Source organism: Saccoglossus kowalevskii, chromosome 12, assembly GCF_978046115.1.
Source record: "Saccoglossus kowalevskii chromosome 12, keSacKowa6.1, whole genome shotgun sequence".
Classification (NCBI taxonomy): domain Eukaryota; kingdom Metazoa; phylum Hemichordata; class Enteropneusta; family Harrimaniidae; genus Saccoglossus; species Saccoglossus kowalevskii.
In genome coordinates this window covers 23,979,598-24,051,686 of record NC_140652.1, presented here as the reverse complement: position 1 = coordinate 24,051,686, position 72,089 = coordinate 23,979,598, and the positions used below count along the sequence as shown (strand labels likewise).

Genomic DNA, 72,089 nt, shown 5'->3' with positions numbered 1-72,089 from the left:
ATGACGATCAAAATGTTGTGTGTGTGCAATCACACAAGCTGAACGCAGCACCCAATGACACATCTACAAATAATGACCTCACATTCTACCCAAAAGGCTTTGCACTATTCTATGCCGGGCTGTACTTACACATTGTTTATGCAAATTGGGCCCAAACAAACAAAAAACAATGGAACAGTGTAAACATATGCTGATTTCAGGAATGTACATATTTCTATCATGCGAACATGTAACAAACAAACAAACTATTTCAAGATGAACACGTCATCACTAGGCGGGCAAATGACATACTAATGACATACTAATTATATGCATACACACTGGATGATGGACGTTGTCTGATATATCCGGGTATTTTTCCTGCACTCGGTTTTTCAAACACCCCCAGGTTGTTATATCTCCTGGTATTTTCACTGTAAATATAGTTTTTAAACACATTCCTTTCCTTACGTCGAAAGTAGAAGCAGCCACCACAAGCAGATCCAGACTGGTATGTAGGTTACTTATTTCAACACTCATACGTTTTTTTCTCAGATTCATATTCCTTTAAGGGCAGTGGTCGTCGCGCCGCGTTCTGTTCAACATGGGACTCATAGCAACGTACACAACGCGTGTAAAAGTGTAAAATACATTGTTTATTTACATTAAATTCGACTACCACCCTTCAACTACTCAAAAAATCTCATCAATGTGTAACAAAACAATTCCATATACATTTTAGACTAATATATCACTGATTGAAAACTCTAATTTGATAAATGTTTCAGAATGTAAATGTATATGATCACTTTAATGTGTCCAATATGTTTGACTTGTGGTGGCATTAAGTGATATTTACCGTAATCCAATACATACTCATTACATCGAGGTCTATATGTAGCATATGTAGATATTACAGAATCGTTAAAAACAATTGTGTTTATGTACTATGATATTCAGATAGTGTCCACAAATTTCCGTTAATATATTGATAATTGTCTCGTTTTTTAATTATGTGAATCACTGGAAACAAAGTCTTAGCACAATTTATATATATCGGTTGTATTTGTATAGGTTTTCTGTACACTGTTATTAAAACCACAGTTCATCACTGGAAACTCATTCGTTTGCTTGTAGAAATACGTACTGCATTATTCTCACTATATTTGTACTGGAATACAATATATGTACATTTATACATGGTATTAATAACATCGTTCGCTTCTCTATGTATATAATATACGCCCCTCCCATAAGCAGCTTTCCTATGCACAGAACCTGACCCGACATCTTGTTACTTTCCCATATAGTGACAGGACGTTTGATCACGCTTCGCACAGACCATCCGTGGCTTTACAATTTCACCAAATCGTGCAAACAAAACACGCATAAATTACCGGATAACAGACCCATTGTTTTCTATTACCCCAATGGTGTGAGCACGTTTGCTTATGACGAACTCAATAACCACGTCATATCGAAATGTTGACACCCACATGTTTTGATATATTTCAGGGTATTTACAATACAAATGGCGATTTTACAGTGGTGACTAACAAAATCGAGTTTATCGGGTGCGATTAAAGTAATCACTATTTTTGGAGCCATGAGTGTATTCACGATTATAACGACACATTGGCAACATTTTAGGCTAGTTGTATCCGCATCTCACTCTAAATCAGCATTCAGTAAATGCAATTCAGGGCAAAACAAAGTTTAAGTTTTGCCACTGTAAGGCTTGGTGAAAAAGAAAAATTGAACTCCACGACAGTTTTAATTGGAATTTTAATTAATTGGAATTGAACATTTTACTAAGGTCAAATATGATTGGAGTCCAAAATGAAACTAAAATGTTATATGCTATTATGCTATACATGTGAAAAACATATTTTCCATCCTTACAGTCTGGAAGTTTTGGAATTTTGGTGGAAAAGTGGTTGAAAAATTTGCCAGTTATTTTTTTTTCTATTTAATATCCATAGTTCTATATCTGTCTTTAGCTGTCCTCACATGCTAACTAGTTTTAGTTGGTATGCTCTATCCGCTCTCTGCTGATCATGTAATTCCCCACCACCTTCCCAGACGTATTTTTCACCTTCCTGAAATGTACTATATAAATATGTATTATGCACATCAATACTAAATTTCGAATACGTACAAATACGATCAAACGCACATTAAACAAATGAAATGATAGCTATTCTGGCTGACAGCGCAATGTATAGTATACACCATTATAATCACCGCACCCCTCCCTTAATGTATAGTATACACCATTATAATCACCGCACCCCTCCCTTAATTTTTTCTACAATAAACCGTCGTGATTCACTTCCTGGGGTGTACCCTGGCAGCGACGTAGTTAGCATGGTAATGCTTTTATGGTATAGACTGTATCTTGCATGAAATGGTAGTCTCACAATGCTTTCGAAAAGTGTAGTACAACACAACGTAGAAGCGCAAATTAAAAAAAAAATTTCACATGTGACATCACAATCAACTTCATACAATAACAATCCCGGTTCTCTGTTATGGGTACCAGGGGTTGTCCCAATCTACCAATCTATTTGGCATAGTTGAAGTACAGTCCACCATACTCTCTTATATAGATATTGATCTGGTCTCGCTTGTAAAATTGTAGTCATATATAAATCATACGCTATTGACAGAGAATGTAATGTTGTCCAGCATCCTATATATGAAAAACAGTTGAAACGCAGTTCACTATATATAAATTTGCAAATAGAGTTCACTATCAACTGTGCACATAATGGATATTAAGTTAAAATATGGTAATACACATATGCTTGGCCAAAACTCAAACTTTACTTTATTTTATCGATGTTATGGGCATAATACACTAAGCCACATATCATCATACAATATTATGTTTGAAATATAGAAATAATAAATATGCTGGATTAAAAGATCCAAGAACGAACACATAAAATATAATAAAGCATGTTACTTAACGAGTGTAAACAATGCAGGTTTCGTCTATCAGGGTTGTTATAGGTGGATGGCTCGTCAGGTTGAATATACGGGAAGTAGTTGTAACGGGGAATGGGTAACTCGCAAGACAGTGAGTGGTACTCCAGGATCGCTCGACACATATACGCACCATTCAGTCATAAGGACATCAGTAGTATAGTACAGCCAGATTGTCGCATACGACTTGTTTACCACTTCCGTGTGACTGAGAATGTTCTAGAACCGTACTGTGTCTGGGTGGAATTTTTAGAAACTGGTTGAATAGGTAATGGAACATTCTAGAAATTTGTAGTAAGTTCCAGACTCATTATGTATGCTGATGTAATGGTCTATTTATAGACAGTGTGAGTATATATAGGGGAGTTGTTCAGCATTGAGATCAGATCGGAGATCTCGTTGAATTGTGTTGGAGTTTAAGTATCTAGTTATTGGAGGTTTGGAGTTTTACCGAGTTATTGTACTTGATGTTTGCAGAGTATAATAATACCAGTACCAGTTGAAACCTCATCTGTTGGCTCCGTGTTCGTATGTTATCATCGCCGCCAGGGAAGTCTTTATGTTACTGTTGCCATTTTGGTATTTGAACCATCACACCTGTACTATACCAATTACGGTAATATTACGTTGCGTGTGACATCTGGGGGCTCGTCCGGGAACAGTGAAGACATATAGAAGACAACATGGCCAGCGGGATAAAAGATATGTCGAAACAAGAGTTGATGGAGTGGGCGGATGAACTGGGAATGCCTGGAGAAGAAAGAAAGGAAAAGTTACGGCTGGAAGCGGAAGCAGAACAGCGAGAAAAGGAAAGGGAAGCAGAGATAAGAAAAATGGAGATTGAGGAAAGAAAGGAAAAGTTACGGCTGGAAGTGGAAGCAGGCGAAAGAGAGAAATTGCGAATGGAAGCAGAACTGCGAGAAAAGGAAAGAGAATTTGAGTTGAGGAAATTAGAGCTGCAAGCAGCAATGCCGGGCTTCCAACCGGCTGATTTTGGTGGTCAACGAAATGTGGTCAGTGATGCACAGTCACCAAAGTTGCCTGCATTTGTTGATGGCAAGGACGAACTTGATAGTTATTTATTGCGGTTTGAGAGGTTTGCAACGAATGCGAGTTGGCATAGAGATGGATGGGCCACAAAATTGAGTGCGCTGTTGACTGGTAGAGCACTGGAAGTATATTCCAGGATGTCCGACACTGATGCAGTTGACTATGATCGTGTGAAGGTGGCGCTGTTGACAAGATACGATTTCACAGAGGATGGGTACAGGAAGCGATTCCGTGAAATTAGAACTGAAAGTTCCGAGAGTCCTAACCAGTTAATTGTGCGGCTTAAGAATTATTTTAATAAATGGGTTGAGTTGTCAGGCACTGCAGCAACATATGATGGTGTTACCGACTTGATGGTGAAGGAGCAGTTTATTGGTGCCTGTACAAAAGATCTTGCAGTTCATCTTAAAGAAAGAGCCCCCAAAGAATTAGATGAGTTGGTGGTAATAGCAAAGCAGTACCTAGTGGCACATGATCGACAGTTATCCACGAAGAACCAGGTGAGGCGTAATGATAATGACACTGCCATTGGTGATACTGATGTGGGACAGGGCAGTAGTATCCGGTGTTTTGTATGTCAGGGTGTTGGTCATCGAGCAGCACAATGTCCATCCCACGTTACTGATGTCGACCATGGATAAAACCAAGTTTGCAAATGGCCGAGTGATGAGATGGGCGATGACTCTGCAGGGATATAATCATCGTGTTGAGGATATTCCTGGACTGAGGAACTTTTGAACAGTATAGTAGAATGTTATTCGTTTATGACTGTATTTTATATTTTATTATATTCTACTGTATGTGATTTTCGATTTTTTGTACTCAGAGCGTTATTCAGTTCGATTTGATATATTGTATTGTTGTTTTGTTTGAAATTGTTATCGTATTCGTATCATTGACGTCGTTGCTAGTCATGTAATATTATATGTTATAATATTCTTGAGAGGGGAGGCATGTCGCATACGACTTGTTTACAACTTCCGTGTGACTGAGAATGTTCTAGAACCGTACTGTGTCTGGGTGGAATTTTTAGAAACTGGTTGAATAGGTAATGGAACATTCTAGAAATTTGTAGTAAGTTCCAGACTCATTATGTATGCTGATGTAATGGTCTATTTATAGACAGTGTGAGTATATATAGGGGAGTTGTTCAGCACTGAGATAAGATCGGAGATCTCGTTGAATTGTGTTGGAGTTTAAGTATCTAGTTATTGGAGGTTTGGAGTTTTACCGAGTTATTGTACTTGATGTTTGCAGAGTATAATAATACCAGTACCAGTTGAAACCTCGTCTGTTGGCTCCGTGTTCGTATGTTATCATCGCCGCCAGGGAAGTTTTTATGTTACTGTTGCCATTTTGGAATTTGAACCATCACACCTGTACTATACAAATTACGGTATTATTACGTTGCGTGTGACACAGATATTTATGACAACTTCAATCGTCGCCATAAGCCCGATTGACACTGAATGTTAATCGCTCAACCATTAGTCTTAATACTTTGCATGCGTTGTCATGACGGCATGTGGACTTCACCACTGAGGGCGTCGCCCCATAGTATCGTCATGACAACAGCAATTTGATTACAACTACAATTTATTGAACATCTCTCATTTTTATGACAGAAGGATGACAAGCTATAAAACAATAATGGTAATATGTGTTGTGTTACTTATGGTCGCAGATATAAAGGTATAATTTGTATATATGTTATAGTACACACAGTTATGTAACATATAAACTACACATTGCATATGAATGACACCATAAATCATACTCAATTTTATGAATACCAACACTAGCTGACTTACACGTGCTGCTTTAATTGCATGTTCTTGTCAATAATGACTCCATGTTTTGTTTTGCAAAGATGATGAATGATGACGCCATTTTAATAACTACATTCTGATATATCAATTGATATGCATATATTGCATGACGAACTCATCAGTATCAATATCATCAGTGCAGCTCAGAAACTATCATCCAATTTATCCAATCATGACTGTCACTCTCTTCATCTTTATATGCCAGTATTTGGGTGTTAATTAATCATCTTGTCAACTCTTCAAACCTCTGTTATCATAACATCATTTGTGGGTCATAATATCTAAAATATGATGTCAGTCCCAAGAAGAAACATTCTGCCTAAAACTGCTTCCTCTGATGTATCATATTAATGTGTTAATGATACTGATACATCATGTTGCATCACTGCACTTCCAGTGGCGATGACTCTTAATTTAATTAATTTATTCAATATTGGATGTTCTAATAATGTCTTCAAAATTCATTGAAACATTGTATCGATTATCACATTATACGTCGTTTGTCTATCCCATCATCTTTGTATAGTCGCTTGCTTATAATTCCTCCACAATGGTAAATGACATACAAGACAGTTTGTGGAATGATTGTGTGTTGTTGTTCTTCTCTGGGTTAACGAACTGTGGTGATGTACCCTACAAGCCAAGGAGCTCTTCAGCTATATTGTTTGTTAATAATCTTTCCCTATTTTAGTCCATGGACCATATTGACGATGCTTCTTGGTTTTTGCTCATTGCATTCTACCATGTCATATTTCCATATTTCTGATATATGATTTCTGCCACTCACCATCAAAGTTCGGGAGTCAAACTCTATTATTCTTATGATTATTTTCATACTATAAACAATGTTAACTATCACTTAATTATATGTGGTGGATCCGGGTTTTCTCTCTCTTCTCCTCTTGAAATTCTTTATTTTATTTTTTAATCTCAAGTAATTAATGACACATAGTTTCATCCGCAAAACATTTAATCTTTTCATGTTATTTTGAGATTCAGTAGTAGTAATTTTTTATTGTTGTTTTGTCTTGAGTAACACACAGTAAAGCTGCTGTGGATATCAATTCTGGTTTATTGTCATCGTCTTCATCTGTGTATTTATCAGTATCGCCTTCTGGTCGTATTTTAATTTGGTGTCAATTCAGTCAGTCCTGTATCAAACCGTACTTCTAATTACACTGAAATCTTGCTGCTAAATTTAGAATAAATATTACTATGTTTCATTTCACGCTCAACCTAACTAGCATTAACTTTTATTTGATTCTTGAGATACCAACCAAATTGAAATTAGCAGTTATTGCCTATGTGTTAAATCAAAAACAAACTGTTACAAAAACTACAGTCATTGACATTGTCAGTTAACTTTACATGCTTTGGCTACCATTCTATACATATCCCAAACTACACTTCAGACATGTCAATTTGAACTAGCATGTACACGCATGTTCATTTCACATGCACTTTGTGTTTCTTTGCATTGAACATAATTCTCTTGATTGGTCGATGAATGCATGTAATATTTGTTAGATAATTTCGAAAATGTTTATTTATGAATATGAATCCATAAAATAGATCATGTTGCATATAAATTTCTACACCAATTACCAACATCAAATATGCATATGTAGACAATTAAACTAATTTATCAAACTGATTTATGTACGGTTTGTATTGTTCGCCTCACAATTGCCAAACACATATAATACTTTCATCTGTCATTCATGGAAGAAATTTAAATATAATTGTGACATAACACTTTACTCAGAAGAATTTCAATTGTGAGTTTCGTGACATTATATTCATAAAAATTTACTTCACATCAAATCTTCTCGATCTAATTTGTGTGACCCTTCTTGTAATACATTGTTGTTAATAATGATAATCTTACTTTTACATACCTTGATATTTATATAAATAGGCTCAACGTGGTGGCCATTTTCGAGGTTAGTATTCAGTAATTGTTGATTACAAACCATATAATACTATTCACCATAAATCCTTGTATAATCCAGTTATCAAATTATTCGTAGAATAGTTTTTGCTGGCGTTAGTTTCGTTTGTTTGATTGTTTTGTCTGTTGCTTATGCAAACAAAGATGTATGTTATGGACCAAATAATAGTGATTGACACACACACACAAACAATTTCGTAGATTTCCGGAGAGATCACCATTAAAACAACGAATTTTTTTGATGATTGTTAACAACTGTGTTATGACATATGAAGATGAGATAGATATGAGTTTGTTTTTTTCTCATATTGTGAGTATAAAAACTGTATTCTTTGTTTAAAAAAATGAGCTAACTTGTGCTCAATTAGTATTTTCTCGAAAAATATTCAATTACCATCAGACTATATATTTCGTTACAAAATGCCCTTGTTTTTCGTTTTAACTGCCAGATGCATGTTAAAACCCGATGAAGTATATAAAGACAGAATATGTTAACAAACTGTAGATATAATATACACACCAATAATAAATGATATCAACAATTAACCAATTATAGAAAAAAAAACAAGACATTATCTAATTGACAAACATATAATATAGCCTAAATGATTTTTTTGATATATTTATTTAAGTCCTTGATTCTCTATTATTTATTATAAAAAATACAAACATATATATATATATATATATATATCAGAACTAACTTTATCTGACGACGAACGGCGATGACATAAGCTTTAATTATTGTGCATGTAATGTGATTTTTCAATCGCGAAAACACAATACTCCTACACTATGATGCTTATGGCAATGACATGTGATATAAACTAATCATTTCGACGCAATATCATATTCTTTTGTCTACGTGTATGCGAAGGGTCGAGAACTATATCGCGTCATATGACACACGGCGACGAATTATTACATACATTATGTGACAATTGAATGATAAGATCAAACCACTATCATGCACGATATAAATCATGATCTTTATACATATAATAATTTAATTGACGAATGACAAGACACTGCGCTTTATTTATTATACGTATAATGTGACACACTGATGATATGCCATGGTTATTTATGACAATGATCTATTGTCTCAGCATATTGGCAGGATACATACAATCCATCAATCATTATGTGAGTATAGCGAGTGTGGTTTATACACCGTAGACACCAATTTAACACTTGCTGCATATTTTCTATATTGTAGAGCAAATGAAGAGAAATCAAGGCATACCAAAAGAAGGTAAATTTCAGTACCAATAGTTGAAGCCAATAGTGTGATATCAACCTAACTCATTAACATTCCAGCAGATGAAATTTACATTGACAATGTTATCATCAACACAATAAGAAGTGTTTTTATGATCATTAATATAAAAACGGCTCCGCCTTTGTCTTTGAGTTTCTTTATCCATGTACAAACAATGCTCGGAGATAACAAGATCGCCACCCTTGGGTGATATTTTTGATATATATGCCCAAAGTTTCATTGAAATCAGTTGAATAGTACATAAAAGAGTTAAACGGATTAGAAACGGCTAATTAACATGCAAATTACCAAATTGATATGCACAAATTTCAACCAAACTTAGCCAGGTCTGAGTACTAACCCAGAACATTTATTTACTAAGTTTCATTAAAATACATGTATGTCTATAAATCTGATAATTAATGTAATAACCGCAAAGACCATTATTGTGTGTTTCGCACCCGGGAGTCAAAAGACGTCAGCAAATGCTGTTATTCTGTCTTGTTAGTTATTATTGTAAATTAACAGAAGTATAAACACTATTAGACGCACAGTGATCTACTTTGATTTACATTTGCGAACCAATATACTCAGGACATTGGTGACCTTTCTATCGTTTAAATTGTATAGCTAGTTTGTTTAAATAAACATCTTCTTTTACATTCTAACGCGAGTGCATATTTTCTTAATTGAAGTGGCAGAAACGAGAGATTTGGGACCAGATAAAGGTAAAATCAAGTAATTGTACTTAAGCCCAATAGCATTATGTATATTATTCACATTTCACATCATTTTGTGCAGTTATGTATGTATATTGCAAAACTACATTTGCACCTCTCACCATAAATGTTGTACCAGTAGAAGAACTAAATGTTGAATCATGTAAAAATAATATGCTATGAGGCTTAATGATTTATGACAATTATCTATAATATCAACATACTAGTAGAATACATACGACCATTCTAATCGTTTCAATGTCATAATGTGTGGTTAGAATAAACACTGTCAATCCAATTTAACGCTTGGTGCATATTCGCTTAATTGTAACGGGAGAAAAGAAAGACTGAAGACCATGGGATGGTAAATTGTAGCAACATTGTGTATATTCTATTGACATCTACATGCTTGGAGTGAATCGTACTACGTATACAGAAAACACGAAATCAATATTTTATTACAAACGATAGTACATCCGTGACCATTTGCGCAACCGTATAAGGATCGAGAATAATTAAGATTAAATATCTCATACCTTACCCTTTACTGCTTGAGCATTTCGAAAACATTGCCAATTCACGTTGCATATTTTTTTAATTGTAGAGACAGAAAGAAGAGTAAACGGAGGAAGAGGTTAATATATTATTCACACCGATCAAACACAAAAGGTTGTTAATTGACAGATAATAGAAAAGTAAACTCAAACGAGTGATAGTATACGATCACACAAATTGACGTTATTTTGTGTTATTAACACACTTAGACTATTTCTTTCTCTGAACAGGAGGTGGCCGCCGTTCCTAACTACTTGTTGTTGGTGAGTAGCCATTCTGAAATTCTGACTTTGGAAGCATACACAATTTGACGATCATAATATATCTACAATATATCTGTGCAGTATTATGATCTTCATGATTTGACCTATTTACATTTTAATATTTGTTCTTACACAGGGCTGTAAACTAGGACGTTAAAGCTGATGTATCGCTAACCATGGACATGTCATTATACTGATAACAAACACATTGGAATAAAGTAGTTTAGTACGCATGATATAAAATGTACTTGTCATATTTATCAATTAATAAAGTAGAGAGAAACAAGTAACCGTGCAATTAAGTTCCTCTTTACACAACCATGTTGCTATCTTTTCCAGAAAAGGCCCTCTAACATTTCCATATAACTAATATGATTACCTAATTCCGTGTTTATCATAATCCCAAGGACAACCTTCGTATAAGAAAACCCTTAATAATCGGTGAAATGAAGGCCATGATTATCAAATTTAGTTCTATAATTACATATTGACTAATCAAAGTATATGGGCAGGAAATAAATATAGACAAATATATGGCACCGACGCCGACTATATAGTGCATGAATATCGTGATGGCAGAGTTCGTATGGGTTTAAAATTGAATGAAACTGTATAAAAATACGTGTAAATAGTGTATGGGTGGGAATGTCATAAACGATGTTGATTTGTCATATTCAAACCAAAATGTTAAGATCCACATGACTCCCTGACACGATTCGATTCCTTAAGTTTTAAAGATTGTTTACGGAATGTTATAATTGTTTCGTTTCAAAGTTGTTCTCTGGTTTCCCACTTCATACATGACTAATGACGCTATTCACACTGTTTTTTGCGCCCTATAACCTTAAAAACAAAGGTGTAGTTGTATCTCGATGAGGGCGCCCTTACATTGGGCGCTGACGACAATCAGCATGCACGATGAGACGTTTTATTTTGAGATTTTAAGGCCAGTTCTTTTAAATTCCGCAAAATAGGGTAGGACCAAACAAGACTGTAGAAAGTTTGTGCGTCCTAGTTAAATAAACTACTATAATATTTCAGTCAAAGGTTATTCAATGTGTACGTGATCTTTCATATCCGATTTTTCTAAATATTTTTTTCATCAAATTAAAAAGCACCAACCATGCGGGTGGCAGAACAACGTGTTCGTTTTGGTGTTGATGATGTAGACGTTGTATTATAGTCGTTTTCATTGTCGTGTCTTAAAAACCATTGTTTTGAGATTTGGGAGTTCGTGCATTCCGGTTGTTGAATGTGGTATAGACAAGGGGTATGTCTTATTCTATCCGGGCACGTGAAATGTATAACTTAATATTGCTAGGCGGATTGTCCTCGGAATGTGTACATTGTCTTGTAGTATCTATGAAGGGACTGTGCTTTACTTCATCGCACGTTTATCAAATACGAATATGAAATCAATCAATTGCAGTAATATCAATTTTAAGATACGCAATATTTGTATTTAGTAAATTCGCTAATTCGCGCATAATCACAAAATGCATAATACCGCCACAGATTTGATAGATTGTATAGTCACTAGTATAAATGCATCGTATATATGATTTGCGTCTTTGACATATATGTAATATATATACATGTAATAAGTATAACAGCTACGGGATTCGAGAGATGTCTGTCTGCCCAAAAGCAGTTTTTTAGTTTCGGTTGTCATCAAGTTGTCGTATTGCACGCGGAATTCATTATTCGACGATCGAAAATGGCCTATATTACAAAATCAATATTTAACGTGAAGCATTTGTCATTAATATTAGTCTTTTACTTTTGAGTGATTAAAGATGCGTACTTAGGAATCTCCCCAGACTACATTTTTTGGCTGACCTTTACTGCTCAATTATCTGAGGGGAGCTGCTATTATTGTCGCCAAATTTGGTACAAATTTGCGATAGTATCCAGCCATGCCTAAAAATGACTGTATGGCTTCTATTTTATCTGACAATACTTGCAAAATACTGTAGAACATGTTGAAATAGCTGCATGCAGTTTTAGCGGATTTGACTCTTGGCATGGACCAACAGAATCTTAATTTAGCGTCTTAAGTGTCGACTATCTTCCTGTGAGAATATACTTTCTGTTAAATTAGCTACATCTTGAATTAGCGAACTTACAGATTAGCTAAAGTATCTAAAATGCTAGCTAAGAAGAAATGTTTTACAGTACCGTCATCTACCTTGTGACCAATAAACTCTAAATTAGTAAAACCAAAGTAACACTTTGAAGGTCTTGCGGTTAATCCTGCCTTCCTTAAAGAAAACGTCCTGTGCAATCTGTACATGCTCCTTCCATGATTTTGAATAAATTAAAATGTCATCAATTAAATTTCCATCAAAATACGCATCATACAGGAGAAAGAGGCTGGTGCACTCACAAGCCCAAATGGCATTCGTCGAAACTGAAATAAACCATCAGACTGTCTTTTCTTTAGCCTCATTTATTGTTGTAATCAGTAACTGTTACAAAATATAGAGTAAAAATTGATGATTAGTGTTGCAAAGTAATGCAGCGATTCACAAAATAACAAATCATGTATCGTAAAATTACATGACAGAACAGTAACATAACTATTGACACACAGCAACATATCAGCATAAACCGTGGCATGATTATTCACGACTTTTATATCACCAGTCTACAGAATATAAAGTGTAATCCATACACTGACTAGTGATTATTTACGAACTGTCTGCTACACTGTAACTCTTGGAAGCATTTACATGTTTTTTTTTTATTAAAAAACACAGTTGTAATTGAAAGCACATTGATGTAATAAAAAAAATGGTTTATTATATAAAAAAAACATCTGTGTTTTTTATCAAAGCAGTAGTGTTTTGGGAAGTTGTTATTAAAACATTTTTTTGCAAAAAATGAAGAACATTTTAAACACACAAAAATACACTTTTTCAAAATAAAACACTGAGTGTTTTACGGGGACATACATGTGTCATTGAAGTGTTTATTGACTAAAGATATGTATGGACTAATGCATTCAATTTTATGCAAACATTATTAACAAAATTGAATGAAAAGTATAGGAACTCGTAAAATACATTATGGTATATATGACAACTAGACAATCACCGAAGGTGACGTAATTCAACGTAATTCAACGCATAATGAGATGGGTCATGGCATTACATTCAGAAAATAATTTTATGTCAAACACCAGATTGTGGAAGAATTAATTGTATGTACGCTTATATGATCTTGCCAACAATATTGTTTTACCAACCTAAGTACAACTACAAATCGAGAGACGAGGTAAATTTATTTCGGTGTATATATTTTGTTTTAACTATATTCAGTGTTAACCGCCCATTGACTTTATGTATAGTCTGACATAATGTTTTAAGGATCACTTCGGTATATTAGAACTATGTATAATATGATACATTTTGACAATGATGCAAAGTTGATTAAACACAACAGTATATATGCGTTCAATATTTCTGACCTCTATACAGCTTAAATAGCTCAATGCTTGTTCGCAAAACTATACCACAGTCACATTAGAGCACATTGCAAATAGTCTTTAAAAGGTAAATATGACTTAATAAAATGCATACACTTAAACTAACAAGTGGTTTGATATCTTCTAAAACTATTATTCGGGTAAAACGTATACTGAAATCCAAAATAAATCTAGTCCTTCAATAAGGCATGCTTGGAGTTTCACTTACCAATACAATATTGGGTGCGATATGTACCCCGGTGGTTATTAGCTCAATTATTTCATTATTTGCTGATCCATTCACATGAACAGCACAAGACGTATTATTTTCTCTACAAAACAGACAATAATGTGAGCATAAGGGAAACGGGGAATTGTCAATGACCTTTTCCTCGAGTTAACGAATATAGTTTATGCTAGGGGTATACCATTATAAAGAATGTTTAGGGGTGTCATTTGAATTAAAAGAAATATTACACTGATAATAATACCATTGGCTTAATTGCTAACTATGTCATCATGGAAGATTTATCTTAAACTGTATCAGTATATTCCGAAGTTCTGTTATAGCAAACAGATTAGTATCAGACATCTATCATCAACATCATCTGCACCACTATCGAGGAAACTACAATATAAAAGCCCTTCCTTTTAACCTAACCAATCCAATAGAATAAATAAATAAATAGTGAGTTGAAGCTGTATTTTAGTGTCAGACTTTAAGTAGATATTTTTTAGATATGTTGCCACCAGTTATTTATATGGGGCTTATCATATTGTCATTGTGCGTGTCTCTTCTTGAATTTATCACTTTGGGGTTTGTTTTTTTGTTGTTGACTCCTCAATGGGATTTTATCGGATATCAATCAGATCATAATGCAAATGCACCATTTAAGGTAGCGAGACTGTTATTTGTGTTGAAAATTACGATTTTCACATTTCTTTATTAATTGATGAACTGCACTATAAACTTTCATATGACAAAGTCAACATAACGTAGAATATCATGTAAGTTGGTTAAAATGTATATTTCCTGAAGGGAAACAGGGCAGCCTCAGTAGTGTTTGCCAAAATCAACAACACAAGTTTAATCTGTGTGCCTATCAGTTTCAAAGATTTGTTCAAGATAATGCGATGTTTATTTGCCACCATTCGTAATTTTGATATTTGCAACTCTTTTGTTTGAGTGAGTACAGGAAATGGGGTTATTCCATATTAAGACGGAGTTCATTCAAAAACACTAGTGTATTTGGTTCAGTTCACTCATTCCACTGTGTCCAGTATGGAACAAGTAAATCCTACTCCCATTAAGATTAGAAGAAAGCGTGGCAGACCAAAGTAGAACAAGGTTAAGATGCACTCAGACGCTGCTAAAAAGTTGAAGGATAGCGACCGAGGTTCGTATTACAACCAGCCTGACGAATGGCTTTGAGCTACAGACAGCGACCACTCCCATGTAAACAATATGTCCGTGTCAGAGAGGAAAATAACGACAACTTGGTACGAAGAAAATGTTGATGATGATGACGAAGGTGATAGTGTCGATGACAGTGAAGTGACAGGTATACCGATCATTCCAATCGACCTCGCAATGCTGAATGAAGTACTGGGACAATTATATGTTTGCACAATCGGCAAAACGGGAACTTTGGTCTTACAAGAAAATTCGGAGGGACGTCATGGTTGGGGGACGGATATGTAGTTTGAGTGTACCAACTGCAAGTGCTCAACGTCATCCGAAATATTTCCATTTTCCAAGAGGTCCGGCAGGTTTTTTGAAATTAATAGAAAAGCTGTGATAGGAATGCATACCAAAGCGCCTAACGCACCTCCCTGGGATGTCAAAACATTCAAAGGACAGAAAAGTTACTACAATCTGAATAATCGTTGGTAAAAACTAAATCAACAACAATTATCATAAACAGTAACGGGGACATCTCCATCAGCCCAGACCATGCATAAACACCCATTATTTCTCCAACAGGGAAATGCCTGATGCAGAATAAACTCAAATTAAAATCATTTAAATGTAACCAGGTGTTATGACACGCATTCTCGTCTATCAGCTCCACACCGTGTATGTCTGTAGCCATAATGGGATACGTCATCATGCATGTCACATACACTACATGACGACCCAGGCCTCCTAGGCATGTAAACAGACATCTGACAATCACAAGGCCCTAGTGATCTGGGTACACATTTACGTAATGCTATGTTTAATTTTGTTCCACTATTGAATAAAAGCTAATGCATGACTAATGCATGTATTTTTCCTACATTTTAATTGTCAACATTTTGTTCTAATTGATCTTTAGTTATACAAGTAGTATAAACACAGTCAACTAACCATATACTTGCAGTGGAAACGTAGTCTACTGTTCCTTTATAAAGGTTTTGAAATATATTTTCGCCATTTTCTATATAAGGGTAGTGGAACCACCGGCCACTATTCCCTATGTATAGGCATTGTTACAGCATCTCCACTCCTACGACAACAAATTAGCACACAGAAGTCCACTGTTTCATGTGTTAAGGTCGTTGAAATATCGCACTGTGCATCCATATACACAGTTAAAAGAAATGCAGTTCGCCATAGTCTTATAGAGGTAGTCAAAATACACTGACACATGTACAGGGCAAAGGTCGCGGTCCACCATCCCCTGTATATGTATTGGTGTGTTCTGGTTCTGAATGTAATCATATGAAACTAATATACACATTCAGTCATCCCATAGACAGACAAATTGAATTCACTATATCTTTATGTAAACAGAGTCAACTGTCTTTGGTGTACATACAGTTTAGATGTAGTCTGGTTCCTTTTAGTTATTCTGGCGTCTCCTGAGACAAAAGCACATCACAGAAAAAGCTCAAGATCTGGTGCTGATAACAGGCAGACACTCCACTCGCAAGCCGTCCGGCATATGCACAAAAACTACACGCCAACTAACCCAATCACTAATCGATTATTTTTTCAGCTGCACCTGAGGTCTGTGTTCACACTAACTTAAAGCATATTTCCTACAGTTGCAATAATCTAGACTCAATAAACAAGGAAACATTGTAAACAAACACTGGTATTAGGAAATTACATACTACTATTAAGTACCACTCAACCACGTAAGAACAAAATCCTTCAAAATTAGACGAAAATGATATGCATAATTCTTTGGTGATTAACATTTAAATAGACACAGACACACTACAATTCATATACATAATATTTTGCTGACGACGTTGGTTCATTGATAGTTTTAAAAGTCTGAAATAATTTTTATGACATATATGAAAGGAGCTAACCTCAGACATAGAACTATATATTAGATTTTTGATAAAATCTCCCTTTGAAATCCATTAAAACTGATTTCGTTTCCATGATTCGGCATTGCAAAATAAACTACAAAGTCACGCTTGCTGAGAAAGGGTTGTGATTCATACAAATTTGATGAATTACATTTTGCTCCAATTGCAATGAAAACAATTGTTTTGGAATAGCTTCATCAAAACGGTTCGGATGAATTGACGTCAGTTTTTATGAGGAATTGTCCTTGCTGTATTATTCGCGCTTGCTTCATATCTTCGTTTCAGTCATGGACGTTGCATTGAGGTTATTCAAGGTTGTCATGCCATATCGAGATTATAACATGTTTGTTCGGTTATTTTATAACAATATAAGACGTCTGTGCGCAAAATCTGCTCACCTGTGCTCTATTATTATTGCCAGGTAAAATATGCTCATTTTCCGCATACCCGGCCTGTCGTTTTAACCTCTGTAGCAAATTGGGCGTTTAATATGGATGTATTTATTTACCAACATTTATCGAAATAAGATATGTACTTGAAATATTAATGTAAAAGCTGAACAATAATTATTATGTAAATTAGGTAATTCATATGGACAGATTTAATGTAACACAGTATCACAGACCATTTATGTACCACGTTTCACTGCAATGAAAGATATCAATGTAAAAACCGAAAATTGGCCAATTAAGCAAGCTTTTAATTTATATGTCAGAATCCCCCCAGGTCTGTGCATAGTCATAGAGCATCTAAGCTTCATTGAAATGTAATGATATACTTGAAATATCAGTAAAGAAGCTGAAACTTATACAAATTAAAATTACTTATACAATTAGATAATTAATGTGCATGAATTTTTACCCTAAATTAACCAAATAAATGTATAAATCCAGAGCATCTATGTACCAAGTTTCATCATAATCCAATGAATGCACGTGGATCTTTAGGTATCAGTGGAACATTAATGGAATAGCTAAAAATTTGATAATTATAATGCAAGGTAGGTAATTAATATGCAAAACCAAAACCTAATCAAAACTGCGCATTAGCTCAAAGCATCTATGCATAAAAAATAAAGTTTCATAAATTTTCATATAATTTTTGACATATCATAGCAACGAACATAAACACACTGCATACATACGTACTTACTGCAATGGTTCCCATTGTATGCTTTGATTTACGTTTGCAAAATCAATTCTAGTAACAAATATTTTGCCAGGACAAATAACACATGGCGATGATTGAAACATAGTCACACTACTGTCACGCTATTATGATAGCATGATGATAATTGTAATCTGTATGAAAAACACCAAATACATTCGAATCGACGAAATATAAACACACTACAATATGTACATGATATAACTGTTGATAACTCGAAAGCAATGAAAGAATTGTTATGACATATTCGAGGGGAGTTAACCTGCAGACAAAAACTGTAGATTAGATTGTGAATAAGATCTGAATCTATCACCTATTAAAACATAATTCATTCCAATGATTCGTCATTGCAAAGTAACCCACAGACTTATAGACGTATATTCATGATTGTCGATACTGGTCGTGCTTTATACAAATCCAATCATTACGATTTTGGGTCTAATTGTCAAGGACACAACAGGGAAAGAATCATCATAGACAATTTAAAACGGTTCGAACGAATTGCCATGTGTTTTATTTTTTGTTCCAAGTTTTTATGAGGAATTGTCCTCGACGTATTTTTCGCACTTTCTTCCACCTTCTTCTCCATTTCTCCATTTAATTGACTTTGTACCAAGGTTATTCAAGGTTGTCATTTCATACTGTCCTTTATTTACGCGTTTTAATGTTCATACAATCAGCACCTGTACTGGTTGCACTACAGCTAACTCATTTTTCAGTTAATGCAAATTATTTGAAAAATATTTAAAAATTATTATTTCAACGTACACTGATTCTTGTTTGTTGGCACAGTGTGAGCAACTGTAGTAACAAATACTGTGCCATGACCGGAATGTTCACGCGCCTATAACAATTATGCTTTGATTAATATACGCGGATTGTGACAATGGAAGCATAAATCCGCACTACTGTCATGCTATATCTTATTGCAATTATCCACGATATCAACATAATTAAAAAAAAACATGCAATGCTCCTGTCGTTTAAAACATATAGCGAGGGTTGTTCAAATAACAACTGTCTATCCTATCTAACGCTTGGTGCATATTTCATAATTATAGAGTCAGAAAAGAGACATAGGTCGCGATATCCATCAGGTAAATTTGAGTACTATTAATTTAACCCATTAGCATTATATTCTATCTATACGACATCGAGCATGATCCATATAAAAACACAAAATAATATAGTAATTGACAAACGATAGATAAGCAATATACAATACATATCAATGAGAAAAATATATACAAACATTAACGTTCATTGCCAAAGACATTATGCCAAGTATGTTACTATGTGTCAAGAGACATAATTAGCTTGTGTTTTGTAAAACATATCAAACAACGATCATTTTATTAAAAAAACACACACAATCATAGTCAACAGTGAGTAGGTATAGACAGGGTTGCAACAAATTTAATTGGTGGGTTTGACTTTATCACGCGACCCGTACAAATATGAATACATGCAAGGAATTCGGGCTATTTATGAAAACATCATAAACATTAATTTTATCTATATTTGTTCTTAGGATGGCAAATGAGTAGGTCATGGTTATAGCTATTTGTGTTTGGTATTAAAACACTCTTAACATTGACTTTGAGGTATGTACAACTTCTACGTGTGTTTTGTAACAATCGTAACAGTATAAACATTCAGGAATACCACATCCACTATATTTTTGGTGTGGTTTATTTGAAAAACAAATTAAATCAATCAAATTATAATACCATTTAACCATTTTTTTCACACAGGAATAAATGGTTGGAATATGAAGTTACTACGTTGTCTATACAACCATTGGAATGTGATTATGCTGGTACTGAAATGAAAAATCATTAGAATAAAGTAGTTTAATAAACATAATATAAATATACATTCGTCTTATATGGTGAATATTAATTATTAATAAGTGAGAAAAAAAGCAATAATTTGTTATGCTATTTTTTTTACTATCTTTGTCTCCAAAACGCCCCCTAGATGACGTTGAAGCTAATATAATTGTAGTAACCTGGAAGGTACTTTTACCTACGTAAATATAAACTACATGAGTGTAACGTAAAATATATATATTTACAATGCTATTGAATATGTTATGCTTTTGTAAGTTGTATGTGCTGTCAGTGTGTGTGCTGTGAACTTTTTTCTCTCATTCTGCCAGTCAACGCCAATTGTATAGTTTCTATTGCAATCTTCATTGTGTGAAGGTATTTGTGAGAGTGCACCCCTATATAATAACCCGTGTAAATGCAGCACCCATTTTCGATAGCAAATGTCATTAGACCATCTTTTAATATACGAAGTGCATCTGTGTTTTTTTACTTCAGAATTTCAACAGCAAATCAAAGTTCATCAAGAGCATCGAGAACTCGGGAAAAACTACAACGCGCCATCTTCCTTTATACTATGATCAATTAATAGTTCAAAATGAAAACCATAAAATTGGTGTTTGCAAACTACTCAAATTGTTTAACCGGTCACTGGTAGCATTGTGGTTGTTCCATCAGACTCATGATCGAAAGAACCAAGTTCAAATCCTGCCTTAGGCTGAACATCAAAGGATCGACCCCTACCCTTGGTGAGTGTGCCACAGATGAAAAAAAAAACTACTCAAATATCAGTGACATAGGCAACAGCTAGAAGAGATCTGGTTATGAAGTTAGGTAATTGCATCCGACTTGCAGACTTGAGCTGGGATACACTTACAAATACTTGTGTCTTAAAATTCTATATTTTATAGAAAAAAATATAATAAAGTGTATCACCTTTTTATGGAAATCCTAGAGACATGCATGCTTCCTCATCAGTGTGAATACATGAAACGTCCAAATATTCTGTCATAATTAGCTTCTAATTAACATGTACATTAACAATAATGATTTGACTCTAGTAGCTAAAATAAAAACTAATAGCTTTAAAAAATTAATAAATAGCTTCGAGTCGTTTATAATTTACCTTGCTATTAAAAGCAACTTGATATGTTACCTACACCTTGATTTATATATGTTAAAATCAAATTTTATTGAAGCAGTAAGATAAATATTAAGATAAATTTTATGTACATAACATTTCATCTGTTCAATTTATTTATTTGTCACGCAGTGCCAGGATATTCTTTCTTTATATACCGTGTATATAGCATATCACAAATTCAATAGGTTACAGTTCATTACGCTGGTGTATATATTGCACTTGGTACCATATCTTCTAAGTAGATGGCGTATTTCGTAATCCTAACATTCTATAGGCGTGATAGCTGCAAACGTAAGTAAGTATACAACATAGAAATGCACTAAATTGTCTTTCCAAACGAGTGGTCGAATCGAACTGATCTGTTGAGCTCTGATAACGACAAAATTATTTTTGAATAAAGAAATCTGTAAATTTATATCTAGTTTATGCACATGTGTACGTGTTATAAGCACATTTAAATAAACTGTTATTGTACCACATAATACATTGATAACTATTGCACAGTGGTTAGGTTACAGAAATTACAAAAAATAAAATATGTAGTCCACTACCAAATTTAAGCTATCAATAAATTTACAAACGATGTTGGCAACATGTTCGTTTTAAAACATACATTTGTTTATAGACACAAACAAAATACTCAAAAACAATTCTAACATCACCCTTTATGAAACTACTGTACATAATTACACTAAATAGGAGTATTGAACCGAACAAAGAGAATGATTATTCTACAAATCAAACACAAGTACCGTGATCTTTATTTAGAATAAGTAAACACCATACTCGTTAGTGATATATACATATTGCGTTATACAATGCAGTTTAATTATACTATTTTGCGCATATAAACGTAATTCTGTGAAAACAAAATGCAGGTGAGATTTGATAATGCTTGCTAAATTATTCATGAGTATGTTATTTTGATTAGATTTTACAAAATCCAAGTTGGGAAGTTCCAATGAATCGAATGCCCGTATCATCGATGCTCTGAAACTATTTTCATTAAGTGATATAGCTTGTTAAAATAGTAAATGTACTAGAGTATATTAGAAAATACTATTTTAATTACGTAGTGTGGTATTTTTTGTTAAACCTATAGAATACTATTTTGATTACGTAGTAGAGTATAGGCCCATGGCTAATGACGGCCAAGTGAACTTCTAATACTTTTTGAAATCTAACATTTTGGTTGTTGACGTAATTTCGACTATGAATTTGCGGTATGTTATCACACTTTAGATTTTACCTGTGATTTTCTAAGTTATTCCTGCGGTCGCGACATTTAGTTTTCAGCAATAGGATTTTGAAATGAGCGACGAAAATTAAAATCCTATTTTCAATTTGGAACGTTTTATTTAATTGAATCGCTAGCGGACCTTTTCGGTTATTTTAGTCCGGCAGAACTTGTGTTTAGGTTCGCAACAGAGTCCATAGTTTTTCTTAATGTGGTTTTAGATTGATCTCTACCTATATAACATATTTCAACTTGCTGGCTCTGTGTCAGCATTGGGCAAATCCTCCCTAGCAATAAAATGCAAAATGGATGCCTAGCAACTGAGTAATACCAAGAAAATTCTTACTTGGCAGCAAAAACCATGCAGTTTATTGCACGAATCCCTACAAATGTGTATATGAGACACACGCGTCATTTTTGGTATCCCAAACTACACACTTTCCTAGCAACGTGATCCAATGCGGTTGCCTAGCAACTAGGTCGATTCATGCAGACTTGTTAGTCCCCGTTCGGACGAAGTCCGAAAACGGGGACTTATGTTTTGACCTCCGTGTGTCCGTGCGTGCGTGTGTGCGTGCGTGCATCTGTGCGTGCGTCCGGACCTGTATCTTAGAAATGCCTGGACCAATCACAATCAAACTTCACGCATACATTATACATGATATCATACGTATGCACGTTAATTTGTTTCACAATCTGATTCAAGATGGCCGAATGGCGGCCATTTTTGTGCTAAAAATCATTAAAATCAAGCATTTCCCGGCTGTTTACAGATGGATTTTGTTCAAACCTTGTATGTACGTTGGACATTATAGGACCTTGATGAACATAATTTTGTTTTACGATCTGATTCAAGATGGCCGAATGGCGGCCATTTTTGTGCTAAAAAATCATAAAAATCAAGCATTTCTCGGCTGTTTACAGATGGATTTTGTTCGAAACTTGATATATTATACATTAGACATTATGGGACCTTGATGCAAATAATTTTGTTTTTCAGATAACATTCAAAATCGCCGACTGGTAGCCATTTTGTTTTAATGAATAGGCTTCTAGACCCATATTTCCAACTTGTTTTGACTGATTATGTTCAAATTTTAAATATTCATTATACATCATGTCATAGATAGACAGATATATTGGTTTTACGATCCTATTCAAAATGGCCGAATGGTTGTCATTTTTGTGCTAAAAAATCATCAAATATCAAGCATTTTTGTGCTAAAAAACTTGTTTTATTTTTTAGATCGGATTCTGAATGTCTGACTAGTGTCCATTTTGTTTTAATGAATGGGCTTCTAGAGCCATATCTCTGACATGCTTTGACTGACTATGTTCAAATTTCACATATTCATTTTACATATATTCATAATGGCTGACTTTGATTTAATTAATGCTGTTCCAGAGCAATATCTCTCAATACTCATTTGACAATCAGATACAAATGTCAATCATTTAAATGTTAAACAATCATTATATTCCTGACATGTTTATATTCCAGCTATATTACTATAAAAAAAACTTTATATCTTAAATTTGATAACTAACGGGGACTGTGCCATGCATGGCTTGTTCTTTATTGGTTTGTTCACCACATTATGAACAAACTAGATACTACTATACTATACTATACTGTACCTATACCTATACTGCTAAACCAAGTGGTTGATTTTGGGTGGACTATTGAATTGTGGAAGAAGATTATTCCTGAGATTCGTCTTCATCATCTGATTCCTGTGTTGGTATAGTTTGTTCATTGTTGCAAATAGAAGTTCCCTGGCAGTGACAACATAGAGTATAGGCTAAATTGGCTGCCACACATACACATATTTTGGAACGACATGGAGTCTCTGATGAACAAGAGCAACACACAAGTTTCAGAATATAATCTGGGGCAGCTTGTCTTGAAAGTGGAATTGTCGAAGGTTGAAGGGATTTTGTTTCCTCGTCCCCATCCATACTCAATGGGATCTTTGTTTGGGGGGATCTTGGAAGGCTCTTAACCAAATGGCACACTGATAATGAGCTCTTTTTACATTTTCTTAAAGGCTTCTGTTGTAGGTAGTAGAGAACATAGTTTTGGAATTTTTGATGTGTTTTTTCTCCCAGCTCTTATTGCCCAGACTTTTATCCTTGCATCAGTCATTGTTGTTGCATTCACCACATTATAACATCTACATATGAAAGTTCTTGCTTGCAGGATAACATCTTCTATGTCTGCAGTTACATCACCGAGCAAGCCGAGGCTACTCTGGCCAGTTTTGACAGCTTTCAACATCTTGCCTTTCCCAATTCCATGGCACATTGACACAGTGTCACATCCGCTTAAAGCATGGGCTGGTAAGAGTTCCGGAATTATGTCTCTTAGCTTCTTGACTGTAGCGTGTACATCAATAAAAGCTCTTGTTATCTGTGTAGACTGTAGTTACATGGGAATATCTAGTGATTCATTGTAATAATGATATAACAGCAGGATATAAATATCTGTGTCATCTGCCATTATAACCACATGTTTTCCCCCTCCTTGGCTGCATAAATAACCTGTGCTACTGTAAAGGTATCGGCTTCCTCGTGAGTTGTCCTGAGATCCTGTTGTCTAATGATCACCCCACATGGAGCTATTTCGACTGGGGTATTCTCCTGGCTAGTAAGGCTAACTCTACTTCGATAGCCTCCAGGCACAACAGCTTCTGATACCAGTGTTTCAACAATGATTTGAATCAATTGTCTCTTGTTTTCAGAGACATTGCGAATTTGGTGAAGAAATGGATGATAGCTGAAATGTCCATCAGGACACCTTACCTTACGAGTTGAATATTTAGTACTAAAGTCAATATACATATCAAACACAAGATAAACGTCACCACATCTGGGTCGTTGTAAATACCGTTCCACATAGTCCCGGACTAGAGCTTGGTTTGTTGGCTAGATGCTGGCCATGGAATACACCAGAGGATTGCACAACCATCCAGAACTGTGCAATCCATTCTATCTGCATTTCTCCTTGAGACCTCCACCCTAGTGCTGTTCTTTAAGTGTGCTTTGGACTTACAGGTCCGCATTTCTCCTGAAATAGAATTGGTAAAATGAGTCAAAACCATACAATTGTAATAAAATAACCATTTACACATGTTCGTATTGATTGATAGGAACTGTATAGTGTGAGTCTCACCTGATTCATCAATAAGGCAGTTAGAATTGATGCAAGCTCATACGACAGGACTTGAAGTCTACCTCTCATGACCTGGCCTGAAGTCCGATCACTCGTGAGAATATCAATTGAGTGTCATAGAGAACCTTGGGTCCAATGGCAATTTCCTTCTTTGTCACTGCCATAGTTTGAACCTTCTTTTGTATACTTTTCCAAAAACCAGTTTGGTTAAAGCCAATGCTGATTGCCTGGTCTACATTTACCCGAGAAGGTGTAAGAGAACCACCTGCTACATTGACTAACTGTTCGGGATGTGTCTCTGGTTTAAGTTGATGTATACACATCTGCAGCTTCCTCTTAAGGCCTGCCCTGTCTTTCTTGTCACTGTCTATTCGAGCAGTTGCTTCCACTTTGTGTCTGTCCTGGAACCTATCATCATCTGAGAGACCTCTTCATTCTGCAAGATCTTCCATTAATTGAGAACAGGTGTTAAGGATGAGTGCCCAAGTTTCTGGTTTTAGTGTTCCTGCTCGTCCATGCTCATGCCTCATAAACGTTGATTCTATAAAAAGGTCGCTCCCTAAGCCATTACAGAGACCTTTCTTGTGCCGCATTACATGTTTTTCCATTGAGAAAGTAGGGCAGGATGTGCTCTGGCGAATTCTCAATTGTCCTAAGGTACACCAGACCTAACCTGGCATAGTTTTGATGTCCACCAGCAAAAAGTATGGAATCATGACCTTCACGCAGTAGACATGTAGTAACAAATCTCCCTCTCGTACAGCTCTGACATAAGCCATTATTATCAAGACAGGTTTGATCAGACAATCAAGCCAAAGCCTACACGTCCTGCTTTTCTCTGCTCTCTCTTCTAAATTATCCATGAACGTACCATAGCATTGTTCTGTAAGATTGTTCATGATTGGTTCAAGAATCACTTCTGCCGCCATTCTGAGTGCCCTCATGCACATGGGAAATTTCTTGCCTACTAGAATTTTCGGAACCCCAGCAAACAAAGAAAACATGATATCTGTTAGTCCAGTTTCGGTCATTAGGTTCCCAATGGCACAACTGTAGCTCACGAGCATGTGCATTCCACCAAGCCTTAAGATGAACGAGGAGGATGGAAAAAGCTCTGGAATTGCCCATTGGATCTCGACAGCATATCTGTAGAGCTGCTGGTCTGAGGTGAATAGCTGTCCTGTTGCCTCAGAGAATCGCTTTATTTGAAGCATTGATGTAAGTATTGTATCATATTCTGCAGGAGGCATATCAATCAGAGGAAGGTAAACAGCCTTAGTCCTTGGCCGCAAGGTCTGTCCCTCTTCCATTGTTATATTTGTGTTGTACCCAATATATTCTGGGCCATCATTATACACAACCTTGAAGAATTCAAGATCCCTGGCCCTGCTCAGGGCAAGTGCCGTACGTGCTAGAGTGGTCAGAGTTGGAACTTTTATTTTCATAGTGTTTTCAGGTGGTGTTGTCTTCTTTGGACATGCATAACGACCAACCTCACAATTTGAAACTTTGTAAGTCGTGGTATTAATTCTTCAGTATCATCGTGGTTTTCCTTATTGTCTATCTGGGTTATAAGTAAAGCCATTGCATGTGTTTGGACTTTTCCATTTTGTGAATGGGTTTGTTGATCAAAATTGTCACCCACTCATTGTGTCAGGCCATCTACTTGTCCCTTCAATCCAGTGAGGTCAATGTTAGCATTTGCCACAGAGGCAACAGATTTCTTGAATCGCAGTAATTTATCATAAGAGCACGTTATTCCAAAATCATAGAAGGCCTTGACTTGTTCTTTGGAATCTCTCAGCAACACATCTAAAGCTATCTGTAGAGGAGTGGCTAGGTTCTTCACTACTGACGGGATATTTCCTATCAGGCAGTGACATATTTAGTTTCTGGCTAACCTTTGACAATATATCACTGAGGGTAACACTTTGAAACATGGAACATATATCTTTGTTAATGAGGCTGTGATAACTGTTCCTATCAATTTCAGTGTTGCTTATCTCAGCTTTGATATGTTTGGCCACCCTTAATGCCCATTAGAATACCGTTATTTAAAAAAACTCACCGTTCTAACTAAATTCGCCCGAATCGGTATGGAAAACACGCACGCTTGGCCATAGACAATGTTGCAATGCAAAGACGTGCGGGCAAATTTACATTAACCACAACCCAAAACATGATGCGTTAAGAGAACGCACATAAGCCATCAACTCTTCGCGAGTGCTGTCTCGTACTGGTTGTCCAAACGTGATCGAAAAATGTTCTTTGTAAGCTCATACATGTGGTGATTGTGTGATTCAATGCTAGTTCTGGGGCTCGTCTGGTTACCTTATGTCGTCTGATAATATGGAATCATGTGATGCCAAATAACCAATGAGAAAGTCGCATTAAGATTACGCAATGTGTATGGTATTATAACAGAGAAAGTTTTACAAAACAGTTTTGGACTAGTTATGCATCTGTTTATTCTATGAGATTTCATATATACAGAACCAACATGTTTTCGGACAGTGATTTCACGCTATTCAGAACCGATTTTATTCACATATTGAAGGATATACCCAAATAGAACTCAAACACTGCTCTGAATTATACACTCTCTTCATGTGGGATAAAATAAAGGCCATGAAAGGGTAACAGAGAAAATATAAAAGAACCTATTAGGTACTCAAACCAGTAATAACACAAATTGCCTGTACTAAAACTAATTGTATTCATATACACAGACATATGCCCTTGTAGTACAAGTTGCCCAATGCAGACAGAAAGCCAGCAGGTGGTTTGGTGAATCTAACAACATGAACAATATTTTTGGACAATAAAAAAAACTATGGACCATATTACAAGATTTTGCCAAAAAAGCCCTTCCTTCTGCCGGACTATTTTTACATATTCAGTCGACGGCGAGCGAAACAACGCGAAGACTACAATGTTACCAGTCAGTGATCTTGGCAATAGGGGATTTCTCACGGCGAGATCATTTTCAACAAATGGTGTAGCTGTAATATAGAACGTGATGAACAAGCGATCGGTTGATTGATGGCCGATTGATTCTCCTCGTGGAAACGACGTCAGTGTTTTGTATTCGTTATTTCTGATATTTAGGTATTTAAAAATCTCTACGCGTTGCTTCAAAATTAGTCTGTCGACAGTCCTCGGGCCGAATGTGTTTTCTAGACATACGAACGCCGAAGGAGTTTGATGGGAAATGCGAACCATTTCATGTGAGGAACTTTAGTCCTGCGAGGACTGTTCCCTTCTGCAGGTTTCTAGTTGATATGAATAATTCATAGCTGATGATAACGTCACGAAATAAATTATAATAACATAATGTATGCAAATGTATTTTAAATGACCCCCTGAACGCGTTGGTTGTTCACGTTAGTATGGACACAATAAATACAATCACTCCAACCAAAATAGGAAAAAAACCCATAAAATCGCCTAGAACAAAGGAAACATCGTGCATTGTTTGTGGCAGTCCAAAAGAAAATATAGAAAACTGGAAGAGACTGTTTCGCGGGATCAACAGAACTACGACATGCGAAGTAATCGAATTTGTTGTGGCAGAGACGATCGATCTACATCTTGCCAGTTCGTATGCGTGTAGAAAATGTGGACTGAGAGCGTCGACTCTGCATAAAAATATGGATGAGTTCAGGAAGAAATTTCAACAAACTAAGCGAGAGTTATTGGAAAGGTCGCAGGCATTTTCCTCAGTCAAGAGAATGACAACTAAAAGTGGGTATCCCTGGTTTCGTCGAAACGAGTTCGTTTTGACAAGACGAATGTCAACACGGCACGCCGACAAACTCATCTTTCCCCTGTGTGTAGTTTGCGATAGTGTTGTGCTGGTATTGTTTGCAAGAAATATCATGGTAGTCTAAACGTTCCAGCACTTTTAAAATGCATTCGTCAAGATTTGTTTGTATTATGATATCAAAAACTGCTGTAGAAAGTGTCACGATCGCGTATAGTCAAAACAAACTTCGCGTAAGTCGTGGGCGATGCTAGTAGCCAGCCATCCCTGACCCTTTTCATGAATGGCCACGATAAAATGATAGACAACTGCGTGACTATTCATTTGCACGTGAAAGTACCCGGATCTGGTAAGAAATCTTACCAGTGAATTGCAGCACCGGACAGTCGGTCGTGCCTAACGGCACTCCATACTTCCTGTCCCGGCGTTCACAATTTATTCACACCTATTACGTTTATACACAGTATTTATTAATATTAACAGATTAATATTAGGTACAACCGACTGTCGACAGTCTACCTCAAAATATAAAAAGTACAAGAAAATAATGGCCCGTGACGTTATTCTGTCCTGTATTTTCCAGATTGACAACTAAATGTTGTTATAGACATTGAAAAATGTCACTACATCGCTGGTGTGCACCCTTGGCCATTATGTAAATGAAGCGTGGGCGCACAACTGACTAGTAAGATTGTAGCTTGCGCTTGTCTCATTCATTGTCGTGCTCGCCGTTGACTGAGAATGTCTAAATAACCGAAAAGCCCCCCCCCCTAGCGCTTCAATAAATGAAAATGTTATATTCGAGAAAATATTAGAAATTCATTTGGCTCCAAGGTTTCATCTTCGTCCGTACAACATGAGCAAGTGCTAGGTGTCTTCAGAAGTATTATTTTTTCATTTCTTTTTTTCATATTCAAAACCAAGTGTGTAGGACCTTGCCTTAAATTTCCTTAAAACCTGTCACTGTGAAATTTGTCAGATACCTTGATAGAGTTTTTATTTGATGACACCCAGGTTTTGTGGCATATTATGGATTTTGTTTTTGCATATTTGCGAATGATGAAAGACTGTCTTCACACTAGTAAAGTGCTAAATATTTTGCATTTTGTACATATTACTATGGGGACAAGTTCCTGTTATGAATGTCCAAAGAGTATGACATTAGTAAGACTGTTCCGTAAACAACATGTGGTCTCTAATCTTACCTCAACAGCCCGAGAGTATCACAATACTCACCGGGGCTATTCATCAAAAATAATGACAGCTTGAGACATACATGACAGATTCCCGATACAATGAACCATGAGCTGACGCCATTACGTGATCGATTGATTGGGCGGGACAATGCAAACACATACTACAGACAGTAGAGCTTAACACCCCATACACTTTTAGTGAACTTTAAATCTACATGTATTAGATAATTCTTTTATTAGTTTATAGCCAGCAGTATTATGTCATGACTTCATCTTGCAACAGGTTGTATGTATTTTCACCAATAATCCAACAATCAGTTAGACAATTCTCTTATTTACTATTGCAACTTGTGACTTTATTAATGGTCATTTTCCAAGTTTCCAAGTTTCCAAAACTTGTTGGGTATATGTATGATTTTAACATTAATGTTTAATGCAAAGAGTATTGGCGTCAAAACACATTCTTGTCTGTGGTCTTCATTCTTTGGAAAACATCTGTCTACCATTATCCATGGCAACGCTCGAAAAAAATTCTTTTTAGCGGAGCAGATCGCCAAACGTTTTCACGTCAACACTATAGCAATATGGCAATAATAGAGATACTGCTATTCACTGTAACTCGTGACTAAGTAACTTTCAGGAATTTAAATGAAAAAGTATATTCATGAAGTTATATATGACCAGTGTCAATGTGGTTGAAAATAAAATCACTGAAATACAAGAAATGAAAACAATATCTCATTATTAAAAGTTAATTAACGTTTCAAAATGAGAAATTGTATTTTAACAGATTGAACTGAGATTTCAATTGCCATCGGGAATCGTGTACATTAATATTACGCATATGCCTGCCATTTGTTTTTGTAAACTATTCAATGCCATCAGTATTATGCCATGACTTCTTCTTGCAACAGGTTGTATGTATTTTCACCAATAATCCAAATAGCAATCTGTGAAATCATGAAATATTTAATATACTTACTATTTGTATTTTAGTGAATCGTTAATTGGGAATATGTGAATGACGTAATTGAATTGCGATGAGTGGTAATACATGCATATTCTCGGGGCGGGGCAACGTCACAGGACGCTATATGTTGCTCGAAGACGCGCACAACTGTACGATGTATTTTTATGGGCTCTGCGCGAGCTGCTGGAAAACGCCGGTCGAAAAACCGGTGAAAAAGGCTATAGTCGAGGAAACATAACAAACTCAACTTTGAAGTTATCATATATAACCGAATGTATACGTGTTGCACACATAGGGGAATCCTATCACACTGTTCAGCAGAGTCTCAACAACCATCCCAAAGTACAGTTTTCTGAGAGTTTTCAGCCTTCATTTTCACCGTGATGGTTGCCATGAGGTGAAAATGCCCGGATGTCCACCGGAGGATAGATATTCATATTCCTGTCTTACGAATAAGACATATATGTATTAAGACAACATTTTCAAATTTAGACAAAACTGTTGAGCGAATTCAAGTATATTAAATGCCTACCCCATGCAATACCTATGTATGATTATAATTATCAGAATAACGATAAATATGACTGGTTCCTGTTAGAATAATATATCATCATCATGCATAATGTTGTTTTGTTGTCTGCATTAAAGACGAGGAATAATTTTCTGAATTGTTGCGTCTCGCTACAATTCCAGAGCAAATATGTTCTGTTCTTTTTACAGTTATTACACTTATCATTGCCAACAATCCTATTGCTTTTAAAACAAAATATTTGTAGTATTGACGCGATGTAAGATTTGATATTGAAAGTTTCTTTTTATAATATATTGGAATGTTGACTGGAAGAAAATCAACGTAATAGTTACAATTTAACAACAAATTTAAGCCCAATATCTTCTCGTAAAATTATTTAGGAATGGCCCACGTTGCTTTAGAATTCTACATTATATTGATCTCATACAGGTTCAGTAATTTTGTATACTAATTCTAAATCTACCGTTCTAATCCCTCAGAATAGTCACCAAGTACAGTATTGTTTTTATTATGGTGTTTTATCTCTCTGAAAAAAATAATTTTTGAACTTTCTTAACCACCATTGTTGGTACCGGAAAATTGGCTGTGATGCACCAAATCGTTTTGCGAGGCATGCTTTGCCTTCCTCATTTTTATAAGTTTGTTCCAAAAATTCAAATTACCTTTCTTATTGTGCTTTGAACCCAGGTAAACACGAACAATTTTTGATTTAGATGAATTTAACTCCAGACCTGAATTACTCGTCATTACTGACATAGTAATTTGAAGAGATGTGCTATCTTTGAGACAAAAGGTCGTGCCATCAGCATAAACTGACAATTTTCTGTTTAGAAGTTTAGAAGTATTACAATATATTAATCGTTATGGTTATTTATATAATATATGTTTTCTAATCCACTTTTCAAAGTTTTCAAGATGCTGCCATATTGAGACACAAAATAAAAATTTTATTGGCAGAATGTGCACTCGGTGTATGAAACTAAAAACCAATACAACACTCACAGGTATTAAAATGAATAATGGTTCGGGTGGCAAGGAGCATCCGACGCCAGCCTTTCCATTGTGCAGAGAACGTTTACAAAGATAAACATGTTTTTGTATAATCTAACTTGGTGAATTCACTGACGAATTCAATATATGTTTATCTGTCTGTATGGGATACTACGAATTCAATGTATACGCTGATGTTACCGCCGCTGTTACACATCCATTCACGACGGTATAAGAACATGTGCACCGCTGTTGAATTGACATCTATATAAGGATGTGATTTCTTTGTTACCATTTAGGGATTAGTTAATGTTTGTTTATATAAGAGAATGTACTTAGTGATCTGCCATCTACATTCGCCTTAACGGACAGAGCACGTAATGTTTAAAACACATTCGGGGAATTCTGTATGCCACTTACTGGGGATTGTCTGAGCCTAACTTCCTTCACATGCGGCATGTATTCAAACAAGCAATGTGGATAACTCTAACAAACTTAAGAATATTTGATCACCTTTCAGATAAGGAAAATATATATTTTAAATATGTGGTCTGTACTAATTATTGTGTACACGACGTAGTGCAATGTATATTTTTTGCCTACTTCTAGTTGTACTTCAACAACGTTTAATTTTATTTGACAATGTATCATTTAAGTTGAATACAAGTGTTAGAAAGTATGTAGTACAATAATATGATTTCATGAATGCACCATTTAGACGTATTCTAGAACTATTTATTTTTACTTTTGAAGAGTGTTCGTCAATTTTATTGAATTGTTGCAATTTAAACACACTTAAAAAGACTCACGAATACTTTTTTATTGTATTTCTTTTTAAATTATTTATAGCTGCATGTGATGTGCATAGTTATGACTGCAAGAAAGTATATGTCTATATTAGAAATATCTTTGTACATTTCGTTATTACCCACATCGTGTACTTCTCTAAATGGTTTCTACATATTAACATTTAAATTTCGATTGAACAACGAAGAATACAAACTCACCACGGCACAGTTTTTATGTTTTGAGTGATCATATTGATCATAGTGAAAAATCGGCTGAATGAATATGAATATGCTCATGTTTGTTGCTCATTTGAAAGTAGATGTACGACAAATAATTCTATCCATACTCATACTCATACAGAATGATAATACATATCAAAAACAGTTCATTATATTTAAGATGAAATGAAATGTCCTCTGGTGTATCTTGTATACATATTGTGGGAGTAAAAACTATTATCCCTTTATTCTGGTGATAAACAAAATTTGCATTTTGGTTTACCCTGTAACAAATCCTCATCGCAGAATGAATTAAATATGTCTAAAATTAATTAATTAATTTAATTAATTAATTAATTAAATATTAACTAATATTAATTAATTTATTAATTAAATATGTCACAGCCAGATGCCTGTCCTGCAAACATGCCTACCCTGTGAATGTCGTTCACAGCATACCCGTCTTAATGATCTGTGTGGACATCTACTCATGTCCAAGTCCGACAACAACGATTCAGTGTAAACACATGCTAAATTTATACTATTTAACAATATCAGGCACTAGGCAACCATTTATATACACAAACATTTCAAATTTAACAAGTCATCGCAAGGTAAAACACTAAAATGATATGCATACATACCGGGTGTTGAATGTTGCTGGACACATCAATAATTCTTATTTACAAAAAAAATATTGGGATTATACAGTAAAACCAACCCTGACGACACAGAGTCGGTCTGACGACAATCAAGTACATCCATATTGAGTTTTACATTACGTATTTCAAACAATTCCACCGGTGTTGACATCATTGTGCCTCAACTACTCAGAATGAATGACTGTGATGTATATGAAAATGATGTTACATTAGACTCACTGCCCATTGGATAACAAAAATTGATGCAACATGTGCTCTAAATTGTGACTACTATATAGTTATTGCAATTCCTCAAATATTTATCCGATCTTGACTTTGTAACATTTGGGGTAAAGAAAATGGTTGCATGCAGTTATAAAAAATGTCACACTCCACTCCACTATATGTATTTGACTGTATGCGTTTAAATATATGTTGCATTATGCATTCAAAAAATACAAACAAATGCACTGTCTAAAAATGCTGAACGTTCTGCTAACGCGTATCATTAACAACTATGTAAAGCACAAAATACTTAAAATAATACAGTTTGAAATGATATACATAGATCACAGATGATAAAAGATACCTGACACATCCGTGATTTTTTCCTGTCTTATATTTCAAACAACCACGTTTTCTGATATATCCTGCTATGTACTACAGATATAGATATTAAACCTGACAACTAAAGACGAAGCACTCCCCACAATGAATCATATCTATATTCCTTAGCTACTGAATGAGGCACATTTTTTTTTTAATTTTATTTTCATATTCAAAAATGTATTACAGTATTAATAATACAAAATAATTTTACAATAGACATTTACAATACACAATAAAACAGGACATACAGGACTGTATGCTGTGGTACAACTGGTCAAAGATAGCCTAACTGCATAAGAAATTCTAAATATCAAAACATCTAAATCCATGTAGGAGCTAGAAAAAAACATAGAAATGCTGATAGAACAATGGGCTATTATAGTTTTTCACTTCATTCTTAGTTAATCGTTTTTTCACTTCATTCTTAATTAATGGCCGAGTGACGTTTATATTACTGTAATAACTGAAAACTTGGTTATAAAATAAAGGCATATCTTTTTTTAAATATGATTTATCGTATTTTCCGAAACAAAATCTTTTAAAGATATATTCTCAAATAAGCTTGTAGGAAAAAGACACCAGCTGCCTTTACAATACAGCAGTCGGTTGACCCAACTATCTTTAATCGCCCTTATTTGATAGTCAAAATTAAACATACTTAGACCACCCTTCTTAATGGATGGCATATAATTTGTCTGCTTATTTTATCCCGCTTGCCAGACCAAAGAAAATTATAAATTACTCGGTTTACTTCATTAATAATATAAATTGGCACAGGTAAAAAAGAAGCAACATACAATATTTGTGGAATGGCAAGTGTCTTGATAATAGTTACCTTGCCAACAAGCGATAAATAACGTTGAGACCAGATATTTAAAACTGATTTTAATTTCTCGACTTTAGGATTAAAATTCAACATACAGGAAGAATTATCATCTGGTTTAAACCAAATACCTAGAGCATAAATAGGCTCATTATTCCATTTTAGCCGAAAGGGTTTCTTCTCTAATTACCTGTGATAACCAAAACACTTAGCTATTGTTTTCCCTTTGTTTAAACGTAAACCTGCTCCAAAATAAAATAAAGTTAATACATTCAATACATTCTGAACACTAACACTGTATCGTCTGCTAGTTGTGAAATCTTTAAAACATTATTAAATAAATTAATACCCCAAATATTATTACACTTCCTGGCATAGATAGCTAACAGCTCGACAGAAATAATGAATAAAAGAGCAGAAACCGGACAGCCCTGCCTGACTCCCCTTTGCAAAGTGAAAAATTGAGATGCATGGCCATTGTTCGTAACACAACTGGAGATATCTGTATATAAAATTGTAATCCACTTACGGAGCCCATGGCCAAAATTAAAAGCCTGAAGTGACCGATGAAAGAAGCCCCACCTAATGGAATCGAATGCTTTCTCGAAATCGATAAAAAGCATTATGCCACAGATTGTTTTTAACATTTCCTAAATGAAAAATATCATTAATGACACGGATATTTTGGCCAATATATCTACCTCGGATATATCTAGTTTGATCTGGGTCAATAATTCTATCTAAAACCGTGTGAAGTCTATTTGCAATCAATTTAGTTAAAATTTTATAGTCTGTATTTAAGACAGAAATTGGTCGCCAATGTTTAAAATACCTTAAATCCTTATCGTTTTATGGAATAAGTGTAATAATTCCTCTTTTTTGTTCAATCGATAATTCCCCGGTGCGAAGTGAGTGAAGAAAGCTATTATAAACCAAGTCTTTAATGTGTTCCCAAAAATGTTTATAAAATTCAGTAGTAAGCCCATCAGTGCCTGGAGATTTACCAACAGGCAGGATTTCAAGGGCTTGTGTACACTCTTCTATTGAAATATGCTTATCACAAGATAATTTCTAGGTATCAGTCAATTAAGGAATGCCAGACTTGTTAATAAATATATCTTCAGAATTGTGAGTAAAATCAGAATCATTGAGGTGCACTTCTTGTTCAGAATAAAGATTTTGGTAAAATTTGCGCTGCTTATCTAGAATAAGTTTGGGGTCAGTAATAATATTATCTGAATTGTCAAAAAGTTTAGTAATTGATTTTAATTTTGCATTTTTTTTCTCAAGCGAAATAAACTTATTGTTCCGTTCTCCTTCCTCCACCCACTGTGCTCTGGACCTAATCATGGCATCATTTGTATAATGCCGATTTATATCATCCCATTCGCGACGAACAACGTCGCACCTCTCTTTTGCATTCAAATCATATGAAACGGACGGTAATGTTTCCAAATGCTCTAACTCATTATATGACATTCTTTCCTTTTCTTTATATTTATGAGATCTGTCGATCGAAAAATAAATACAGAACTGTCTGATGTCACACTTAACAAGATCCCATAATAGACATCTGTTTTCCACATTAGCATATTTTTGTTTACTATCATCAATGACAGGGATCACAGACTGAAGTAGACTGGAATTGAATTTCCAAAAACCTTTACCTCTAGGATTTTCAATACTATAATGTAAACGGAAATAAATGAGACTGTGATCTGTTTTAATTGATTGTTTGATACCACAACTAACTACATTATCAATTACGTGAGTGGAAGCGAGCCAGTAATCAAGTCTGGATTGAATGGGGGGAGTAGATGTGCGCCATGTATAGCGCCTAGTATCAGGATTTAAGAATCGCCAAATGTCACATAAATCAAATTCATACATAACATTCTGAAGTGATTTAGTGGAAGGTGATGTTTCAGGAACCGGCCCTCCAGCTTTGTCGATCTCAGGACATAAATACGTATTGAAATCACCGCCAATAATAACCTGGTTATCGGTATTATCGAGCAGTTCCCTTAATTCTAAGAAGAAATTAGCATGTTCAGTTTGTTTATCTTTCGTCGGGGCATACACCTTAATTAAAGTATAGCGGATTCCATGCAGAGTTATGTCAAAACAGATTTATCTACCGTGTTTGTCAGATGAATTGTTGTGCAAAATTAAGTCAAACCCACATGCAAACAAAACGCAAACACCACGTGCTGTAGACAAACCGTGTGAAAAAATAATCTCATCTCCCCATTCAGCTTTCCAGACCTGTGACTTTTCAATAGTAGAGTGTGTTTCCTGAAGGAACACAACCAGTGAAAAATTTCTCTTCTCTTTTTCCTGTCGTTTAAACCCCTAACATTTAATGAATATAATGCAAGACTATCCTGCTTCATTAGCATAACAAAGTAAAGAATCCTCGGGGCGGACATCCGGGCATTTTCACCGCCTGGCAACCTGCGGCGGTGAAAACAAAGGCCTAAAACTCACAGAAAACGGTACTTTGGGATGATTGTTGAGACTCCTCCGCCCTACGTGTGTAACATATATAAATTTGGCTGTTCGGGATTACTTCAAAGTTGACTTTGTGTTGTTTTCTCGAATTTTCACCGGCTCGACTGGCGTTCCACAGCAGCGCGCACAGAGCCCATAGAAATGCATGTACAGTGGTGCGCGTCTTAGCAACGTGGAACGTCTGTGACGTAGTTCCGCCCCCGAGGATTGATCCAGTATCTCACAGCAAAACTACAACACAACATACAATTGAAAGTAAAACAAGACCAGATGTACAGATGTACGACGTACTTACAAAGAAACAGGAAACACAAAACAATTAAATTAAACTACAGTGTCCGACGTCTAGAATATGTCCAATTCGTTGGGTTAAGCACTGAATAAAGCACCTGTTGCATCATATCTGACTTGCAAGCTTTCTTTTGATTTGTTCACGTACGAGATACCCAGTAAAGTCCAAGCTTGATACCATTTGTTTTCTTTGACAAAGTTTCTAGCATGATAAAATGTTGTTGAGTTCCGTGTTGTCAAACTTTCGTTGATGTAGACTTTTCGTTTAGGTGCGATACCTCCCTCAATTAGGCTTAGTCTTTTCCACGAAACGAAATGAAACAAAATAAAACGAAACGAAACGAAACGAAACCCTAACCCTAACCCTAGATTTTGAACGACCTCAAACATCGTCACGTCCGTATTTCACAGTGTGAAATTTTCTCAGATATTATTGGGCCAATGAAAACAAAAATGCGAGTTAGGGTTAGGGTTTGGGTTTGGGTTTGAGTTTCGTTTCGTTTCGTTTCGTGGAAAAGACTAAGCCCCTCAATTACGATATTGCGCAATTTACTCCGAGTTTTGTATACTTGTACAGGTGTTGCACGAGAGAAATTTCGGTTCGCCCATGGATTTCCTATTTATCACATGGCTTACATCAAAATCTGTTTGCGATATTGATCGAAATCATTTCATGTGAAATTAAACCATAGCATATCAGATAAAAATGTGTTTTTGTGAAACGTATGCTGTAAAATTAAATACTGTATAGTCGCGATATTTACTGTGATTAAACCATTCGGGACTGTAGGCCACATATAAGACTATTAGATTAGCATATAACCTAAAAATACGCTTTTGCATTCTGGTATTCCATTTTACGAGTATCAGCTACTGTCTACACAAATGTGTTGATAACTTATTAGTATATTAATTCATGACTTGTAAATATAAGGTTTACCAATTCTTCCTTAAAAACTACTCACATCATAGGATTCCTTCATCACCAATATTTTCTGCTAGTAATGTAGACATTTTTGTTGATACATATGTGCATTTATGTGTTATACAATACAATTTTTTTGCAACAAACAAAGAGTATCATGATTATACTATTATTCAAACCAAGAAGATGATGAAATTAAATTGTATATATAGAATTTTATATTTCTCATATCCTATAACATAGCTATAAATCCAAGTCTTTAGTGACACAAGATTCGATGAATTATGATTTGAGCGTTGTTACACCTAATGCATTTATGTTGTGATTCCAGTTCCCTACATCATGAATTTTGCCGTATTACTGGAGGTCTACACTGCCATCATATGTGCCAATGCGCGCGATTCAGTTGTAAGTACATTTATTTTGGTAAAAATTGTTGTATTCCGTCCACTATATTACAAAATGTTTGAGATACAACAAAACACACTGAATTGTGAAACCACCGATTGACAACAATGAATCTTCAATATGAAAAAATAACAAGAAGTAGGTTAGTATTCCAGAATTGTATGTGCTGGAGGAAATGGGCACTTTATCATTCTTCTGTGAAATAAGACACAAATGCATATAACATGTTGTGATTATTCATTTTGGTAACAACATACACAATTATTCACATATATTTGAACATTTTTGCCTAAAAACGCATTGTTCTGAAGGCTGCTTGCATCGTCTTTTCTCAGCCACCATAAAATTGTTTTAAATACTATATCTTCAGTTTATATAAAAACAGGAGTTAAGTTTGTGTCGTGAAAATAAAGACAAATATTTAAAAAAAATGTTAAAACATTAATTATTAGTCGTACAATAATATTTTTGTTCACGAATTTATCTATTGCCATTTTAAAATTCAACATCAGAACAAAAGAGGGCTATTGGTAACTTCATTAGAGTGTAGTCACTCATTACTTTTCAAATCAGCATATTTATCATTAAATTATATATAATCAAGAAACATACAATTACAATTAAAGTATTTTTATTTGCATGATCGAGTCTTACCAAGTAGTTACAAACAAAAAATACAAATTTGAAAAATAAAGATCACAAAGAACACTTCATCAATAGATAGAAAATGCAAATTTCCACACTTTTCCATGTAAAGTTTGCTATAGGAATATTGAACAAAAACAGTGAATTTGCAAATTAGCTGATGAAAGAATAACCTAACAATTTTTTTGAATTTTACTATAAACAGGAATATCCCGCAAAAAAATAAAAAAATGTTATTTCTTTTCGAATTCTAAACAGCATCATCCTATACGAGTTACCCAAATGACTATACAGTTAGGGCATTATTAGAAGAGTTAACCCAACATATCAAATGCAGCTGGTTTTCACTTAAATTGTATTCACACACATCAAGCCTTATAATTCATCATAGTAATAAAATCATGCAGTCTATTACAAATAGATGGTTCCAGCATAAATGCACACGTACTTGAACTTCCACTTATGAGATATAGAGATGACTTTGGTTCATTCATTGCAGGAATAGTTCAATTAACTCAATGTATTTCCGTGATCTTCACATAGCAACATTGGGAAACTACAACGCCATACGTTTACCGAACTTCAAAACCAGTCGCAGGTCTTGATGCTGGTGAGTATATGCATTTAATCAATAAACATTGAGTAGAAGCCCTTCAAATGAAAGCACGTTCCAGTTGATTATTTTTGATAACAATTTTGATACTGTTATTATTATACACCAACCCTACCCACCAACCCTCGCATTTCAACTGCAAATCAAGCCACCTTGATATTGTTCACTCTAACTGTGCTATTATTATAACAACTTTTGTTCAATAAAATCCAATTCTCGGTATACTGATAAATCCGTCTTCTTTCCAAGTACGATCAATTCACATGCACGCTTTTCCTCAAGCCTCAAGATTCAGGAAAATATCTTCAAATAATAATTTTCAAACAACCAATTTTCAATAGCTTTACTTTACTGACTTGTCCAAGCCATGCAACAAATATGTGTGCCACAGTGGGCAATGATTGACTATCAACCAGTGTTTACTACTAGGGTTCAGGCTAGGTTCGTAAAATTGAAAGCACGAACAATTATTCGATGTTTCAAACATCCATCATTTATTCCTGTTAGACATAGCACCAGTTTAAAACGAACAGAAACAAACAGACCTGCACATATTTGGGCGTTTTTAGAAAACCATTACTTAAATCATACAAATACACATATACACACACAATTTTTTCCTTTGTTTAAACCCAAAGAGTGTGATGGAACATGGACCGACTGGTTTAATCGGGATGGTCCTGGTGGGGGCGGGGATAAAGAATGGAAATCGTTGATACCACTAGACCAAATCTGCAGTACTCCTACTGCAATACAAGCACAGATTTCCAGTTTTATGAGCCATATGCCGGATTCGTTTGAATACCTGAACACCAAACTAATAACGCCCCATGCTTCGACTACGAAGTCAGATACTGCTGCTAAGGTAAGCGAATACACAATAAATGCAAATCTAAGATATGAATGTTGACAAATTGTTAATCTCACTGCACAATGTCACGAATAGGAATCCCCTCCTCATTCAGCAGCCAGATTGCACCAAATAATATCACACACAACACTTGGAGCACTCATTGATGTACACTTATTTTACTTTTTATCTCTGTCAATAATCATTTACATTACTTTCACAATAGACATCCTTATACATTTAACGTGTATATATGCGCATGTACATACAATTACAATTGGTCATTTACTAAATACAAATAAGAGCTCTTAAACCACTACAAAGTCACTGCCACCTGGGTAATCTGCAACAAACAGTCCATGGATTGTACCTATGGAATGTACGGTATGTCCAGTCATTTGCTGTATTTAAGTCACTATATATATCACTCCACGTGCAGTTCCTTGAGATTGTAGCTATTAGTCATCATTACCTTCCAAGCATCTGGAAAAAACAGCAATGGTGTGATATTGTTCTACTCGGCCCAATAGAGACCAGTGTTTTCAAACCTATGCTACCTAAAGAAATAATACAATTACTCTGGTGAAGCAACTGTAGGAACTTGAAATGTTTCTATGTACGCCTACACAAACCAGTAAACATGTGCTCACCATGAGAACGGCTGAAGTTACTGCACTCCCTATCCACAGCAAACATCACACTCCAATTGTACAAACAATGCATTTTCCACGTGACAATGTATTGACTCCACACTCACCACACATTTCCAGAGTATTACACTCCGCTCCACAATTCTTTCCAACAGGAAAGGCTTGCTACATTTCCCTTTTCTTAAACATATTTACCTTATGTATGTTTTTTTTTTACAATTAAACACAAATGGTTCCCTTGGTTTTAGACACTACGACTCAGACAGTCGTCGCCAACATTGTCCGAGCCCCTTATACCCTCGATGTGAAATCTAGAAGATTGCAATTCCAATGCCCACCGCATTACACGCGCATTATTCATGCTTTCTCTCTGAATATAAACTAGGCATGATCAACTTGGAGCACAAACTCGCATTTGCATTGATAAATTTTACTGAAATATCGGTCATTGGATAGAGTAGAACATCTTTCTTCAGGGTCAGGTAAGGTTTCAGCATTGATACCTTGATCTGGTTAAGGGCATGAAAACCATTGCAAACCTAATGGCATCATCCTTTTTTTGTCATTGAATTGGTGAAGAATATAGTTATTTTCAAATCGATTTCATCTTTGGCAGTATTTCTGAATGCATGTGGAATAGCATACAGTTTAAGACTCTTAAATGAAAAGGATTGCATTGATTCCGTGAGGTGATGACGAGGAGCCAAACAAGTATTCTGGATTGTTTTCTCTTCATTTTGTAGGAGGCAATGGAACGACCCAAATAATTTCTACCTGAATAAACACTATATAAACGCAGTTTGTTTCCAACTCTTTACTGACCTTGTCATATGCCACTGTCATTTGAAGTATCCCACTCGTATGTAGTGTATTATTGATTGTACGAAACCAGGGAAATACAACACACAAGATAACTGGATTTCGTGATATACAACATGTTGTTATGTTATTAGGCACGGGTTAATATTAGTGATGTGGTGAAAAAATTAATTGGTCATTTAAAAGAATTTAGCAATTTCATCTAAATGTGAATCCTTTTAATTGTCGCTGGTGGATTTCAAGTATATTGTGATTTTTCTTCAGTGCAAGTCATAGTGACGTCATATCGCGCCAGCCAATAGAAATGATTAGAACAAAATGTTTTCTACTTGGAAGTTTGTTATGCATATGGCAAACTGCCTAACGTATTTATGTCCAAGAATTGCAAAGCATATAGGTTTTAGTTTACTTACATTTCAGTTATCTAGTTACCTCTTTTGAATAAACAAGGTCGGCATTATATTAGGCTTATATATTATTGTTATTAAGGATGACCATTGATCTAACCGATCAGCTGTCGACTTATCACTTTTCTGTGTCGCCTTGACTTTGAACTGTTCACTTAGTCCAGTTCAACTCCCGACATGTTGCACTTAAATGAGTGACGTTTTTGTATTGCCCAACACTGACGACTGACTGTTTTAATAAATATGTTACAGTTATCACTGAAGCTTTTGGAAAGCAATATTATATCATCTTAATAGTTTTAGATTGACAGGCACTGAGTCTAATTGAGTACATTCTGGCATATTCTCAAACAGTGTTCTTAAATACATGCCATAAATTTCAATAATATAGTAACCCATTCCATAATACATAGATCTAATAAACAAAATTTATAACATTCTATTTCTGACAAACTGGTTGATATTGGCGTGGAAAGTATAGTAGTATATCTATATATATAATTGTTCGCTAACAATTTAATTTCTGTCCTACTGTGTAATAAAATCACAAAATAAAATCATATTATTAATTATGAATTTTGTTAACAACGATCAATGAATCGCATTAACGTGCAATATCACTCACACTAAATTTGACTTAAATAAACCCAAATAAAAATCTCAAACAACGAATATCATGAGTGATGCAGTCACCAATTAAAATCGATAAAAATCAACAAGTTAATTGCTAAGAAATCATTGTATAATCATTCATTCACCACGCACGCACGCATGCACGCACCAAAGGATACTGTTACTTTTTACATAAACTATATATTTTACATTACCTCCACAGTGTATCGCCAGCAATGCAGTTGACCGATACCAACGTAGTTCCTGGAAATCAGCCAAGAAGCTTGCTGCAATATGCTAAATGGAAATACATCAAATATAATCCCCCTTATAATTAGCATTTTTTCGCTAATAGTGCATGTATAGAGTTAATAATATATTAGCTGACACGTGTATTACATGTTCAATGTATCGTTTTTGAATATAGACTACCAAAAATAAAGTATTGTGAAATACTGCATTTACTATTGTATGAGTGATGTAGAAGTATTGTTGAGCATTCTCAAGTAACTTATAGTTAGTAAAAATTGGGTGCATTATACATTTTCTTACATTATTTTTATACGCAATTACTGTTAACAAAAAAAACGTCTCTGCATGTGAGGCCACCACGTTGATGCACAGTGTATTTGCTGGAAAGTACCAATCCGCCAAGATCGATGTGACGTCATAGTGTAATAAACAGCAGCCAGCTCATTCTTGATATTGCAATCCAGTCAACTCTCATATTATATCCAGCCATTATACAGCAAACCAATGCCCTTCTGACCGGAATCATTTATGAGCGCTGCAGCCCTACGCAATTCCTACACACCGTGTCTGAGATCGCCATCTACGACGACATTTACCAGTTATGCAGACTTCAAAATACTTTATATGCGGTGCTGATACTGACTAATTGCTTACAACAGGTTTACATACACTGTATTCCAACGCCCGTCGTTACTCACATATACATATCCCACAATGTAACGCGGTAATGGCTTCATTGTAAAGTGCCCCCATAAACACGAATTAGGTCACGCTTAGATTGACACCATACAATTAAAGGTTGACAATCGAAAAAAGGAAGGTGGAAAATTGAATAGCATATATATAAACACAACTTTGTAAAACAAATCTAAAGAAGAAGTTAAGGAAAAAATATATTAATAAAAACATATCCCTTGAAACATACTTGAAAATGTCAAAGCAAAAAAATATATATAATGTAGCCCATAACTAGGTGCAGGATAAAATAATTTGCACAAGTCTGCCCTCCAGAGTTTTTAATGGTCAAGCCCTCAGTCATTTTATTAGCTCCGCTGTCAACAAAGTCGACGACGTGGAGCTCTTCATTCCTCAGCTCCTGAGAGCGAGGTTATTTGTAGATATGCTGGCGATCGCCTCTGTGTTTCCGGAAGTACTATGGGGGATTGCATGATGGGAGTGGAAAGTTTTTTGACTCCTCAGCTCCCGAGAGCGAGGTTATTTGTAGATATTTTGGCGATCGCCGCTGTGTCTGCGGAAGTACTATGGGAGATTGCATGATGGGAGTGAAAAGTCTTTTGATCAGTAAAATAATTTTAGAAAAGTGAAAACTAAAGTGACTGTGAAATAAAGGTGGGTTTTAAATATTAAATATCATGACATTTGGATGTAATAATGAAAGGAAATTGAACTGGTATGAAAGGGCAGTACATGTAGCCGGAACGCAAGGTCAGAATCCGGGGTCAAAATACGTCACAATACATCCACCAAGGCGGTTGCAAAGTGTCAACAACTATGGATGGGGTAAAAGACTTGGAAATACATTAACCATGGTCAATAATCATACACAAAAAAATACAATAACACGAAATACAGATATAAGAAAAAAAAGAGATAACACTGACAACTATAAGGTAAAATTATGCTGATAAACTTTCCTAGACTGTTGGCAATGAATCTTTTATTCCCATAATATGCTCAAACATATCTTGTTTTGGTAATTTTAAAATATTGTCATTGTACAATGATAGAGTATTCCAAAAGTTGCTACGTGCCTTTACAATTTCATCCAGTTTGCAGTCAAAAAGAGCATGCATTTCATCACCAACAGACTGATCAGAACACAGTGTGCAAAATCTTTGCTCTGAGGATATTTTTTGGTATCTTAATTTTTCAATTGGTAATATATATATTTAGTTTATATACTGATCGCGTCAATCATAAAGTGTCTTATATTGTTTACGTCATTTGTTATTGTTCTGAGTAATCAGATGAGTAATATAAGATGGTAGCGTGTAAAGAGAGCGTGTACATTTCTGAAATGAACATATAACCGATATTAAAAGCAAGCACTACTTGGCGCGTGACTCTGATCTCTCAGCTCTTGAGAGCGAGGTTATTTGTAGATATGTTGGGAGATTGCATGATGGGAGTGAAAAGTCTTTTGATCAGTAAAATAATTTTAGAAAAGTGAAAACTAAAGTGACTGTGAAATAAAGATTGGTTTTAAATATTAAATATCATGACATTTGGATGTAATAATGAAGGGAAATTGAACTGGTATGAAAGGGCAGTACATGTAGCCGGAACGCAAGGTCAGAATCCGGGGTCAAAATACGTCACAATACATCCATCAAGGCGGTTGCAAAGTGTCAACAACTATGGATGATGTAAAAGTCTTCGTTTGCAGTTTGCGTGAATGGCCGGGGAGAAAATTCATGCAAATTCTGTGCTTCAGTAACAGTATTTGCTTCTTCTTTTTTTTGTGCAATGGAAATTAATACAAGAAATGCTGCCAATAAACATGTCATTCTAGTACACACAAAAAACCTGGGACGTTTATCTTGAGAAATTGGGAAGACGAAAATCCCCTGGGACAGTCGTTGTGAAACAATAGACATGCTTCGCCAGGGTATCAAGTTTATTTTGATTATTTGAAGATGGAAACTGCTGCTTTATGGAAGAGCAAAGTTCAATGTCATTGGCACAGTAATGACGTTTTTAGAGGGGTGACTCGCTAGAGAGTATTCGCCGTGACTCCAGACTACTCATTTGGGTTCTGTCACCAAACTGTACGTTTTGATGACTCGTATGCACTTCTGGGACTTGTAATAATTTTCTGGAAACTGCATAGCAAATCACATATTTTCCTTATTAACTGTTCATAGTTTTTATTTTCAGTTTTATTGTTCATAATTATTTACATTAATATTTTTCCGATTGTGTGCATGACAGCTTTGCCCACACACAATAAGACAGGATGATATGTACGGATATGTGTGAGTATGTTTCATGGATTAATAGGTCGCTCCTTTGCTTCAATTCCAACTACATCTCTGGAATATCACTTGCTGTTTATCATCCATATTTTGATATCTCACAATGTGTTGATTGCGTATCTGGAAATTTTAACTACTATTTCGCAGAATTTGACCAGCCTTGCTTTTACCAGTCATTAAGTCAACTCCCATATTTTCCTGCACAGTCAAGGTTAATGCAGATATATTGTAAATTACACAGAGGTAACATTACAATACATTTCCCTTCATATTCCCCTGTATTACATAACAATCTTTGAGCTGAGGCAGTTATGGTTCTACGACCATCACCAGTTCTCTTGTATTTTCATGTATTTCGGTGCAGTCATAACGGCTTCCAATGGTGACCCCTGGATAATCCACACCTGCTCGTAACTTGTCATGATCAGGTTCATTCGTATGTTAGGGAATTAGTGATTGGAACAACTGGCTGATATAATGGTCGACTATGGAAGTTGGTTAAGTCAACGAGGCACGATAAGTATGAGAGTTATGTCCGACATCCGGGGTAATTAATCTGACATTATGGCGTGTTGAGTACTTTGCGTGATTGGCTATATGTCTTACAAATTTAGGATAAAACACTTCAGACATACCTCATTTTACTCAGCTTGAGTGTGGGCACAAAGTTACTATTTTCATTTTTGATATCTTATTTCATTACCGAGAAATTTGATCCCAAAGTTGGGGTAACGTTTCACCAGCAACGGCTTTTAACTTTTTTTATTTTGGCTACGTTGCCCACTGGTAGGAGATCACTGGCGCCGACATTGTTACACTGTATCAACGTAATCCCAACGCAACTTTGAACTTTACATGAACTGTAAACGCTGCCTTCATTCTAGAAAATCCTATCGCAAAACGGTTGGAAATAATAAATGTAACTAGTAGAGTGACTGTGGTCCTAGTAATAAACTAAGTGACTTCTAAAGACTGAATGGTGTTTGCGAACTTCGTATACGGGCCAAAAACATATTGATTGTTTTTTGAGCGGAGCGGATCGCCAACCAGCCAACCGGTTTCTTTATCTTGAATGTCCTCCTTTCATGCATTTTCTTTCTCTGTGTCTAACTTTTCCAGCAACTTCTTATGATTTAAAATTACCTACCCCTAAGGCTATAAGAAAAAGGAAACACAAATACCCGGTAGCAATAAACAGTGTCCCATTTTACGTGGTCTACACGAAAGCACATAACGGGGGACGAGATATTTTACACTGGACACTGGATATCTCAGCGATATGGAACAGAATACGAGTCAATACTTGATTGTGCTTGTTTGCCTGGGAGCAATACTAAAACCGTTTGGAAAAGTTTAATATTTTCACAGAAGATTCTCATCTAGTATACCATTAACAGGTTTGGCCTCACGATTTAGTCGTGTTGGTTTTCAGCTTTATTGGACATGTCCTAGGTACGACGTTAACACCGCGTCCGGTTGTGGAGTTTTTGTACTTTGGAGAATGAGGTTATCCTTTGCCACAACTACCTCCAGGTCACCCTTGGGCAAGGTGTAGTACCTGTCAGCCTTGGGTGCCAACTTCCCACATAATAAGTTTGGTTGACGTCAGTAAGGGCATACGGTCATAAAACCTTGCACCAACTCAGCCTCACGTGTGAGGTATTACATATTAAAGGCAACGTTTACGTTTATTTAAATATGTATATATTTGTCCTGGGCAAGATTTTAAACTATATCCGGTGTGGAGTCTTTGGATGTGGGAGAAAGAGGATACCCTTTGCCACAACTACCTCCAGGTCACCCCCTGGCAAGGTGTAGCGCCTGTGAGCCTTGGGTGCCAACTTCCCATATAACAAGTTTGGTTGACGTCAATAAGGGCATACGGTCGTAAAACTTCTGCACAAACAGATCTGCATAGGTGGCAATTTTTCATGTAAATATGTATATATTAGTTTTAGTTGTTCTTAGCATTTGGCAGGGAGGATTATAGCCTCTTCTAGTGAGAACCAGTGTGACTGGCCTGCCAACGGGGTGCTAAAGATTTCATAGGAAAAGTTATCAGTTACATCCGTTAATGTAATTTTGTTTTATATACCCGTAAATCAAAAATCACCATTAACAGTATGTATCGCATTATACAATGAACTTATTAAAACGAAAGAAATCTTGAGTAGAATAAAAACAAACAGTAAATTATTCATTAATTGAAAAGAAAACAAATGCTCGCATTGTACAGTCCTACCACGGTCTGAATTCCAGTTTGCAGATCAGTTTATAACAGGATATCTACAAATTCTGTTTAGAGTGAAAAATTCAAAAAAGCCCATTTTTGAGAGAAACACACATACACTTCACTAGTTTGAGAAAAAAAAAACATTTTCACACAATTCACACACAGTGCTAACTAAAATATACAATATGTAGGTAGTCAAATTTCATCTTCATTGTGAAATACAAGTTAGAATATAAGCCCCACAAACCTCGGTCTCTTCCTTGATTTTACAATTAACAATTTGTCATTCCTTTTGTTTGTCAATTTTTACTATTTTTGTAAAAAAAATTGTGGATAACAATATATCCAACATCATGATGTCATTCGCAGGGTACATGTTACTATGGGGACAAGTTCCGGTTATGAATATCCAAAGAATATTGACATTAGGTAGACTTCCCCGTAAACAAATTGTGCTCTCTAATCGTACTTTACCAGCCCGAGAGTATCACATTACTCACTGGGGTTTATTTATCAAAACATAACGACAGCTTGAGACATACATCAGCTGACGCCATTACACAGTCGATTTTTACTGGGCAGGACAATACACACAGAGTACAGACAGTAGTAGAGTTTAACTCGTCATTCAACTTTTAGTGTACTTTAAATCTTTAGCCAGCAGTATTATTTCGTGACTTCATCTTGCAACAGGTTGTATGTACTTTCACCAATAATCCAACACCCAGTTAGGCAACACGCGGTTATTGATTGAATGCATACATGTCTAGGCAAACATTCAAATTCCATAGAAATAAAAAAATAATAATCTCAACTCATAAATAGTAAGTACATTAAAATGTTTTATATTTTAGTGAATCGTTTATTGGGAATATATTAATGACGTAATCGAATTACGCCGAGTGGTAATGCATGTATAGATATTTGAATTCCTGTCTTACGAATAAAACATTTATGTCTAAAGGCAACATTTTCAAATTTAGACAAAAATATTGAGCGAATTAAATAATCTTAAATGTTTATAACCAGGTATTAATGGTAAATATGACTGATTCCTGTTGGAATAATATTTTCACGTTAACACTACAGCTTGGTGATCAAACCATAGCAACTGATTTTCACCGTAAATCGCGAAATAAACTTACAAGAATGTTATTACTCATGACATTCCTTTTATAAATAACAAATTTATGCAACCCCTTTTGCATCCACTTCCTCTATACTTGTTATCATATTAACTATTCTTTTCTGTGTCCATTCATTACTTGTGATTTGGTCAGTTTTATCATGGACATCATTTTGTTATACACGGACACCGCACTGAAATGCCCTCGGAAATGAACATATATTGCTCGGCGATATCCGTGTGACCAGTTTAGTGCAGGGCTCATACCACTAATTGAATTTCCATAGACGACAATGTTAACATATGACGAGATTGCTGAATGAAAATGACGAAGAAAGTTGAAAACATGGCTCAAAAATAGGAAATCAACATGCCAGTAATCAACCATATGAAAAAAACTAACATGTTGGCCAGCTCAAACTCTTGCAAATCTCAGGTAAGCAAGACACACCTACTGTATTTGGATTGCACCAAGAGAAATCACTGGAAAAACACCAAGATTAGAACATCCAAATACACACAGAATAAACCCACAGGTACACAGCCGCAGTAAACAAAAGTAGTAAACAAAAGACCACATGCTGGTCTCACCTTTGAACCAGGTGATTACGCCCTCAAACAGGGAGCACACTGTAACGGACGCTGTAACTCAAGGACATTGAACTCTTTTCACAATCCCAACACTATTGCTCAGTAATATAATGTATTGCTGGTTTTTTCTATTGTTTTTACCGTTTTTTTTTTTTTGTGATGTCGAATTGTATGTATGTAAGCGCCCAGATCTTTGTTTTGAAATGATATTTAGTGACGTGCGAGGTCCTTTATAACGATTTAAGCGCGCCTCAGTGGACAAGTATTTGCAACACAGTGTTTTGAGTTTTGTGAATTTTTATGGTGTTTTAATGAGTTTATGAGTACGGATTATGATGGGGAAAGTAATGCCCCAATGAGTTTTTTTAAGAGTTTTGAGATTTGTCGAGTACAGAGATATCGACGTTTTAAGAGTTGTTTTTGTTTATGTGTTGTTTCCGGAATACTTCTGACGCTTTTTGAGCTGAGAGCACTTTGTAACGTTTTTTAATGTCTTTTTGAGATGAGAGTTTGGTGCGCTTATATACGTATTGTTTGGTAACGCAAGTTTTTTTTCGTGATTGACAGGATTATATGTAACTTAGTAGTTTCTATCGTTTTGCTTTTCCGTCTTTTTGCCAGAGGAGTAATGTGTTATGAAAGCGAATTTGTCTTTGCATTCTGTTTCCACGCCATATGACTTTTGTTTAGATTAACGACTTTTGAGTTCAGTTGAAGTTTATAAGCGTAGATGACAGGAGTTTGATTAATAGCTTTTTTTATTCATTGTTTATTAGTTACCGCTTTGCAATGCTTTAACCGAGAGACGCATCCCTGGTAATCACGTGATCATGCTGTCGACTGCAGCGATTGGCTGATCGCTTGGTTACACCGCCACGCCTTAGTTTTTTTGACCTTTTGATATAGAGTTTGTAACCTTTAGTAACTGAGACAGTGCAGCGAAGGGTTACCCTCGGCGACCTGTTTGAGAAAAGCGAGTCGATTGGTAGCCTTTCCCTTGTTTTTGATTTATAACCGTTGATATTTGTGACTTTATAACCATTGTATTTAGACTTTATAATCATTGTACTTAATTAGTGTGTTTTACTCTTTTTGATTTATACCTTTTATTATTAGTATTGTATTTAACCCGTATGACGATGAGTGGCTGACGGTATCTTTGATTTGTGAACGTGCAATGCCGAGAGGCATATCTCAGTTTGGGTGAAGGGATGTGTCATGAATTTGTTTTTGCGTATCTGTTGACCGACTTAATTAGCTGATTATTAGCTGAATTGCTGTGTTATGTCTGTCATCGTTTAGGTCTATTTGAAGTTTTGGACGGAACTTGGCTCAGTGGTTTGGAACTAATTACAAGATACCGTCGCTATTCTGACATCCGTAGTTATTAATGTAGTGAACGATTAATCAAAAGATATGACGTATTCAGTACTTAGTGTGATTGGCTTTATGATTGAAGGTTACGCCCTAGAGTCTTTTACTGTTTTGTAATTGGTTAGAGTTTTGAAAATGAATAAAGAGAGTTTGAGTTGGTCTTGGCGAATACTCCACGACAGACGCAGTCCTGGAGAGACGTGGGGCGAGCCTTGAGGCAGTCTAAGAGAGTCTTGGGTCAGCTTTGCGATATAGTCTTGGGGACTTTTCCCCAGGGCGCTGTGTCTTATAGAGTGCTCCAAAAGATCGACTAAGACGAGAGCTGAAACGTATTTCGTTGTGTGTGTCTTATTTGACTGTAAAGTATAAGTGACTTTCCCGATCCCGTACCTCAAGGGGACGAGATAGAGAGACGAGACGAGATTCCCCCCTGACAGTGTGGAGAACCCCAGAGAGAAAAGATTATCCCCTGATATTAGTAATAAAGAAACACACGGTGTCTGGCAGGTTTTTTGATCGCTGTATTTTGTTAATTTATTCTCCTTTTGTTGATTACTAATATATACACAAATACTTAAGGTAACGCGATCCCCACTCAAAAATACACACCCCTATTAAATATTATTGAGATTAATATTAGACATGTTTTGCTTGTCATTTTAAAAATGGAGAGCTGGCATGGATAAATTGTATTATGTATAATTTACATCTGGTCAGAAATAGCAGATTCCACAGGGTTTTATAACCAATTTTGTTATCCCCATTCATGGTGATATCAATAACCTCTAGATCGAAATTTGTAGAGGTTATTCGTTTCTGTAAGTCACGAAATAATTTTTTGAAATAATTGTTGCGTCTCACTACATTCCACAACAAACGTGTTCTGCTTTGTTTTTTACAGTTATTACATTTATCATTAACAACAATCCTATTACGTTTCAACAACATTTCTGTACCATTGACGCGATGTAAGATTTTACATTGAAAGTTTCTCTGTGATTGTATTCTTTTATTAAGTACATTTTTTTATTTAGATTTAAATTTTAATTTAATTCCAGACCTGAATTTGAAGAGATGTGTTCTTTTTGAGACAAAAGGTCGTGTCATCGTCATAAACCAAAAATTTTCACTTTAGAAGTTTAAGAGTATTACAATATAGTAATCGTTATGGTTATTTATATCATATATGTTTTCTAATCCACTTTTCAAAGTTTTCAAGATGCTGCCATATTGAAACACAAAATAAAAACTTGATTGGCAGAATGTGCATTCAATGTATAAAACTAAAAACGAATACAACACTCACAGGTATTAAAATGAATAATGGTTCGGGTGGCAAGGAGCATCCGACGCCAGCCTTTCCATTGTGCAGAGAACGTTTACAAAGATAAACATGTTTTTGTATAATCTAACTTGGTGAATTCACTGACGAATTCAATATATTTTTATAAGTCTGTATGGGATACTAAGATACAATGGGCTGTCCTGCGTTGATGTTACCGCCGCTGTTACACATCCATTCACGACGTTCTTAGAGATTACGGTTTAAGAACATGTGCACCGCTGTTGAATTGATATATAAAACTGTGATTCCTTTGTTACCATATAAGGATTAGTTAATGTGTATTTATATAAGAGAATATACTTAGTGATCTGCCATCTACCTTCGCCTTAGCAGACAGAGCACATCGCAAGGAAGCAAAGTAATACCGAACAGGTACGTAATGTTTGAAACACATTCGGGGGAATTCTGTATGCCACTTACTGGGAATTGTCTGAACCTAACTTCTTTCACATGAGCCACGTATTCAAACAAGCAATGTGGATAACTCTGATAAACTTACCTGCTTATATCCCCACATTGTTCCACAGAAAAAGTATTCGATCACTTGTCAGATAAGGAAAAATATATATTTTAAATATGTGGTCTGTCTAATTATAGTGTGTCACTGCGTGTGTTAAAAACTACCACGACGTAGTGTAATTTCACACAAATGTATGTATTTAGCCTACTTCTAGTTGTGTTACAAAAATATTTAATTGTATTTGAGGTTGACAATGTATCATGTAAGTTGAATACAAGTAATGAAGTATAATAATGTGATTTCATGGATCAACCATTTAGACGTTTTTAGAACCGGTTCTTATTGTTCAAGAGTGCCTTAAAGACTCGAGAATACATCTTTTATTGTATTTTTGTTTTTAAATTGTATGCTGTATGTGATGTACATACTTTTAAGCTGCAAAAAAGTATATGTCTATATTAGAAATATTTCCGTACAGCTCTTTATTCATCAGTTTTTACTAAACATTGAAAACATTAATTCAATAGGTGCGAGGTGTTTAAAAATGGTGTATGGCAATACTGGTACAACGATTGATTATGCAACTTAGGAAATATTTCTGTTTATTTTTGAACACTCAAAAAAAAAATTCAATGGCTTCAATTATTTGATTGTTTCAAAATTGTTCAATATCCATCACAGTGTGTACTTCTATATTTTCAAATATTTAAGCAAAACAAGAGAAATAAAAGTGAAAAAAGGAAACTTACGCAACATAGTATCAACATTGAAATTGTGATTGATTTTTATGTCACAACAACGGCGAATACAAACTTACCCTGCCACCGTTTTTATGTTTTTAGTGATCATATTTTTGCGTAAGAATCGGCTAAATTGTGTTCATGTGCCGATCAGCTTAAAAGCGTGGTTTAAAAGTGAATATCATTCTTAAACGCACTGTCCTTGCGAATATACTATGTACGTATTACTAGCTGGTCGAACTGTGGAGCTTTAGGTGACTGCCTCGTAACCTGATTCTGAGCCTTTGATTTTCATGCATGGACTGTTCTCGTGTTCAATAGAAATCTTATCTCTTTAGTCGACGACTCGTCAAATATACGAAATATGTTTATTGTGTGACCTAGCTAGATATTTGTTATCACTGGACACTGGACTGGACGGTCGATCGAAAACGTGTGAAAAAAAAAGACGACTAGTTGTGGAGTTAGACAAGCCTAGCAGGGTAAACTACCGTACCACATTTTGAAAGTTCGTTTATAACTTTGTATTCATTTTCAACCGGACATTCCATCGATTTTCGACTATCGACGTGCGGACAATTAAACGCTTTTCCGTTGTTCAGAATTACTATACAAAACATTATAACCAGTATTGATAACAAAATCAAAATTTGTTTGACGAGAAATAAAAAAAAATCAGTGTGCTTCTGAACCGAATTACAAGTAGATATACGTAAAGGTAAATCCGCAGCGCATGCGCACATTTTGCTTTACACAATATTACCGAACAAACATTGCTATATTTGCTAGCAAAACAACAATTTTATTTCACAATAACTTAAACTCTATTATTAACATTAAGTTGCGTTCGCTCGCAGCTCTTTAGCAAGAGCTAGCAATCATAAACAAAAAAACGTATTTTAAGACCCTGTCCAGATCCATAGCCCGGGCTAATGTAGTGTGACCGAACGCTTAGCTCGGGATAAGCGCCCAAAACGCCATTACATCAAATTTTCACTTGAAAGAGGTACTGTTAATTTCATTTCAGTATGCCATTTCCGACACGAGAATCAACGCAAGCGCATCTAAGGACGTTGTTCTCCAGAAAAAAAAATGAACTGACGATGAGACTCTCTGCTATTAACCACATTGCCTTTTGAATTCTGAAAATTCGGTACAGAAAGAATGATTGAATAAAAAGGTTCAACAAAGGCGCTGGGCGTTAGATAATACACCGATTATATTGTCGGACGATTCTTAAAATATAAATAATTTTTGTCATACATATTAAATATTTCGTGTTACGAGGATCACAAAATAAAATAACATTGGAGAAAATGTATGTCTGAATGCAGAGAAAATAGCACGTTTTTTATCATTGTTTCCTATGGAAAAGATATATTTCATAAGGCTGCACAATGTGAAAGAATGATGCTATTTTGTATGAGTCTAGGTATAGACGTATGTCGACGACGTCCGCGTGTTATAAGCTTGAACACTGGGCGATTTGCAGCGGCGTGCACAATTACGCTTATAATTTGAAAAAACGAATATCACTAAACAGTAACAGCAGTATGTATAAAGAACAAAACGCAGACATAGCGTCTTACAACATATGAACCTCAATCATTTTGAAACATATATATATATATAAATAAAAGAAACGCTTACTATGTTTTTACTACTTGTACCTTTAGGTGAATCCGAGACACGTGCTAAATGTGTATGAAAAACATACAGTATTTTTTTTTATCAGGACAAAATATCAAACAGTGTCATTAAAACATGCTCAACAAATGGCGTGGGCGGTGGTTAAGCGATTCGCTAGAAAAATAATTTCCCAAGAATGGTTTGGTTTGAGAAAAGCGTACAAGCGGTTTCCACAACATGGTACAATTTATGATTGGCAGAAGTCAATTCGAACGAAACGCGACCAGTTGAGTGACAGTTCGCTATGTTTTGTGCCATTATGTGATGCCTTACGATAACTGTTTGTGATCGTTGTAGTCAAGTTGTTCATCGAATAATACGTGCACCTACGGGACACTACGAAGTTGTTCCGTGTATTGTTTGATTAATCTGTGTAGTAGACAATCCGTTGGAGAATAAGGGGTAAATAATATCAGATTACGTCACATGGCAATTCTACATAATTCTATCAATAAAGGTGGAATGTATATAAACAAGTATTATGCATGAGATTAAAATATATAGCACCGCTAATTCTGGGACACATGTGTCGTGGATTATATTGAATGCTACCGTTTTATTTGTATAGTTAATCGCGCAAACATGGCAACCAGCTGCAGTTGCGATTAACACAAACGACAAATGGACGGAAACAGGAAATAAGTGAGAGCGTAGCCTGAACAAACTTCCCGATGTTTCGTGATGATTTAAAGCGGGAGGCTCGTCACCTGCGCACGCGCGGGAATTGAGTCTCAAGCGATGATAACAACGCACGCTAAAACGCAAAGGCTCATGGGTAGACGCTTGTTTGAAAACAGTGACAAGCTATGGCCATCTGACGCATGCGCAGGTGACGACTCACCCGCTTTGAGTACGAGGCTAGGTCAACATCATTTTCCTATCAACAAATAGTTCTCTATTTTCTATCACCTGTTGACACTGGCCACACAGAACCACATCTGTATGCTTTGCAACTTCACTGCTGAAAATGACGGCACAACCTCACGAAAGATAGAATGTGGTACAGCGCGGGAAAGGAGTAAAATGAGGAAGATGTGTGCAGAGCATAACAACATCTTCCAGCCCAACTACGTTATTTTATTGAGATTTTCGGTGATTTGTTGTGAATCCAAAAGAAATGTATCGCTTGAACATAATTCGTTAGAATTATTTTAAAGGGCGGCAGTCGTCGTACTGCGTCCTGTTCAATATGGGACTCATAGCGACGTATACAACGCGTGTAAAATACATTGTTTATTTACATGAAATTCGAACACGCGCTGCGCGACGACCACCGCGCTTTAACGCCACAACAATTATGAATACGCTTGTCGCTGTTTTAGCTACTCATTTTTTTATTCCATTGGAACGTTCTCACGTGAAATTAAAAGCATGACGTAATGTTTAGTGAAATAGAGTAAGAGTTCATTGTAATAACAGCACAGGCAAAAAAGAAATCGTACTATATGTGCACCGTTTAATTGCGCCCTCAAGCAATGACAAGCACATGTGCCGCCACGAGAGGAGTTGGCGCCTGTAAAATATACTAGTTTGTTTTTATTCTGAATGACGAACGCATTAACAACAAATGTTTATTTCAACAACATTCTCACATCTACGTCATTCTGTCATCATAGAAGCTTGTTAAAAGGCGCGCTACTTAAATAAAGGCGTGATTTGTTTATTTTACCTTACACTACGCACTAAACACAGACTATTCACTTTTTGTATTGTAGGATGCTGCAGTTTACATGTATATTTGCGGTGGTTTGCTGTGTAGTTCAGGTATGGATTGTATAAATAACTTCACTTACAATATGTATGAATGATAGCATGACGAACTGAAAACTGGGTGGAGTAGACGCGCTGACGTGACGCGCTGCAGTATAAGTGGTGTGGATAGCGCGACCAATTGCTAGCTATGTGACGCAATGCAAGCCCGTGGATTGGATTGCGTGCGCATTGCTTGTTGTAGAACATGTTAAGAGGGAGCATGCCTCCGGACCCCCTAGTATGGTCGCGCATTCGGCGCAAGTTTGGTGAGAAGATCACGGGGTCTCGTAAACTTGTTATGTCAAAGTTACCCGCAGTAACATCCACCGAGTCCATACAGTGAAAATTGGTTTCACTGATGTTAGGCCTCAGAAACTTTGAAATTAAGTGATCTTGTGAATCTAGTCAGCCGACAGTTTTGAAAAGAACGCAAAAAAATTACGTGTTCCATTCCCGTCGACAACTGTCTTCAACTAACATTATTTCTTTTTTATTTGCCTGTTATTTATTCCCATAGATCAAGGCAAATCTTCAAGGACCATGTAAAGGTAAGAAGAAGAGCCAGACGACAGTTCCGGACGTTGAGGGCCACTGTTTTTCCTTCAGACCAAAAGAAATATTTCACATAGTCAGTGCCCAGTATGGCAGTGAAATAGAAACAGTTGTCATTGTCGCATTAAAAGTTAAAGAGGAAAACTTTAGTGCTATTCTAAAATACTCTTGAACGGCTTATTTATTTATTTATTTATTTATTTATTTATTTATTTATTTATTTATTTATTTATTTATTTATTTTATTTTTCATCAGCATTTCAAGCGAAGGCCGTTAATACATTACAAAGTAATATTATTGCATTATTTTAGGCAATTGGAGTATTAAATATGATACTAGTAACCAGCATGTTGAAAAACGCTGGAAAATACCGCATTATTTTTGGACATAAAAAACCATTTTGTTCTTCAGGTAAATGGGAAGGAAAAATCGATAATGCTTTCATCGAGAATGAGATAGGATTCGAGACGGAGGGCAGTGTGTTTATGAAGAATGACAAACCGGAAGGCGGAGTTCTTATTGGTCGTAATCTTGACTTGGATAATACAGATGAACAGTTCTTTCTGGACTTAAATGTTCCACAGCATATAATTGATAAATTGAGTCCTTATTTTGGACTTAAGGTAAAACGTTGCATCAATTGTGTGCTTGGCAAAATCATTGTAAATAGTGTTGCTGTTGTCATTATCGTGTGTAAAATCCATAAGTCATATGTAATAGGCGATTTTCCGTACAACTGCGAGATCTCGCGAGATGCATGAAAGACGCGCGTCGAACGTCTGCCGCAAAATTCGAACGATTTGATTTTGAACTCGAATTTCTTTATTTCGTAGCGCACATCGACTGGCCGATCTTTGACAGAGGAATATTGCATTCGAATATCCTCACTTAATCGAAATTGCTCATCATCAAATGTGTACAGCACATTATTGACATGGAAATGTTCCCCAAAATACTTTCGCGTTTGTCGAATCTCACGCGATGTTTGACGCCACTACGACGCTATGACCTTTGTTTGTCCTGTTTTTACGTTCGATTTCACGCATAACGCGTGATTCTCGCAGTGAACGGAAAATGGTCTATTAATAAACCTCATGTTCAAGAACGTTATGCTGATTAGACAGAATGTGATCACGTGATTACAACGTATTATACACTGGCCAAGTAATCGACAACGCCATTCCGCGACCGCATTGCAGCTGGGGATCCATGATATCGCTGGCCATAATTCCCTAATTGTCAACTCAAAAACCGCCGGCCTGGTCTGAAAGTTTCAGTTGTCAGTGTCAATATATGCTGTAAATTAAAGAATTATTCGGTGATGAAATTATGTTGATTATGCAGCCAGTGTATAAGTAAATAAGATTATGGGACATCGGGAGTCGTTTTGCGCCATGCCTTCAAGTTCGCTACATCGCTCCATCCCAAGGTATTCCCCACACTTTCCGTTAATTAGTAGTTAAGACCATCTAGTGACGCCGATTTCTTTATTGCGCATGTGCAGTTGTACTATTAAAACGATTTCACCGTTATTATTCTCGTAAAATAAAACAATGTCGGTCAATGACCCTCATATCAGGAAAAGATCGACTCGGTTGCGCCTCGGTCAATACTACTTTTTGGGTCATCGCAACTGAATATTTAACTTGCATCTGATTTATACAGGGGAAGAAAGCACTTAAGGAACTGGAAACAAATCCATTATCGTTAACCGATGACGAAGCAGCCACTCTAAGTACTATATTACTGAATTATGACGTCGAAGTTATCAGTCTTGAATATAACAGTGACGTAGACCGCGAAGGTTTGTTTGTTATTTATTTATTTGCGCACGCATACCGCCCCTCGATGACACATTAACGAGGTTCAATTTACAGTCGAGTGCGTTACATGTGCGTAAGTAATGTGTGCTAGACGGGGTTTGGTTAACAGCTCATTGATATGTCGCTAAAAACGGCGTTCTTTCCATCCTTGTATGAGGGGGGCAAGGGTTATTTTCGTTCAACGTAATTACAATATTTTGTTGTTCGTACAATGTAAATTGAAAAAATAAATTCCGTAATTCTGTAATCACAGGCTAGACGTATAACGTAATCAATCAAATATTTTGTTCGTACACTGTAAAAATGTGTCATTTTTCTCGGTACGTACAAGAATTTACATTTAAATAAATAAAAGTCGTAAAGAATAATTCAGGAAAATTACATTTTCGAAACTATAAAATGACTAGATGACACAATATCACTGCAAAATTAAATTTTCACTGTAAACTGTAAAAACGTCTTTTTTCCTTGTAAATTGTAAAAAGCCCTTTTTTATTTCCCGTAAAACTGTACCAGCTACCCCCCTTGCCCCCCTCTTGTATGTGTTTCCCTAAAATGAAAACTGTCGCTGGTTGCAGTTGGTGACTCGCAATGTGACCTTTTTTAGCCCATTTTTGTTTTAAAACATTGGATTAAAATGTTCTTTTACGCTGCTGATGATTTAAGTGGGTTTTTTTCTCGTTAGCGCCTGACAGTTGTTATATTTCACAACGGTTGTAAAATGTTTTGTTTGTTTCAACCGGCAAGATCTTCAATTATTAACGAACGAACGAACATACAAACAATGAAGACGAGCGTTGAATATTTCACCTATGGCAGTTTCTTTCACTTCAGGTGATCCTACCCTCCAAATGTTCGAGGCATTGACCATGGCCCAACGGACAGCAATCGTATCCGTGTTCTACGAGTATGGACTCAATGGCGCCCCTGTATTCTGGCGCGAAGCCGTCGAGCAAAACTGGAATGACGTAATTGCTGAGTTGGAGAAGATGGGCGACACTACTGAGGCTGCCTTGTTAGAAAATGATACTGGCGATCTCTTCGTTGAAGGTGAAGTATATATATCAGGGCGGGAATATATTTTTTCTACAGTGGTGATTGCGTTTATGTATATTTGGTGATACGTTCTCGTTTTTATTTCTTTTTTTATTCCCAATAAATCTAACGATCCGTCCCCGAAAAATGAAAATGGAATATTTACTGTTTTCATAGTACATTACTCTGCTTCTATTAGGTGAGATTGTTTACTTGTAGTACTAGTATTCCATTTGAAGGGTGGTGGTCGTCGCACTGTGCATGTGCGACATTTGTGTTGATAAACATTGATTTTCCCACAATCCAATGCGCTCTTCTAATAGGAGTCACGAGTACGAGGTTTGACCTGGGCGCGGCGTGCACTAATTACCGCCGGTGACTCGTTCGATACCTTCCAATCACCCTAAAAATTACCTAATTAAATCCTGGTAACGTCTCAGTTTTTCGTCGTTGATCTACAGTCAAAGTCTACATATTTGTTTATACGAGAGCCATGTATCTCGATCATGCGTGTCACGACGACTACCGCCCTTTATAAATGTACCGATTTTGCTTTCTAGGTCAGAGCTGTGCTGATCCACATTTAAGAACGTTTGATGGTATGAAATACAGCTATCAGGGATTTTGCTCTTACGTACTTACCCAGAGTGTGGACAATGCTGATTTCCCAGCATTCCAAGTCAGCGCTAATTTCAGTGGCGTAAGAAACCCCGAAAAGCCCATCACAAGAATGGTTGATATTAGTTTACTCGTAGAGGGCGTCCTTGTTGTGAAGTTGTACCAGGACAATACATTTGAGGTAATTATCGATCTCCGCAATAATATAAGGCGGGGGGGGGGGATCATTGCAGGTTTGAGAATTAGCTGATGGATTTTTTTTAAATATTATTAATGCATATGTATACATTTTTCATGTTGCATAATATAATTCGTTAAAACAATAACCTGTACAGACTTTGAATTAATCGTGCGTGCTGATAACTCGGGCGCATGCGCACTTACGTAGATCAATATTACAGTATAGATATACTATATTGTGTTTTTTCAATTTGTACAATGAGTTGCAATATAAAGTATACACTCACATGTAATATCAATATATTATATATAATATATAAACTTGTTACCAGTATTGTCAGAAAAGGCAAAATCATTTGTTTTAAAGTTTGTGTCAGAGCTCCGGTTTACCTCCACATATTGTGCTAAATATCATAAGGAAAAACCATCAGACGTGACCAGCAGCAAGCTTCTAAAACATGTTATCCTATTTTAAATACACCACGATGACATGCTGCGCTATACTCCAGTTACATGCGAGTTTATGTTATGAAAACAGAACTGACGAAAATACTCTTGTAATTATAGATCAGTGGTAAACGCTTCGCAAAAACTTCTCGTGTTATTGGCGATGGGAATGGAGATGTTTACACAGATGAAATGAACGTCTACGTCCAGGTGACAAAACCCAAACTTCTGCTGACATGGTGTGGACGCTTTCACAGGTTGAGTATCCGTCTCGAGGACAGCCGTATGCTTGGCAACGTCGTTGGTCTGCTCGGTGACGCTAACGGAGTGATAGAAAATGAGCTACGCAAACCCGATGGCACAACTACAACCGACATCGTTGAATTCGGCGACAGCTGGGAGATACCGGGAAGGTGGGTAAAGTGTTCAACTATTTAAGTACAAGAAAGCATAGACTGTGTATAAAACAAGGCACAAGGTAGCATACATGTATACTGTAACGCTATGGAGATAGATAGATAGATAATTTCGCTTACACTGACTGATTTCAAACAGTTTACATGAATGTGTTTTCATTTCTCACTACTATTGGCGAGAAGACAGCAGATTTTACCGAATGTAGCTTACTACTGAAAACAACTGGCAAAAACAATGTATTCTCACCAATTGTCAGTAAAAATGGTCTAAATATTGTATTTTTCATACAATACAAGAATACATTCTCCACACAATGATAAAGTACCGTCTTCCGATCGTACAATAGAGTATTGTTTTCTCACCACTCATTGCAGTAAGAGATGTTTTATTATACGGAGAATGATCACATTAATCCTACTACAGAAACAGTTTTCAGAGCTTCTATTGTTAAAGCTACTGTAGTATGGTGTACATGATATTTTGTTTGCGTTCCGACTCTAATCTACTTATAAATTTACAGATATACCGATAAGGGTTACACATAGCACTATAGATTTTGTGAAGGTTGGCATAGTACCGGTATTCCGTTGTAGCTAAACACGACAGGAGTATCGACCGACGCGCAGCAGAGCTCAATGCGACGGCGTACTGTCTGAGTGCATACTTTGCGGTATCCTCGTAATAACCTTATTATTATACTTCTTTTCCTCCGAAGGATACATCATGAGAATGCCGAAATCGAAAAAGTTTAAAACACATTTAGCGAACTTCTTTGTGTGGGGTCCGGTCAAACCCTGATGGCAGCCATGTTTGTTTGTATTATTAGAAGACGCTCATGCACGCAATCGCTCCATATTTGGAATTCCATTTGGATGAAAATACCGAGTGCAATACCGCAAAATTACGGCACGCTGTTACTTATGGTGTTATGATGACAGATGTATAATAATGTTGATTACTTAATATGGAGTAGAATAACATTGAATTGTGTAGCTACGGCACAATTGCTGAGTTTCGGATTCCCTGGGTGCATTAGTAACTAAAGCAACATTATAACATGTAACTCAAGTTTCTCGCGAATCTCTAAATGCGTAGAATATGTAGATAATTGATTCGTAGATCTATTCAGTTAGTAGAGGCTGGGAAGAAAATATTTAACGCCTTTCGGAGTTAATCGCATTCATATTGACTTGAGCAGAAACACTCATGTGTTTATTAACTTTTCTTTTTCTTTTCTACATTACAGCTGTTAATAACCACGGCAATGCCGGATTGATGCAAACCACACACTGTAATGCTGACGAATGACTGACGCTATGTGGACCGAGGCGATGAAAACTCACCGCCGCAATGTGCCACAGAAAACTAGATACAGCTTTATTTTACATTAAAATGCAGACATGCAATACGTTAATGAGGAAAGACAATGTTATCATGAGTGCTTTGCTCCATGCTATCATGGTGCTATGAACTAGATCCTGGGAAATGAAATGACAATTGTAAATATAAATATAAGTGTAAATCATTTATCCACAGGGATATAATGTTATATGAGAGGCATAGAATGACAAGTAAGAAAGTGGGTAATGGCTTGATACGTTTAAAGCTGTACTGGTAGCAGGGCTCTTATCTTTTTGAAAACTGTACTTGCCTAGGTTGATGTTATGCGATTAAAGAGCTTGAAAAATATTAACATGTCTGCATTGTGAAAAGAAAGCAATACTATAAGAAGTTGGGCGAGTGGTGACAATAGTTGTCAAAGGTGGTGGGTCCTAACTATGATAAAACATAACAATTGACACATTATCTAGTTAATGTATTAATCCTGTCCTGAAATTCTCACCTATCCAGCCCCGAAGCTAAATGAAAAAAACATCAGCTATTGACCACGCAATCAATTTATCCCGCGGATCACTTTTATTGGCCAAAGGTTACACCAATTTAGTGTATGTTAACACCTCAATTCACTTTCTGAGGATGTTTACTATGGAAACTATCACTACCGTGACGAAGGAGTTATTTTTCAGGAATATTGACCATTGACTTGGGCTTACTGGATCGATCCTTTTTGGTGTTGTTCAGAGACGACATGATTGGTTTAAACAACGACGAGATGGGTACGTCTTTATTCTGAGACTCATAGAACTTACAGTTGAAACTACGTATGTGGCTATTTTAATATATACATGTATACACACACTGAGACTCAGATTTCGGAAACAGTACTGCGTACCAATCTAATATAAAAATATCAACCATTAAAAATATATGACATGGCTGTTGGTAAACACAATGTCGCACACGACATCCATAATCACATAAAAAAATACACAAAAGCATGGGTCCCATTGCTGGATTTAAGGCAGATACCACGGGAATAAGGTAAAACAAGCAATGACCATGTTTATTCGAAATATAGCTTGCAGAATTAAAAATTCACATTCAGTTAAACGATATTACTATTACAAATATGAATATATGCAAAATAACACAATATATACGTAGCCAATATGTCCAATTGGTACCTTGTATTGTTTTCACGAACATACCTCCTGTGAAGTATTCATCTAGCATTCAACTAGTATTCATCTAGTATACATTTGGTATTCAACTAGGATTCAAATAGTATGCAAATAGTATTCATCTTAAGTATTCATCCAGTATTCAACTAGTATTCATCTGGCATTCATCTGGTATTGATCTAGTATTGATCTAGTATTCATCCAGTATTCAACTAGTATTCAACTAGTATTCATCTGGTATTCATCTGATATTCAACTAGTATTCATCTAGTATTGATCTAGTAATCATCTAATATTGATCTAGTATTGATCTAGTATTGATCTAGTATTGATCTAGTATAAATCCAGTATTGATCTAGTATTGATCTAGTATTCATCTAGTATTCATCTAGTATTGATCTAGTATTGATCTAGTATTGACCTAGTATTCATCTAGTATTGATCTAGTATTGATCTAGTATTCAACTAGTATTGATCTAGTATTCATCTAGTATTCATCTAGTATTGATCTAGTATTGATCTAGTATTCAACCAGTATTCATCTAGTATTCATCTAATATTCATATAGTATTCATATAGTATTCAACTAGTATTCATCTAGTATTCATCTAGTATTCAAATAGTATTCATCCAGTATTCATCTAGTATTCATCTAGTATTCATCTAGTATTCATCTAGTATTCATCTAGTATTCAACTAGTATGGTATTCAGCTAGTATTCATCTAGTATTCATCTAGTATTCATCCAGTATTCATCTAGTATTAATCTAGAACTCATCTAGTATTCATCTAGTATTCAAATAGTATTGATCTAGTATTCATCTGGTATTCATCCAGTATTCATCTAACATTCATCTAGTATTCATCTAGTATTCAATTAGTATTGATCTAGTGTTCATCTGGTATTCATCTAGTATTCAACTAGTAGTGATCTAGTATTCATCTAGTGTTGATCTAGTATTCATCCAGTATTCATCTAGTATTCATCTACTATTCATCTAGTATTGATCTAGTATTGATCTAGTATTGATCTAGTATTCAACTAGTATGGTATTCAACTAGTATGGTATTCATCTAGTATTCATCAAGTATTCATCCAGTATTCATCTAGTATTAATCTAGCATTCATCTAGTATTCATCTAGTATTCATCTAGTATTCAAATAGTATTGATCTAGTATTCATCTGGTATTCATCCAGTATTCATCTAGCATTCATCTAGTATTCATCTAGTATTCATCTAGTATTCAACTAGTATTGATCTAGTGTTCATCTGGTATTCATCTAGTATTCAACTAGTAGTGATCTAGTATTCATCTAGTGTTGATCTAGTATTCATCTAGTGTTGATCTAGTATTCATCTAGTATTAATCTAGCATTCAACTAGTATTCATCTAGTATTCATCTATCATTCATCTAGTATTCATCTGGTATTTATCTAGTATTCAACTTATATTCATCTGGTATTCATCTGGTATTGAACTAGTATTGATCTAGTATTGATCTAGTATTCGTCTAGTATTCAACTAGTATTCAACTAGTAATCAACTAATATTCATCTAGTATTCAACTAGTATTCATCTAGTATTCAACTAGTATTCATCTAGTATTCATCTAGGATTCAACTAGTATCCATCTAGTAATCAACTAGTATTCATCTCGTTTCAACTAGTATTCATCTAGTATTCAACTAGTATTAATCTAGCATTCATCTAGTATTCATCTAGTATTCATCTAGTATTCATATAGTATTCAACTAGTATTCATCTAGTATTCATCTAGTATTCATCTAGTATTCAACTAGTATTCATCTAGTATTCATCTAGTATTCAACTAGTATTCAACTAGTAATCAATTAGTATTCATCTAGTATTCAACTAGTATTCAACTAGTATTCATTCAGTATTAATCTAGTATTGATCTATTATTGATCTAGTATTGATCTAGTATTGATCTAGTATTGATCTAGTATTGATCTAGTATTCAACTAGTATGGTATTCAGCTAGTATTCATCTAGTATTCATCTAGTATTCATCCAGTATTCATCTAGTATTAATCTAGCATTCATCTAGTATTCATCGAGTATTCATCTGGTATTCATCTAGTATTCATCTAGTATTCATATAGTATTGATCTAGTATTCATCTGGTATTCATCCAGTATTCATCTAGCATTCATCTAATATTCATCTAGTATTCAACTAGTATTGATTTGTGTTCATCTGGTATTCATCTAGTATTCAACTAGTAGTGATCTAGTATTCATCTAGTGTTGATCTAATATTCATCTAGTATTCATCTAGTATTCATCCAGTATTCATCCAGTATTCATCTAGTATTCTTCTAGTATTCATCTGGTATTCATCTAGTATTCATCCAGTATTCATCTAGTAATGATCTAGTATTGATCTAGTATTGATCTAGTATTGATCTTGTATTGATCTAGTATTCAACTAGTATTCATCTAGAATTGATCTTGTATTGATCTAGCATTGATCTAGTATTGATCTAGTATTGATCTAGTATTCATCCAGTATTCATCTAGTATTCAACTAGTATTCATCTAGCATTCATCTAGTATTCATGTAGTATTCATCTAGCATTCAACTAGTATTCATCTAGTATTCATCTAGTATTCATCAAGTGTTCATCTAGCATTCATATAGTATTCATCTAGTATTCATCCATTATTTATCTAGTATTGATCTAGTAATCATCTAGTATTATCTAGTATTATCTAGTATTGATCTAGTATTGATCTAGTATTGATCTAGTATTCTTCTAGTATTCATCTAGTATTCATCCTGTATTCAACTAGTATTCAACTGGTATTCATCTAGTATTCAACTAGAATTCATTTGGTATTCATCTAGTACTCAACTAGTATTCATCTAGTATTCGTCAAGTATTGATCTTGTATTGATCTAGTATTGATCTAGTATTGATCTAGCATTGATCTAGTATTGATCTAGTATTGATCTCTTATTCAACTAGTATTGATCTAGTATTCATCCAGTATTCATCTAGTATTCATCTAGTATTCAACTAGTATTCATCTAGTATTCATCCGGTATTCATCTAGTATTCATATAGTATTCAACTAGTATTCATCTAGTATTCAACTAGTATTCATCCAGTATTCATCTAGTATTCATCTAGTGTCCATCTAGTATTCAACTAATATTCATCTAGTATTCATCCAGTATTCATCTAGTATTCATCTAGTATTCATTAAGTATTCAACTAGTATTCACCTACTATTCATCCAGTATTCAACTAGTATTCATCCTGTAATCTAGTATTCATCTAGTATTCATATAGTATTCATCTAGTATTCATCTAGTATTCAACTAGTATTCATCCAGTATTCATCCATTATTCATCTAGTATTCATCTAGTATTCATCTAGTATTCATCTAGTATTCAACTAGTATTCATCTAGTATTCATTAAGTATTCAACTAGTATTCATCTAGTATTCATTAAGTATTCAACTAGTATTCACCTACTATTCATCCAGTATTTGTCTAGTATTCAACTAGTATTCATCTAGTTTTCATCTAGTATTCATCTAGTATTCATTAAGTATTCAACTAGTATTCACCTACTATTCATCTAGTATTCATCTAGTATTCATCTAGTATTCATTAAGTATTCAACTAGTATTCACCAACTATTCATCCAGTATTCGTCTAGTATTCAACTAGTATTCATCTAGTATTCGTCTTGTATTCAACTAGTATTCAGCTAGTAATCAACTAGTATTCATCTAGTATTCAACTAGTATTCATCTAGTATTCAACTAGTATCCATCTAGTAATCAACTAGTATTCATCTCGTTTCAACTAGTATTCATCTAGTATTCAACTAGTATTAATCTAGCATTCATCTAGTATTCATATAGTATTTATCTAGTATTCATCTAGTATTCAACTAGTATTCATCTAGTATTCATCTAGTATTCATCTAGTATTCAACTAGTATTCATCTAGTATTCATCTTGTATTTAACTAGTATTTAACTAGTATTCAACTAGTAATCAACTAGTATTCATCTATTATTCAACTAGTATTCGTCTAGTATTCAACTAGTATTCGTCTAGTATTCATCTAGTATTCATCTAGTATTCATCTAGTATTCAACTAGTATCCATCTAGTAATCAACTAGTATTCATCTCGTTTCAACGAGTATTCATATAGTATTCAACTAGTATTCATCTAGTATTCATCTAGTATTCAACTAGTATTCATCCAGTATTGATCTAGTATTGATCTAGTATTGATCTAGTATTGATCTTGTATTGATCTAGTATTGATCTAGTATTGATCTAATATTGATCTAGTATTCAACTCTTATTGATCTAGTATTCATCCAGTATTCATGTAGTATTCATCTAGTATTCATCTAGTATTCAACCAGTATTGATCTAGTTTTCATCCAGTATTCATCTAGTATTCAACTAGTATTCATATAGTATTCAACTAGTATTCATCTAGTATTCATCTAGTATTCATCTAGTATTCAACTAGTATTCATCTAGTATTAATCTAGTATTGATCTAGTATTGATCTAGTATTGATCTAGTATTGATCTAGTATTGACCTAGTGTTGATCTAGTATTGATCTAGTATTGATCTAGTATTGATCTAGTATGGTATTCATCTAGTATTCATCTAGTATTCATCTAGTATTAATCTAGCATTCATCTAGTATTCATCGAGTATTCATCTGGTATTCATCTAGTATTCATCTAGTATTC

The 72,089-nt window shown here is 35.3% G+C and overlaps 1 protein-coding gene and 1 long non-coding RNA gene across 3 annotated transcripts; both read left to right on the top strand.

Moving 5' to 3' along the window:
- The first annotated feature begins 346 nt into the window (after window positions 1-346).
- Window positions 347-10,881, top strand: LOC146735654 (uncharacterized). Of its 2 annotated transcripts, none has more exons than XR_014931246.1 (8): window positions 347-490; window positions 5,643-5,709; window positions 7,765-7,789; window positions 9,017-9,052; window positions 9,754-9,786; window positions 10,382-10,411; window positions 10,563-10,595; window positions 10,732-10,881. It is a non-coding gene; the product is annotated as an uncharacterized LOC146735654 (long non-coding RNA). The 2 variants fall into 2 exon arrangements; XR_014931247.1 differs by having other exon boundaries at window positions 349-490; window positions 10,382-10,446.
- A 44,503-nt stretch (window positions 10,882-55,384) lies between these two features.
- On the top strand, window positions 55,385-66,498 carry LOC102802099 (uncharacterized). Its single transcript, XM_006816110.3, has 9 exons — window positions 55,385-55,467; window positions 59,700-59,748; window positions 60,254-60,284; window positions 60,701-60,912; window positions 61,955-62,093; window positions 62,947-63,162; window positions 63,708-63,946; window positions 64,513-64,805; window positions 66,056-66,498. Exons 2-9 carry the CDS (start codon window positions 59,701-59,703, stop codon window positions 66,060-66,062), a joined length of 1,185 nt encoding a protein of 394 aa, XP_006816173.2. The 5' UTR covers window positions 55,385-55,467; window position 59,700; the 3' UTR covers window positions 66,063-66,498.
- The last annotated feature ends 5,591 nt before the right edge of the window (window positions 66,499-72,089 follow it).

What these genes read in the sequence shown, in the direction of transcription:
- LOC102802099 (XM_006816110.3), top strand. Translation starts at nt 59,701, where the DNA reads ATGCTGCAGTTTACATGTATATTTGCGGTGGTTTGCTGTGTAGTTCAG. An exon ending in TGGTTTGCTGTGTAGTTCAG is followed by an intron (nt 59,749 to 60,253) that starts GTATGGATTGTA and finishes TTATTCCCATAG; the next exon opens with ATCAAGGCAAATCTTCAAGG. An exon ending in CAGTGACGTAGACCGCGAAG is followed by an intron (nt 62,094 to 62,946) that starts GTTTGTTTGTTA and finishes CTTTCACTTCAG; the next exon opens with GTGATCCTACCCTCCAAATG.